This window comes from Lycium barbarum, chromosome 2, assembly GCF_019175385.1.
Source record: "Lycium barbarum isolate Lr01 chromosome 2, ASM1917538v2, whole genome shotgun sequence".
In the NCBI taxonomy this organism is placed as follows: Eukaryota; Viridiplantae; Streptophyta; class Magnoliopsida; order Solanales; family Solanaceae; genus Lycium; species Lycium barbarum.
In genome coordinates, this window is record NC_083338.1 from 92029473 (window position 1) to 92101561 (window position 72089).

Consider the following 72089-nt stretch of genomic DNA (forward strand, 5'->3'; position numbering starts at 1 on the left):
AGGCTAATGATTATTACACCGATCCGACATGGACAGGCAGCTTATATATTTTTGCATATATGATGTGATAATGATTATGACTAAGCCAGCATGCATCACTCCCTTCCTATTTCACATTCAGATACAGATGTCCCTTATTGATGCTTCTGTTATTTTCATTGATGTGATATTATTGTTTATGCCTCTCATACTCAGAACAATGTTCGTACTGACGTCCGTTTTCTTTGGACCCTGTGTTCATGCCCACAGGTAGACAGGGAGGTGATCTTGCTCTAGACTCATAGGAGCTGTTAGCTGTTGAGAGCACTCCATTGTTCCGGAGGTGCTTATGGTTACCCCTTTTGTGTACATGTATGTTTTGGGGACGACGGGGTCCTGTCCCGTCCATATGTCTAGTACTCTAGTAGAGGCTCGTAGATACGCGATGTGGGTAGTATGGTCACACGAGGTTGCAATCATGTATATGTATATATATATATATATATATATATATATATATATATATATATATATATATATATATGCATATATTATTTCAATTATCAAAAGGGTTGTGCATATAAAAGTATTTATGTTTTGAAATGAAAGATGAACTTCCTTATGCTTCGAGTATAATATTGATAAAAGAGCTTCAAATGAGTGTGATAAGCAGTAGAATAAGGGGTGCTCGGCGGTTAGCCCGGGTACCCATCGAGGCCCCTGGTCGGGTCGTGACACCAGGGGAGAGGATGTGGCCTAGTTGTGAGTTCGTGGTCCGAGGTTCGTTCCGAAAATGAGAGGTACATTGATATAGCCCGCGTCCGAGGTTCTTTCCGGAGCGGAGGTTTATGCTTTGGTCCGAAGAGTATTCTGAAACGAGTGGTACATGTACACTATGGGCCCCCCCTGCAGGTCATGACTACTGAGCAATGACATCACTTCGCAGGTGTGTACAGTTTGAGGGATTCGCCAGTGCATGGCATTGCATTGCATTGCACATCATCATATTTTTCATTGTGCATCATTACCTTTATTTCTGCATTATCATATGCTCAATAGGTTCTGATTTTGGTATGGATGTTGAATGCCTATTATGATATAAATATGACCATTGATCGAGTTAAATTATGGATTAGTGACTCTACCTAGGGACGAAACTTGGACTTATGAATATCAGGTGAGATTATTGAAACTTGACAGACTTGTGGTTTAGAGGCTTCATCTTAAGCTATGACTCTGTTATGAGAGGTTCTATGACTTGGATTTGAGTATTAAGTGTCTATCTGTTTATCCTGTTGATTTTATACTTATATGCGTGAACTAATCCTAGTCGGCCTATGATGCTTACCGGTACATAGTGTTTGTACTGATACTACCTTGCTACACCCTTTTTGAGTGCAGATTGTGTTCCACAGATTTCATCCAGATTACATCTCTAGCTTGAACCTAGTTTACTCGATCAGATCTAAGGGTTAGCTTCTATCCATGCTATGCCACCTAAAGATCTCTCTTTCCAGATGTCTATTTTTATTCTAGACATTCTTTGTTATTATATTTGAGATATACTTCATTCTTTAGACATTGTTAGTTAGAGTCCTTGTACGATGACTTTTAGATTCTAGGGATGTAATAGTTAGATTTCCGCAGTTGTATCATTTATTAATTATGACTTCGTAGACTATAAATTCATTCACATGTTCATTGATTGTTTTAGTATAAATGATTAAAGAGGTTAAAGTTGGCTAACGATTAATGGGTTAACAGGTAAGAGTTCGCCTACTAGTGATAATAAGGTAGGTGCCTGCACGACCGGTAATAAGGGTCGTGACAACCTACCGATAAGAATTAACATTGCATGGGTTTAAGGAATGATCCACATTTGGTGCCACGACCTGATTTTGTTAAAATTTTCCTTACACCAGAAAGTAGAGTATTTTAACTACTAAACATCAAATATAATACTATTGATGTTCAAAAAGTAGACCTACCGATAGTAATCAACTGCACCGAAACTTGAGGAAGGAGAATCATTTTGAATAGTTTGATAGGATAAGGATGTTCCATCCTGACTGACAGGACTGGTGGATATTATTCATATCAGGTGAATAACCAGTAAAAATTACAATCAAAATCACTATTATCATACAGCTAATAAACATATACTACTACACATAATAATTAAAAAAAATGAATATTTACCACTATCTATCAAATTGCTGGCTTAAACATGCTGGCTTAAACCCCTCTAAATGTCTCCATAAGAACTCATGTCAGGATAAGAATTAACATGAGTAGGACGGACATCTGTGACTTCAGGCTGATCTTCCCGGTGAATTCTAGATGGGGCTTCCCGATAAGTTCTATTTTGTTATGCCCCGTACTTTCACATATTCGGAGAAACTTAAAATAATTTTGATTTGCAAGGAATAAGGTTATATGTTGATTTGGATTAAGATATGTGTGCGTTGTACATGAAAAATATTGATGTGGAAACGCGGGTAAAGGCCAAGGGCGAAATTGGAACTTTGGAAATTTGTTCCGGGAATTACGAAATGTGATCCATAAGTCATTGGGCTCAAAATAAATGTTAAAAATTAGGGCCCAAAGGAGAAGGGTGGCCGGCCATGTAATGGCCAAGCCCATTTGACTTATTTAATTTCCATGTGCTAATTAATAAAGGGTCACTTATTCATTAAATTCCCTAGAACTTTCAAGAGAAAGAATAGAAGGAGAAACAAGAGAAAAACCAAGAACACAAGAGAAGGGCCATTCGGCCACCACTCCAAAAATTTGCCCCTCAAAATATTGATTCAAAAATTATTTTCTTGTTGAATTTCCATTAATTCAAGGCTCCTCTACAACTTGGTGTAGTTGGTTTGGAAGGAAGAGGACTTGTTTCTTCAAGTTGACAATTTATTCAAGTAAAGAATATTGGAGAAGAAGGTAAGAATCAATTCCTTTTTATTATGTTATGAAGGTTAGTTTGTGTTGTAGTATATGGAAATGAGTAGAAACTATGGAAATATGGGAGTTTACAAAGTGGATATATATATATATGTGTAGCCGTGTATGTATATATGTGTATATCTATAGTGTGTTGAATTTCATGTTGCATTCTAGTTGTGGTTATGATGGAAATTATATTGGAAATGGAAGTTGAAAGAAGTTGGTTGAAGTTGGAAGTATAGGGTATAGGCGTGTGGTACATTGAAGTTGGAATGGAAATGGATTAATGTTGTTTAATATGTTAGTTGTGTTGTTGTGACCCTTGCAATGTAAATGAAGGTAAAATGAGGTAAGTTTGCATTGAAATGGAATGTAGGAGCTTATGTCGTCTTAGTATGATTTTATGTCATTATGGAAATTAGGTTGCTAAGGTGCAAGTTAGTATGGTTGTTGAGGAAATTAGAAGATGGAAACATGTTATGAATATGTATGTTAAAGATTAGAAGTTTTGGATGCATTATGGCCTTGGTGGAAAGTTTGTATATTTTGTATATTTTGTGAATATTTTGTAGAAATGATATGAAATGTTTCCGAATTGTATTTGAAGGGTTTTGGATTAGTAAATAAATATGAGAACGTTGACATGAAGTTGGAAGTGTGAAGTTGGAATGGGAGTTATTGCATAATGTAGAAAAGAGGAACATTTATGTTAGAATGTATTTTTGTTGTGATTCTTGATGTTGTTGGTGTTGCTTTGGTATTGTGTTGATGAATTTGGCCGAGTTGAATTCTCGGGGATGTTGTATTTATAGGGGAGGTGCTGCCGAAATTTCGGTAGACAAATACTAAATTAAAAATTGGAACTCTAAGCCTTATGAATAGTAATTGGTAAATGTGACCATTTGTAGGTTTCTGACGAAACGGGATTCGAGCTTTGGCGATCGTAAAGGGCAAGAAAGGTATGTAAAGCTCCACCTTTTCTTCTCTTGGCATGTCCTAGACGTATTAGGTTTGAACTTGGACCTCGGGGATAACTCTACTCTTCGGAATCCACGATTAAATTTCTCCCTTTTTCATTCAGTGGAATTGAATCGATTATGTTGCTAATGATTAGAAAAGTTGTCTACACACCTAGAACTTGAGCAAATAGGACCCGATTAATCTAAAACTTTCATAAGGGATATTATAAAGTGTAAAATACGTAAAATTATGTACGCCACCTCATTTGACCCGAGGTGGGTCCACTATTCCCGAATCCCCTCTTATTGTTCTATTTGACTTACTTCTATACGATAATTAAAGGAAACTCTTGGTTACCGTTTCGACTACTAAATGGTGGTATTCTTACCGTTCCAAGTTTGTTATACGCCTTCTTTGACACAAGATCTCGGCTATGAATATTCCGGTATAAGCATTTTGATATAAGTTTTCCGACATAAGTAGTTTGGTGTAAATGTTCCGACATAAGCATTCGCACATAAGTACTCTGGTATGATTATTTAGATATGAATCTTCTGATACGAGTATTTGATACAAGTATTCCGGTATAAGTATTCTGGCACAAATATCTTATGTGAAAGGTCCGCTATGAACACTCTGATAATACGTTCGATCATTTCATTGAGTCTTGATTATGTGCATCAGTTTCTCACTACTCTGCTCGTGCATGTGCTATGATCTCTTTCACCGAGTCCCGGGCCGGGTATGTTATCGTGCACTTTCTACTGCACTATTCACCGAGCCCCTCACTAGAGGGCCGGGTACGGTATGTATATGTGTATCTGATAATGATGTGGTGATGTGCTGATGTAATGACGGGCTACGGTGGCCAGGAGGGCATCTGATGATTCCATTCACCGAGTCCCCCACTAGAGGGCCGGGTACGGTATTTATATATATATATATGTGCATGCATATGGTATGATTTTCTTACGTTACCGAGTCCCGTAGTGGGCCGGGTACGGTTTATGATATTGACATACAGTTATACATGCTCATGCATATGATTATGATGTACCTATACTACCGAGTCCCCTATTGGGCCGGGTACGTTCTATATCCATTATGTTCATATCCACATTTTCGGTTTCTGTGCTGACTTGCTTACTACACTCCCTGCTTTACATACTCAGTACATATTCCGTACTGACCCCCTGTTCTTCGGGGGCTGCGTTTTCATGCCGCGCAGGTACAAACGACAGATTTGCTAAACCGCCCGCTTAGGACTTTGTTCTGCTATTTTGGAGCGCTCTTTTATCTGGAGCCTATATCTTGGTAGAGTCTTCTGTTATTGTGTATATGTATGCTATTCAGGGGTACGACGGGGCCCTGTCCCGTCTTAGGATTCTGTTTTGTTCTGTAGAGGTCTGTAGACATACATGTGGGTTCTGTATATGCTTTTGGGTTGTTATGATATGTGATGGCCTTATCGGCTTCCACGTGTTATACTGGCGCCTATGCGATATTTAGTAACGCCAGTTGAATCTTATATTGATATATTATGCTAATATGCCAGTTGGGCCTATGGGGTACGTTTGGGTGTCCAGCACGGACACTAGTCATGGCTTACGGGGTTGGGTCGTGACAAAAGTGGTATCAGAGCGGTCCGTCCTCGGAGTGTCTACAGACCGTGTCTAGTAGAGTCTTGTTTATCGGTGTGTCATGCACCACATCTATAAACAGGAGGCTACAGGACATCTAGGATGTTACCCTTCTTTGGATCATAGATCGTGCGATAGAGCTGTATTGGTAGGATGATTCCTTTCTAACAACTTGTTATGTTTTCAGCGATGCCTCCGAAGAAGGCAATGGCTGCCCAGAAGGGAAAAGCGATGATGGAGGTGGGAGAGACCAGCCGGGCCCAGAGAGTTACCAGGGCCCGTACCCAGCCGGTACTGGAGGATATACCCCCATCGGCTGATTCTGTTACACCGCCCTTACCGGAGGATCTTGGGGCAGCCGCACCTGCTGATCAGGGGGCGACTCCACCGTTAGCTCCCGAGGTTCCAGTACCCGAGCCTCCAGCTCCACAGCCAGGGGCGGAGTAAAGGGATATGCGAGAAGTGGTCCAGTTGTTGACCAGACTAGTAGCAGGGCAGGTACAAGGGCACGGATTGGGAGGTGACCGTGCAGACAGGCGGGACAGCTCGAGAGCTCGTGAGTTCCTGACCTGTAATCCACCAGAGTTCTTCGGGACAAAGCCCGAGGAGGATCCAGAGGAGTTTATCAGAAAGATGCGGCGCACGTTACATTTGATTAAGGCTTGTGCGACAGAGTCAGTTGAGTTAGCTTCGTACCGGTTGTATCATGTAGCAGCAAATTGGTACGAGTCGTGGGAGTTATCTAAAGGCGACGGTGCCCCCCCAGCAGTTTGGGATGAGTTTGCTGAGGCTTTTCTTGGTCATTTTCTGCCTCCGGAGCTACGGCGGGCTAGGGCCGACAGATTTTTGCTATTGAGACAGAATGGTAGGAGTGTCCGGGAGTATAGCCTGGAGTTTGACTCATTGGCTAGGTATGCACTTGCCATGGTAGCTACTATGACTGATAGGATGCACCGGTATATAGTGGGGCTGGATGATTATTTGATCGATAGTTGTCTGGTGCTGGCCGCTCAGACCGGGATGGATATCGCCCGTATACAAGCGCACGCCCAGGGCATGGAGGACCGGCATAAGGGGCGACAGCCCGATAGGATTCAGGATGAGAGTCGGCCCAAGAGGGCCAGATCAGCTGGGTATTCTGAGGAGTTACGTAGCAGACCATCTCTGCAGTAGGGTAGCAGATATTCTTCCTAGCCAGCACGGAGCACACCCCCACAGCCCTCGGGCCGAAGACCAGATTATGCCGGGTATTGAGGAGCAGGCCAGAGCGCCAGGGTTTCAGACTCACGGACGAGCAGAGGCCCAGATCAGACGAGGCCATCCCTGCCCCGATGTTCTCGCTGTGGTAAGTCCCACTTCGGAGAATGTCGTTATACTACGGATGCCTGTTTTTCTTGTGGCCGTCGAGGCCATATTATGAGAGAGTGCCCGTTTAGGGGTGGTTCAGGTGGTTCAGCCCATCCCACCGGGTCAGTTGCTGGCACATCTTCCCCTTCCGTAGCCATGCGCCCTACGGAGCAGAGTGCGCCGATACCAGTAGGCCGCGGGAGAGGTCGCGGCGGGGGTTCCAGTTCTAGCGGTCCTTCGCACCGCATCTATGCCTTGCCCGGTCAACAGGACCCAGGAGCACCATCAGACGCGGACGCAGGTACATTATTGACCTTTTCTCAAAATATATATATATATATATGCATTGATAAGTCTAGGCGCTATCTTGGGATGTATTTTCCCCTTCTAGTTGCTAATAGAATCTGGATAAAACCTGAAATGGTAGGATCCTCAAGGTAACTATTCATACCAATAAAAGGTGAACGTTAAGAGTTTAAAAGACTAATTCGGTAATCCCTTAAGTTAGAGAAATAAAAGACCCTCTTCGAATCGGAGTGGGACCCACTAAGAAAATTTTCTAAAAATTTGTTAAGACCCCGACCTACCTAAAATTACGCGACAAAGCTCGTGCGGCATAGTGGGCGCGATTACGTCAGCACTAGCGTATCAAAATTCACTAAAGTTCTGAGGTTAAGCGTGCTAGGACCGGAGAAATTCTGGGATGGGTGACCCCCTGGGAAGAGAATCCAATTTTCATAGATGTCGATACAAATAGACAGATGGGAACTTTGGGATAACTTAAAGGAAATAAGAATGTCCAGAGTTGTTAGAAACCCTAAAGAGGTCGGGTAGCCTAAGACAAATAAGTCGGTGAAGGAGACGATAGTGCAACGCAATTTGGGAACGAGAGTGAGTGCGAATGAGCATCCGAGAAATGTTTTGTAAACAGAATAGTGGTAAATATATATGTGTGCATGTGACATCCCATTCATGAATGTACCGATCGGCAGGTGGGCCCCAGTGGCCAGTGTCGCGATATGTGAAAGACATTAATCAAATGAAATTTAAGAGACAGAGCAAAAGACCTGATGCAGATATTACAAAGTAGACTGACACTGATGTCACCACCAGCCAAGGCTGAGAAGTTCTAACACAACGATGTTTGGGAATAAAAGGGAAAGCGAGTACGTAGAAGGGCACAGTAATGGTAACGTTTGAGGAAAAATTTTGAAGGGAGGCAAAAGACCTCCCCGAAATATCATGATACCCCATAAGGTCAGTTGAACATTCGAGGACGAATGTTCTAAAAGGGGGGGAGGATGTTATGCCCCGTACTTTCGCATATTCGGAGAAACTTAAAATAATTTTGATTTTCAAGGAATAAGGTTATATGTTGATTTGGATTAAGATATGTGTGCGTTGTTCATGAAAAATATTGATGTTGAAACGCGGGTAAAGGCCAAGGGCGAAATTGGAACTTTGGAAATTTGTTTCGGGAATTACGAAATGTGATCCATAAGTCATTGGGCTCAAAATAAATGTTAAAAATTAGGGCCCAAAGGAGAAGGGTGGCCGGCCATGTAATGGCCAAGCCCATTTGACTTATTTAATTTCCATGTGCTAATTAATAAAGGGGCACTTATTCATTAAATTCCCTAGAACTTTCAAGAGAAAGAATAGAAGGAGAAACAAGAGAAAAACCAAGAACACAAGAGAAGGGCCATTCGGCCACCACTCCAAAAATTTGCCCCTCAAAATATTGATTCAAAAATTATTTTCTTGTTGAATTTCCATTAATTCAAGACTTCTCTACAACTTGGTGTAGTTGGTTTGGAAGGAAGAGGACTTGTTTCTTCAAGTTGACAATTTATTCAAGTAAAGAATATTGGAGAAGAAGGTAAGAATCAATTCCTTTTTATTATGTTATGAAGGTTAGTTTGTGTTGTAGTATATGGAAATGAGTAGAAACTATGGAAATATGAGAGTTTACAAAGTGGATATATATATATATATATATATATATATATATATATATATGTGTGTAGCCGTGTATGTATATATGTGTATATCTATAGTGTGTTGAATTTCATGTTGCATTCTAGTTGTGGTTATGATGGAAATTATATTGGAAATGGAAATTGAAAGAAGTTGGTTGAAGTTGGAAGTATAGGGTATAGCCGTGTGGTACATTGAAGTTGGAATGGAAATGGATTAATGTTGTTTAATATGTTAGTTGTGTTGTTGTGACCCTTGCAATGTAAATGAAGGTAAAATGAGGTAAGTTTGCATTGAAATGGAATGTAGGAGCTTATATCGTCTTAGTATGATTTTATGTCATTATGGAAATTAGGTTGCTAAGGTGCAAGTTAGGATGGTTGTTGAGGAAATTAGAAGATGGAAACATGTTATGAATGTGTATGTTAAAGATTAGAAGTTTTGGATGCATTATGGCCTTGGTGGAAAGTTTGTATATTTTGTATATTTTGTGAATATTTTGTAGAAATGATATGAAATGTTTCCGAATTGTATTTGAAGGGTTTTGGATTAGTAAATAAATATGAGAACGTTGACATGAAGTTGGAAGTGTGAAGTTGGAATGGGAGTTGTTGCATAATGTAGAAAAGAGGAACATTTATGTTAGAATGTATTTTTGTTGTGATTCTTGATGTTGTTGGTGTTGCTTTGGTATTGTGTTGATGAATTTGGCCGAGTTGAATTCTCGGGGATGTTGTATTTATAGGGGAGGTGCTGCCGAAATTTCGGTAGACAAATACTAAATTAAAAATTGGAACTCTAAGCCTTATGAATAGTAATTGGTAAATGTGACCATTTGTAGGTTTCTGACGAAACGGGATTCGAGCTTTGGCGATCGTAAAGGGCAAGAAAGGTATGTAAAGCTCCACCTTTTCTTCTCTTGGCATGTCCTAGACGTATTAGGTTTGAACTTGGACCTCGGGGATAACTCTACTCTTCGGAATCCACGATTAAATTTCTCCCTTTTTCATTCAGTGGAATTGAATCGATTATGTTGCTAATGATTAGAAAAGTTGTCTACACACCTAGAACTTGAGCAAATAGGACCCGATTAATCTAAAACTTTCATAAGGGATATTATAAAGTGTAAAATACGTAAAATTATGTACGCCACCTCATTTGACCCGAGGTGGGTCCACTATTCCCGAATCCCCTCTTATTGTTCTATTTGACTTACTTCTATACGATAATTAAAGGAAACTCTTGGTTACCGTTCCGACTACTAAATGGTGGTATTCTTACCGTTCCAAGTTTGTTATACGCCTTCTTTGACACAAGATCTCGGCTACGAATATTCCGGTATAAGCATTTTGATATAAGTTTTCCGACATAAGTAGTTTGGTGTAAATGTTCCGACATAAGCATTCGCACATAAGTACTCTGGTATGATTATTTAGATATGAATCTTCTGATACAAGTATTCCGGTATAAGTATTCTGGCACAAATATCTTATGTGAAAGGTCCGCTATGAACACTCTGATAATACGTTCGATCATTTCATTGAGTCTTGATTATGTGCATCAGTTTCTCACTACTCTGCTCGTGCATGTGCTATGATCTCTTTCACCGAGTCCCGGGTCGGGTATGTTATCGTGCACTTTCTACTGCACTATTCACCGAGCCCCTCACTAGAGGGCCGGGTACGGTATGTATATGTGTATCTGATAATGATGTGGTGATGTGCTGATGTAATGACGGGCTACGGTGGCCAGGAGGGCATCTGATGATTCCATTCACCGAGTCCCCCACTAGAGGGCCGGGTACGGTATTTATATATATATATATATATGCATGCATATGGTATGATTTTCTTTCGTTACCGAGTCCCGTAGTGGGCCGGGTACGGTTTATGATATTGACATACAGTTATACATGCTCATGCATATGATTATGATGTACCTATACTACCGAGTCCCCTATTGGGCCGGGTACGTTCTATATCCATTATGTTTATATCCACATTTTCGGTTTCTGTGCTGACTTGCTTACTACACTCCCTGCTTTACATACTCAGTACATATTCCGTACTGACCCCCTGTTCTTCGGGGGCTGCGTTTTCATGCCGCGCAGGTACAAATGACAGATTTGCTAAACCGCCCGCTTAGGACATTGTTCTGCTATTTTGGAGCGCTCTTTTATCCGGAGCCTATATCTTGGTACAGTCTTCTGTTATTGTGTATATGTATGCTATTCAGGGGTACGACGGGGCCCTGTCCCGTCTTAGGATTCTGTTTTGTTCTGTAGAGGTCTGTAGACATACATGTGGGTTCTGTATATGCTTTTGGGTTGTTATGATCTGTTATGGCCTTATCGGCTTCCACGTGTTATACTGGCGCCTATGCGATATTTAGTAACGCCAGTTGAATCTTATATTGATATATTATGCTAATATGCCAGTTGGGCCTATGGGGTACGTTTGGGTGTCCAGCACGGACACTAGTCATGGCCTACGGGGTTGAGTCGTGACATATTTGAGACATCCCAAGGAGATCTAGATGGGACTTCAAGACGATTTATGGGGTCCTTCTCGACATACATCTCAAGGACGTTCAAAGTGATACATTCCCTGTAATCATCTGGCGTCTCCAAATAATCAGTCAAAGAGACATCATCTACGATATTCCACACGTCATAACTAACTAATCCTTGCGGTGAAAAAGATATTATATATCTCCCTATTACAGTTAAATCAAATTCTTGCCTACTAACTCTAAGTCTATTATGCAAGGCTTTGAGTATTCTTGAATATTCTGGGTCTAGTGGATACCTAACATGGTATTTTGGGGGAATATCATAATGCAAACTATTAGACTCATAAATAATTTCTCGGTCCCAAAAAAAAAACCCTAACACTTGGAACATCCTCCATTGTTTACTAATTTACATATTGGATGAATTTTTGTGTTTTCCTTTCATCCAAAATACGCTTTATATAAGGTTTGAATGAGTTTAAAGGTACCATATAACGCAACAAATTATTGCGCCATGCAACTTTATGTCAAATCAAGTACGGATGGGCAGTAGAATCTACAGAAAATTCAGTGGAATTATTAACTTGTTTATCGCAGGAAATTCCTACGTTATACAAGGCCCTGTAACATAGTAATTTCCTGCGCTATAGGACTTAACTGAACCGTTACATTTAAGTCCTTCAATGCAAGAAATTCCTGCGTCAAGGGTACTTTGGTACAACTTTTTTTTCTTGGAGTATTTTGGTTCATTTCTTATCTTTTTTTTGGGTCATTTAGGTTCCGGACTCATCATATACCACATGCTTATCAATATGTACAAAGGTTTTTGATAGTAGCATTGAAGATACATTTTCGTCTATTTTCCTAAAAGTATAATATTTTTCTCCAGAAATAGCATTGTTTTCTGCAGAATGAACCTAAGTTAATACCGCACATTAAAAATGTCACGGCCCAATTCGTGAATCGCGATGGCACCTACACTGTCCCCCCCCCCCCCCCCCAGATAGGCGAACCATTCCCAAATCATTTTAATCATATATATGAATTATGCGGAAATAAACAATGATTTAACTAATAGAATCAAATTATATGAATGATAAGTGTGGAAGTAAGAATAAGCCCAAAATCCGTTTTGGAATGGTACAACAGCCACTATTACATAGATACAAGTCTGATAGGAAGTACGAATCTCAATTGTCAATACTGTCTCAAGAATACAAAGTAGACAGTCAAATACAAAAAGAGTCTTTGAATGCGGATCTAGCCCAAAAGCTCACCCAGGCAACTTTGTCGAGTAGACTCGGATCACCCTGGAGGACCGAAACTTGAACAAGTAACAAACTCTGCAAACAAAGAAGAGTACAACAAGAGTACCATCTGTACAAACGACAAGTATTGAGTAAGCATCATAGCCCGATTAAGCTTAGTTCACGCATAAAAGCATAAAATCAACATGATAAACAGATAGGCATATAATACCCAAACTAAGGTCACAGAATATCCCATAACCGAATCACAACCTTAGATGAAACTTCTAAACCACAAGTCTGTTGAGTCTCAATAATCTCAAATGATAATCACAAAACCAAGTTCTGAACCTAGCCAGAGTCACTACTCTGCAATCTGACCTAGTCCATAATCCAATCCATGCCGCCACAATGATATGAACAGACCATATCAAATCAAACGTGAAGAGCCATATGATGATGCAGAATAATGCGGGTATTTTATATTTCAGTTCAGGCACCCACCTCATAATGCGGGTATTTTATATTTCAGTTCAGGCACCCACCTCATAATGCGGGTATTTTATATTTCAGTTCAGGCACCCACCTCATAATGTGGGTATTTTATATTTTAGTTCAGGCACCCCCCTCATAATGCGGGTATTTTAAATTTCAGTTCAGGCACCCACCTCATAATGCGGGTATTTTATATTTCAGTTCAGGCACCCACCTCATAATGCGGGTATTTTAAATTTCAGTTCAGGCCCCCGCCTTATAATGCGGTGGAAGTGGATGTGGATTTACATTTTGTACCGTGGAAGTGGATGTGATTTATATTTTTGTACTGTGGAAGTGGACGTGGATTTATATTTTGTACCACGAAAGTGGACGTGGATTTATATTTTGCACCACGAAAGTGGATGTGGATTTACATTTTTTGTACAGTGGAAGTGGATGTGGATTTATATTAGAAGTGGATGTAGATTTATATTTTATGCCATGGAAATGGACATGGATTTATATTTTTTCGTGGAAGCGGATGTGGATTTACATTTTGTACAGCGGAAGCGGATGTGGATTTATATTTATATTTCCTTAAAATAAACGTGGTTGTGGACTTAGCTCTCGTTAAAGTGGATATCAATGTCAACTTAATTGGAAGCCATAAATCTAATTCATCTCCAAAATATATTGTGGATTCAACTTCCGAAATAGGGGTTACAAGTGTAAACTTCTCCAACCCTGTCTTATTTACACATATATTTCTTTATTGCTAACAATTGTTTTTAGCTTGTGGCTTTTGACAATATTAAAGTTAGCATCACACATCAATTCGTGGAACTATTTCTTCGGCAGCGAACTGGGGCAATTTGTCGGGAAGGATAGTCAGACATCCCGACACGGGTCAAGGATCTACCTCGAACACTCGTATCAAATCACAAGTATTCTACCTGCATTCCAGCAATTCAATTTTCAGAATTCTCAAGTTCTGTTATCATACCCAGTGTCATCATAATTCGACACTGGGACAATATTTTGCAAAGATTCGCGCCAATCGGAATTCGTAAGGTGTCATAGTTGTCCCAGAACTACAATCGACCTGATTCTCATGCAGCCCGAGATATGTAGGCAACTCAGAGACTAGAGTTCGGTCATAATCCTCTTAGGTTTCCTTTAGCCAGGACAAAATAGTCTACTGAGTCAACGTCTTTGCCCGACAACTCTTTTCATCATTACCGGGCAAAGAGGGACAAGTTGTTGACACCCAATTTTGTCCCGCCTCTCCTCCGAAATACCTATTTATGCTTCTAACTTTTTGGAAAATTAAAATATATATATATATATATATATATATATATATTATGTTTTACTATAATTATTAACCTTTTATCAATGCTGGCGTTTCACTATTCTATTACAATACTGATTATTATTATTATTATTATTATTATTATTATTATTATTATTATTATTATTATCATTACTATTATTATTATTAATAATATTATTATAACTCACATTTTATCATTTCAACACATTTTACCGGTTTACGCACTCACATCGCATTTATCTTTGCATAATTAAATAATAGTGTTTATTTACTGTTGATTTTTGAAATATTATTGCACGACTATTACAACACCATTTTTATCTGAGCACTAATAATTGCATATTTTATACTAAGTAATATTTTAACACAAGTTATTTAAATAGGTCTTTTATTTAAATGTAGTAGCTCAATCAACTCATACTATTTTCGGACCAATTCACAAAAACAGCCCATCATTTTAATTTATCAGCCCAATTTAATTCACCCCAGCCCAAATAATTAACCAACATTTTCGGACCAGCCCATTACCCATTAAACCCGGTCCAGCCCACACCACCAACCCGACCCGACGACCCAATTCGTTCAAAACAAAAAGGAAACCCTTAGGGTTTCCTTCCATTTTTCCAGCCGCCGCTCTTGTCTCTCTCTCTCTCCTCCTTTTCCCCCATTTCTCTCCTTCTTCACCCGATCCCTTCTCTCTCTATCTCCCTCACCCACGCCTCCACCACGCCTTGTCCCCCCACGTTTCTGCCACCCCCACACCTTCCTGTTCCCTATTTCGACCGTGTCCCCATTCCTCTCTCTCCTCCTTTCGAACGAAAACCCTAGCTCAAACCCAAGATCGACGCTATAAATAATGGTTTCCAAGTCAGTTTAGGGGTTTTTTTTTTCGATTCATGAAATTCCCCCTAGAACCTGGGGATTTTTTTGGTTCAAGAAACCTCCCTCTAAGAATCAAAGTCGTTTAGCCGCCGGAAATTCCCTGAGAAATTAAAGATCTTGAAGCCCCCAAAATTCTCCAAATACAGATATATATCAAGTTTCAGTAGTGATAAGAAATTCTAAACGTCGAATCAAGAACATTAAATCATTTTTTTTTACTTGTCTCAGTGTCGCTTTTAATCTGAGCGTCACAAACTCGGTTTTGGTAGTTTTCGAGGTAGACCGAAAGATCCCCGTACCCCTTTCGCTGCGCCCGAAGAAGGTAATTTCCTTCCTTCAATTATTTTTGGTATTGTTTTTTGAGCGTTGAAACTGTGTATGTGATTCGTTTGGCTTAGTTGTATTCCAGTTCTGTCTGTAGTTATCCTTGGCGTATTAAGCGTGCTTAATTCTATTTAGTTCGGTTTTGCGACTATTTCAGATTTATGTGCAAGTTTAAATTAACCTGGTGCTTTAGTTTCATTTTGTTTGCCTGTATGTCCTAGGATTAATCATGTGCTAGCATTGATTTAGGTAATCTGTCAGTCGTGTTTTGTGTGCATTAGTTTTCTTTTGGAATTAGTTAGTCAGAACAACTTCTCTAGGATATGTTCTGATTCAGTAGTGTGTAGTTTGGGTCTACAGTTAATTTGTTATGCTATAAAAGGCTAATTTTATCTAGTTGTATGCTAGGTTAGCCCACAGCCTGTTTAATCAGACTGTCATATGCTTAGTCTCTCTGCCAAATGACTTCAACCCATTATTATTCTATATGCTTGGTTCTGAATCCTGTCATTGAATTTATAGTCTCATGTATTCAAGTATTAGGGCCTGGACTCGGATTAGGTGTTTTAATTGCTAAAGTCTGTGTTAGATTAGTGTAATCCTCGGAGATTCATTGATACTTGTTTATGCTCAGTATTAGTTGGTTTTAGTCACCTATGATTTGTTAAAATATGAAATCAGTATGATTAAACATGCTATTAGTATAGTCCGTAGATCTTGTTTGATGTGGAAGTAGCCTGGGATGCTGTGTTGGTTCTGTTAACTGAATCAGGATTCTATATTGAGTTGTTGACTCATAATTTATGAAAAACATGGTTAGTTTAAACTTTAATAATGTAGGGGACTTTGCCTAGTCCAGTCCAGTTTGCACATGTCATTCTAAATTGGTCCTTGTGTCAAAATTCATATGCGGAATCACTAGCAATCTAGTGGTATATCTGATTAAGACCTCCTGCTTAATATTTGAGACTCTGTTTGTTTTTATTCTCATCACATATACCTTCCCTTTCTTCTCTATTATTGTCCTCTGTGTCTAAATAGCTAATTCATGCCCCTGTTAAATGTGAGTCCAGTGTGCAAATTTGTTTGTTTGTTGTTGTGTGTTGTCTCTTTCAAGTGTTTGTTGTAGTGTTTAAAGATCTCGGTATAGGTTCCTCTAAAATGGGTAAAAGCATTTGAACACAGTTCTGCCTCTATGTGTGTTCAATTTGTAACACTGGTTGGAACCTGTTGGGATTATGTAGGCTGCTGTTTTGATATTTGAAAAATGTAAAAAGCCCATCTTGCACTCTAATGTGTCACCTGTTTTGACCAGTATTCTCTTGGGATGTATGTTTCTTGAACATACTTTCTTCTTCTTTTGTTCCCTAATGACCAGTTAGACTTCCTTTCCCTCTTTACAGTTCTGTCCATGAAATATGGTAATGAAGTCAGTTTAAGCTCATAAACATAGGCTAGCTTATCGACTTAACATATGCATTAATTACTTGGTTTAACGAGTTTATATCAAAGGTATATGTTAAAGTTATCTAATATGACCCATCTGAGCACTCAGCTATGATCAATTAATATTGACATTGAGAATTCTGTGTATATACTCATGCCTAAACCTTTAAGTGCTCAAGTCTGCAGTGCTCCTTTATGAGCTTTGGTTATCGTCACATGCATACTGATGACAATCGATTTGAAACACCAGTTGAAAATCGACCTGAAATTTGATATATATTCCTGATAAGTTGTTATTCATTTAATTATCAGTCTCCAATCCTTGACGCGTGTTGGTTAATTTGCATATGCTCTGAATATACTCAAATATACATAGTCCACTGGACTGTTTTAAATCTACATTGTACATGTTCAGCCGTAGTCATTTGATTTAGTACTAATCCTTTTCCTTTCATTTTGTGCATGACCACCGCATACGAGTCCGAGGGACTCGCTCTTCTTCCGCGTTCGGAGTTGGGCTAAAACCCCAACATAACCTCATTCACGTCCAGTCAGTCTGCAGCAAAATAAAAGAAACGAAATTCTGGGCTAAGGCCCAACAGCAACAAACATATTGCAGCAGCTCTTTTAAAATGGGCTGAGCCCATTTAAATTAGCTACTTCTTTATTTTGTGCATTTAATTTGTATTATGCAATTAACTCTTTGTTTGTTTTTGTTTTCTTGGTTTAGATAAATCCTAATGAATTAGTAGGCTTAGTTTTAGTCATGGGTAGTTAATTTAAGGGAAACTAACAATTAATTCCATAAATTTTATTTTCTTCTTTTTATATTAAAGTTATTTATAGTATCCATAATATTTACTTCTAGAATAGTTGGTAGTATGGAATTCATATTTTTCGAATTAAAGGAATCATATTTTCTATTATCTTAATTTCAAAACATCATTAATATACAAACATAAATTCAAACAGATTATAAATAACTCTTCAAGTTTGAATCAATCACGCCTATTTTTAGCCGAGTATAATTAAATAAATCAGTAAAAGAGAAAGAAATTCATCATCTTTGCATTCTATTTTTAAAACAAGTCTAGATTTCTTACACTATTATACTGATATAATGTCATATTGGCTAGGTTTTCTCTTAAAAGCTTCTATTTCTATACAAATCATTATATTTTGCCAGTCTCACTTTTATAATAAAAATTATTATTTTAAGCTTAACAAACATTTATAAGTTTTATTTTTAAGTGGACTACTATGCATTTCTTCGAGTCAGTTTAAATAGCATGATTATGTTTTCCTTTAAAACCTCAATAATATTTATAACCTATTTTTCTTAAGAATTAAGCATTATATTTAATCTTAATTAATTAACCTAAGTTGGCCGGATAACCGTAAATTAACGGATTCTAAAGGATGCCTAACCCCTTCCCTTTAGGATAATATAGAGCCCTTACCTAGAATCATACTGGTTAAGCAGACTATTAATTGAGGTTTAGTTTTAACTTTGCCTTAGTTAACCTCTAGGTGTCCTAATTCACCGTTAAATTAATTAGGTGGCGACTCCTTAAGACAAAACAAATAGGAATCACCAATATGTTGTACTCCTAATTTAATCCCAGTTAAAATGGGGTATGACAGCTTGGCGACTCCATTCCCAAACTTGGATGAACTTAACCAAGCAAACTATTTTACCACTTCTTAACCAGTTCGTTCTGAACCCCTCGCCCATCTAGTTACTCAAAATGCTCCTCTTTTGTTCACAGCCGTCTCTTCAAAAGCTCAGTTCATACCGTCGACGCATGATGTTACCAACGCGCATCAGGTTCCGCCGGTATATACTTATACCACAGCTCCACCCATGACACAAACCCAAGGACAATGTCGCACAGATGTTGATCATTATGTCGAAGTCGTAAATGAGGCAAGGACAATTAATGATGAAATGATAAATAGAAAGCTCAAAAGTTTGGAGGATGCTATGAGAAGTTTGCGTGGACTCGGTAGTAACCAAAGCGTGAGATATGAACAGTTATGTGCATTTCCTGAGGTAGAATTGCCACCGGGTTACAAAATTCCAAAATTTGAGAAGTTTGATGGGTCGGGAAACCCTTTCTTCCATTTGAAGGTCTATTGTGAAAAGTTGATTGGTGTGGGGAAGAATGAAGGGATAAGAGTCAAACTATTCAATCAAAGTTTGAGTGGAAAAGCCTTGGAGTGGTATTCTAAGCAAGATACAACCAAATGGCGTACTCGGGATGACTTGGCAAATGCTTTTGTGGATCATTATAAGTTTCATGTTGAGATCGCTCCTGACAGAATCTCGATTACAAAATTAAAGAAGAAGTCAATCGAATCATTCCGAGAATATGCTATACGGTGGAGGGAAGAAGCATCTAGAGTACACCCACCCATGGAGGAAACAGAAATGATTACTTTCTTCATTCAGGCACTAGAACCAGAGTACTATGAGCGTTTGGTGACAATGGGCGGAAAAACTTTTGCAGAAGTAATCAAAGCTGGGGACATGATCGAAGATAGCATTAAGACAGGGAGAATAACAAGTCTAGCAGCATTGCAGTCTACTAGTAAGGCCATACAAACTGGTGCTTTTGAAAATGGAAAGAGAAAATAAAAGGACGCGGCAGCAGTAATGGCTCTGGGAAGCACCTCATACCACCATCAACAACCTCCGCGATACAATTCTAACGCTCTCCACTCACCATATTTCCAATATTCGTCACATCCATACAACCAAACTTTGTCATCTTACCAGCCTCAATCACCACAAATTTCCTACCCCGTCTACAACACCCATCCTACATACCGAGCTCCACGACCACCAACATACCCAGCTCCACCATCACAATCTCATCATCCAAACAATGCATCCGCATCTCGCCCAAATAAACCGTTTCGCAATTTTACACCATTGGGAGAGCCATTGAGCGTTGTTTTTGAAAGACTGCAAGCTTCAAACTTATTATATCTTGTGGAAGGTAGAATTCCAGATCCACTACCTAGAAGTTTTGATTCTACTAAAACATGTGCATGTCATTCGGGGGTAAAAGGCCATTCCACTGATCGTTGTTACGCATTGAAACATAAGGTTGAAGATCTTATTGAAGCAAAACAGATCATGATCAAACAACCGGCACCAAATGTGGTTAACAATCCACTCCCGACCCATGATGGGGCCACGATAAATATGATTGGAATAGATGGAAATGATGATGATCCAGCCGAATTCATAGTGCCTGTGGATAGCGTGGAAGATCATTGTCACGACCCGACTAGGGGCCGTGACGAGTACCCGATACTTGTACCGAGCACCCCTTAGCTATCCTGTATAAACAGTGCCATTTTTTTTTTCTAAACATTAACATTTGCAGTAAACTTTCTAATATCGCGTTACACCAGAACGCGAACCATTCGGAATAAAATACATTAAACTGTACATAGCTGACTGTGTATATCTGTCTACGAGCCTCTAGACATAGTACATTTATACAGAGAAAGGGCCGAGTACTGTCGCGCCCGAAAATACATACACAAAATAGTACCGATGATATAAGGCTCCGGAACAACTGGAGCGCTGTCGAATGCTGCTGATAGGGCGCTAGGAATCTGGTCCGTATACCTGTTGACCTGCGCGGCATGAAACGCAGCGTCCACAAGAAGGGACGTCAGTACGAATAATGTACCGAGTATGTAAGGCATGGAAAACAATGCAAGCAGTAACATAAAGTACGATCAATATTAATATCACGGATCCATAGGGCGTATAACGAGGCAAGAACGTAACCTGTACATAGGAAGGCCCCTCTTTAGGCCGGTTGTCATGTAGGCTTGTCTTTTCATCTTTGAAACGTTTCTTTTCATAGGCATAGGAATCAACATTTTTATATTACTTATTCTCGTGTACAGAAAACAGTACATTTCAGTAACGGTATCTTTTGCTCACATTTACAGACGCCGAATACAATCGGCTCTCCCAACCCCCTCGGTGTCCCTTATTGATGTATACAGAAAACAGTACAATTCAGTAGACAGTATCTTTCATTTACATTTACAAGCGCCGAATACAATCGGCTCTCCCAACCCCCTCCCCAACGATGACCCAACATATTACATCACATATGTATCACACATTACATATATATATATATATATATATATATATATATATATATATATATATATATATATATATATACAGACGCCGCGTACGGCTCATCCCATATCCCGCGTCCGGGCATCCCGCGTCCAGGATGGAATCCAGCTGAATCAGGTGGTGATATAACAGTGGCCCTTCCCTTTTTCCCCACATACACATACATATACATTTACTCATCTTTTATGCATATACATGTCTTATATACATTTACTTTACCATATATATATACATACCCATACACGTATACCCGTTTTATGTACCTATATCATATGAGCACACAAGAGAGCCAAGGAAAATCATGTATCCATCGGAGTGACATAAGATCGGTGACCTCCGATTACATTACGGAATGCTAGTGATAGCTTTGTCTCACCTTGAAGGAACAAGTATTTTAAGGCGAAACTATCAACGGAAAGTAGTGTTACAGTAACCGAAAATGAAATCTTAGGTATTTTAGAAAATAAAGTTATAACTAGAAAATATAAATATGATTCAACAATTAGTTTATCGCTTTCATGTTTATATGAAGTACTTGGCTTAGTCGTAGAGTCGTTCCGGTCGTACTTATCATAGCTACATTCTCTTGTCCGACATTGTCATTATCATTATCATCATAGAAACACTCCCGCTGGAGTACTCATAGTACTTATCACTTGGTGACGAAATCGGGATCAAAGGCCCCCTTTGGATGCACTTCAAGTACGTTAACCAAGATTATAGGAAGATCCGAGAGTAACGGGCCCACCTCGGGCCGGATGAGGTAGCGTATACAATTTACCCATATTACGTGTCATAGCGTTACTTGTATGAGTCTTAGGGTAATCGGGTCCCATTTAGGCAAGTTATAGGGGTCTAGAAGGTCTTTTCATCATTTTGCACACTTTTTACTTCAATTCAATTGAACGAAAAGTTGAAAACTTTAGGTGCGGATTTTGGGGATTAGGGTTGTCCCCGAGACTCGTACCCGACTTCGTTTAGTTAAGACATGCCATAGAAAGAAGGGTGAAGCCTTACATACCTCTTTCCGCTCCTTTAGCTACTCCAAATTCGAGTCACAATCTCGTCAAAATCTGCGATTTGGTCATTTTTACCAAAACTCTCATTAGCATACTTAGAGTTAACACCTTAAGGAAACAATTGGCTACTGAAATTTCGGCAGCATTTCCTCTGTAAATACACCATCCTCGACATTCAATATAACCAAATTCTTGACAAACACAATCCGGGAATTCAAACCCGGCCAAACTATTAACATAATCAACAATCATCCTAGCAATTCACATTTTCGACTCACGATACATTATATCAATTTACTACTTTCTTCAACACTTTCCAACTCCCATAAAGTCAATAACAACCTTATATATATAGTCCAACAACATCATTCTAACATCATGACGTTTCATACATGCAAGAACATAACATTCAATTCACCTCACCTTCCGAAACAAACTTCCAATTACTAATATTTTACTAAGTTCATTATGCTTCTACTTGTAATATAAGCTCCACAACACGACGATCGGCATACTAATTAAGACTTGCTCACTATCCATTCATCAAACACACACACACGGCCATTTGCAACTACACACTACACGGCCATACCATGCACACACACAACTTCAATTTTTCCATTTTCCACATCTCATCCACAACAATAGCAACCAAACACTTGACAACAATTGAAATGCAATTCCTACACCTATATGTACATACACGGCCATATACTATATTCCTCTACTTCAAGAATTTCATCCATTTTTGCCTACTACAACACATATAATCTATGCATAACACATAAAATAAGGTTAGAATTTACCTTTCTTCTTCAACTTCTCACTTGCCTAACTCTTGGCAACTTGGATGATTTTGAACCTTTCTTGCTCCAACAACAACTCTACCTTGTTAAGCACCCTTTGCTTGGTAGGAAATGATTTTTGAAAGAATTTTTATCAATTTCTCTTGGAAATTCTCCCTTGGCCGAAAGCCTCAAGGGTTTTTCTCCTTCTTTCTTTGTTCTTCTTTTCTTGAAATTTCTAGAAATTGTTTTGATAAAGATGACTTGGTCATCCTATTTAATTACATACTTTGACCCACTTTGGGCCTAGCCCATGGGTATGGCCGGTTGGGCCTATGATTTTGTCTTAAAAAATTAATTCAAGCCCACTTGAATTTTTAGCTAGTTTATGTAATTCATGAAGCATTTTTCCAATTTCCAAATTTGCCCTTCGCCTTTCTCCATATTTCCACTTCAAAATTTTTATAAACAACTTGTACACCAAACAAGATCAAACTTATAATCTTGCTCTTAATCTCCCGCAATTACCTTAAATTATCCGAATGCGAAAAATGCGGGATATAACAATCATGGTCTTGTAGCCGTAGGGCTATAGTGATAAGAGGTTTTGTGCCTGTTGAGATATTAGGAGCTTCATCAACGCCTGTGGAGGTAGTCCGAGCGCCAAATCAGTTACCAGTACTAGATACCAAAGTCGTACCGTGGAATTATCAACAAGCTGTGATAGAGTGTCGAGGAAAGGAAACAATTACTGACAAGACTAAGACGTCAGGAATGACAAGGTCCGGAAGGTGTTATACCCCTGAAGAGTTAGCTAGATTGAGGCAAACTAAAGAAAACAATGTGCCTCCCAAAAGGGTCGTGACAGAAGCCGAGGCAGAAGAATTTTTGAGGAAGATTAAGGCCAGTGAGTACTCAGTTGTGGATCAGTTGAAAAAGACCAATGCCCAGAGTCCTATTCTCTCTTTGCTTTTGAGTTCGGATGTACACAGAAATGCACTCTTGAAAAATTTGAGTGAAACATATGTTCCGAGCGAAACAACTAGTGAGATGTTAGCTGGATTAGTTGGGCGCGTGCTAGACAGCCATCGAATCAGCTTCGATAATGAAGAACTGCCACCGGAGGGATGTAGTCACAAAAAAGCACTTCATATAACTGTCAAGTGTCGTAATATGTTTGTGTCTAAAGTGTTGATTGATGGAGGCTCTGGACTTAACATTTGTCCACTAACAAGTCTGAAGAAGATCGGATATAATATTAGCGAGCTTAAGACCAGTGATATGAATATTCGAGCATTTGACGGGGCTCAAAGACGTCCTATTGGAGAAATAGAGTTGAATGTGCTGATTGGACCTGTTGAGTTCATTATGAACTTTCAAGTACTTGATATCTCCACGACATACAACATGCTGTTAGGAAGACCGTGGATCCATATGGCTGGAGCTGTGCCATCTACTTTGCACCAGACTATCAAATTTGAGTGGGATCAACAACAAATATGCATACATGGAGAAGGTGACACATCTATCTATCGAGAGCAATCCATTCCATTCATCGAGGAAACAGGAGGGTTCGATGGAACAACTTACCATGCTTGGGAGGTTGTGAATGTTACTAAAGTAGGTGAAGTGTGTCAAACTCAAGAATCAAAAAGGTCATGCGCCGCAATTATGGTTGTAAAGGAAATGTTGACAAATGGGTATCAACCTGGATTTGGGTTAGGGAAGATGTTAAATGGGCGGGTTGAGCCTGTAGTTCTCCCTGCGCAACAGTTTACATTTGGTTTGGGATATGAACCAACAGAGGGGGAAGTGAAGAAAGCACGAAAGAATAAAGGGAAGGAGATTTTCTTGCCGAAATCCATTCCCACCATTGATCAAACTTTCTCAAAACCCGCCATCTCCAAAACTTCAGATCTGACTATTGAAGTTGCCTATGATGATATTGTGGAAGGCATAAAGAACTTGTTCGTGGAAGATGAAGATGATCATGCTGTGGTGATCAAAGACTTTGCTGAAATATTGACCTTATAAGCTGCCGAGCCAAGACCTGAGTTGCAGAATTGGACTTTTATCTCAGCCCCGGTTCGCCGGGAGTTTCAGTAATTTAAGTTTAAATTTCCTTTTGTAATAGGCCGGAGGCATCAGCTAGAACATTTAGTTTCTTTTTGTCATGTTTCCTCTATGTTCTGTTACGGCCTTTCTAAATTAGGACTTTGTCATTTGTTTTGTAATGAACTACGTCTTGCCTGACTTCCTTTTGGATACGTAGGCAGCCCATATCGGGTTCGGCCACTTTTTTTTCAAAATCTTTCAGTGTCTTTGTTTTGTGGGTGGAACTACGTGTGGCCTGATTTCCTTTTGGATACGTAGGCAACCCACATCGGGTTCGGCCCTCCCTTTTATTAAAACAAAAACTCAAAAGTTCTTATTTTGCCCACGAACTACGTCTGGCCTGATTCCTTTGGGATACGTAGGCAACCCGAGGCGGGTTCGGCCCTTCTATTTTTAATTTTTCAATATCTTCGGTTTGTCCAAACCATTTTGGTTCCTATAAGATATATAAGGATTTTTATATAATATTTTGCTCTTCCCATTTTTTAAATTCATATGTCCTAGTATTTTGAAACTGGGACAAATTTTTGAAGTCGGTCAAATCGCTTCCATAAACTTTCATTATAAGTTCTCACTTTCCAATTGTTTAGAACCAAGCGCCTCCAGGACTGGAAACTGGGACAATTTTTAGAAGTATCACAAAAGTAGTCTTAAATGTTCAACAATTTTAAATAAAGTCCGTTCATATCTTTCTAGAAATGTTGATAAATTCGAATTCAAGTCTTCACAATCATTTTATCTATTAAATACATTAAGTATCTCCCTTCGAAGTTATCCAAATCTCGTTGCTCTTGTTTTTCAAAACACACTTTTTATAACTGAAACTCCCCGGCAAGGCGAAATATGTGGTGAAGCATCGAAGAACGTGGACGCGACCGAAGCAAGAATCAATTCAAGGGCCAAGTTTCCCGACATGGACAAGTCAATCAATTTTCTTTTAAACTCACAATTTTTCTTTGATGAGACAGGTTCAATTAACATGAATATGGTGCCTATTTGACTCTTCTTAAAATTTTAATTATGGACATATTCAGAAAGTTAGCATTCTTCAAAATGCAAATATTCTTCAATGTGGATTGAAAGGTAGCTTGCGCTAAACGGTGGACGTCAATGCAATGCACTAGCCAAATACCTCAAACATGTACACACATGCTAAAGGCATTGTTCGCTCAATAGTCATGAATCATGGGGGACCCGCGAAATCCATGTACCCCTCGCTCTGAAATATTCATCGGATCACGAGTCCACCCGCTCTGGAACAAACCTCGGATCACAAGTTCACAATTAGGCCACATCCTCAACCCCTGTCAAATGTGCCTTATATATATATATCAAAAGATAGGCTTCATCCTCACTCCCTGTCAGATGTGCCTTATACACATTTATTGTATGCAAGACGAGTATTGAAATATAGTTCAAGTCTAGAACCCCAACATGAAACTCAAACTCAAAAGTAAGTATGATAAAACAATGAAATCAAATGCCAATGAAAGTATGAGTCGCAATGCCATAAGCCATATAAGGACTTAGATAAATCTGCTCAACTATGGAATGAATCATAAAAACCATCTCAATCAACATAAAGAGTCTATGACATCGTTTACTTCCAAATCTAGCAAGTACTCCTCACAACTAAGTCTTGTGTCACCGAAGTGCTCCATTTACTCATGTCTCATCATTTGTACCAACTCATAATTTGATATCAATATACATGTGAAATGAGAATTTATGCCATGCATGATATCTTCATAATTATACAACATTATTCAGGCTTAATCTTGTTATCCTTCCATTCTCAGATGATAAATGACACAACAGGAGAGAAATGAGTGAAGCACGTATCACAACACAGCAATTAAGGTAACAAGCCTAATCATAATAATAGCGTAACGAGCCACAATCAACCAACCTGATAGAATACCATCCCAAATCACCACAGTACGAATACAAATATACCATTATAATGTGTAAATAATGGCGACAAGCTCACATAGTCAGATGTCATACCAACCTAGGTAATATCCAACCAGACATCATGTTTGAAGACCAAATCATGCTTTCTCCCATCAATTCTACATAATACATATGTTTCGTTAATCAAATTCTAACTAAAGTTAGCCGTAACCAACCTCGAATGCAGAACAGGAGCCACGAACTACTCCATACGAGCCTTTTATTTCCAAAGAACCTCAGAACGATGGTAGTCTAGTAAATAACATTGCAAGCAAGCAAATGACAATGATAACAAACTAATCAAACGACAATTCGGGAAAGGTTACTCAAAATACCCAAAATATCCCTAACAAGTCATGAGGGAAAAACGAGAAATTAAAGGTGAAATTACCTTACCTATAGTCCCAACAATCATAATCCCTAATTTCATGGGTTTCTAATCACATTAGACCCTTCAATTTCATCAATTAGTCAAAACCCCTCAATTTGGGTGAAACCCTAAGTCTCATAATTATATTCTTGGACTATCAAGCATTCAACCCTAGAAAGTGTTATTCTACATAGATGATATGAACAGTGAATTAAACAATAATAACCAATTCAAGCTAAGGTTTCATGATTTAGAATTCTAGGTCTTCATCCCACCATTTTTTGAACTTGAACTATCAAGGAAACTTAAAGGGAAAATGAAGATGAATAAGATAATGATTTAGAACATACCTTCAAGGATGATTCCCCCAAGTTCTTCAATAATCGCCTCTCTAAGCTCTTAGGATAGGTTTTAGGAGTATTTTTACTAATGAAATCTAACTTAGGAGAATAAATGGGATTCTGGTCCAGTCATTCTGCCACGGCGGTCGCAAGGATCGCTATGGCAGTCCCGCCTTGGCGACCAGACTATTTGCCATGGCGGATAATCATTAAACGCTAGATTCTCACCATGGCTGTCAAGACCCGCCATGGTGGCCCCGCTATGGCGGCACAAAGCCCGCCATGACGGTCACACCTGAACTAGCAAAAATCTGGTTTTCAGAAGTCTCTACCGAAATCCCGACATCAATCTGAGGCCCCACATACACAACCCAGATATGCACACACATATAAAAACCCACTAAGAATTCACCTGAGGCCTAAGAATTTACAACGGACGCCTAATTTATCAAGTCAACCCCAAAACCAAATAAAACAAGTTGGAAAAGTACCCAAAATGCAACCAAAGGCCTCGGGAACCGAACCATCCACCCCACCAAGTCATAATCGACCTTTCAGACCTCACAAAACTGACAAAATTCCAAAAAAGGTCTGTTTACCCAAACGCTTTCACTTAAGGATTCTAAATCCTTCAGTTTTCACTAGACTCGCTTAAAGTCTCGGGAATGGATCAACAGGGGTAAAATGGTCAAAACGCACATAACGACCTAACACATCAGATACCAATTAAACAATCGTTCATCCTTGAACGAAGAAAGAGAGTACGAAAGCCGACGGTAACTAAGGAACCTGTATTATAATCCTCCGGAAGCCTTTACGGCGAGAAGTACGCCAAAACACTGCCCGTTCACCTTATCAATCACACTTTCTTAATTAGCTCTTGATCTAATTTCCCATATTTCCCATACTAGAATTTCCTTCACAATTGATCCCCGAATGTTAGAACTGTTTCTGCTGGAATTCTCTGATTCGATAAATCCGTACCTCTGAACGCAACCAATAGGTCCCACAACATTTCTCACAATAACACGAACGTTTAGATATAAACACACTCATAGACCACTCTAAACCGGTAAAATACTCTGATTCCACTAACCTTTCTTTCACCCTTCTAAAGCCGTTCTTTGTACCACGATTTCTTGGAAGCACACGAACACAATCCCGAAACCATGACTTACTCTAGCTTGAAAGAATACTTGCTTTATCGAAGCAACTTTAAGCAATTTCGTCAAACTGATCTTACTCATAGTCGACTTTGCCAGTTCCAAGTCATCTTAAACCTTCAAGTCACCATACTGGAACCCACTTAATACCTCACTGAGCCATGTCCATAGGAAAACTATCTGATCACTCTAAAGACCTCTCGCAACCATAGTACCTCTTCGAATTATGACTAAGCCCGACGTAAACCATTAGAACTATCCGAATGACTGACCCTTGTAATATATCTTCAAGTCTGCTCGCAAACCACGATAAAGCTTGATAAACCTACCATACCTCAAATCTGAACTGTGACCCATCAAATTTGTGATGGTAATTTGCTGGGAAACCCATAAGTCCTTCTGGAATAAATATACATAGTCTATCAAGCTTAATTTGAACAATTCTGACCGTGATCGAATGCACAACCCCTGAATACAACCAATAATCACTCAAAACAACTCCAAACCTTCCGAAAACCAATCACAGTCCTATCACCCATCAGGGGCATCAAATTCTAGTCCTTTAATAGTCTAAAACTTTTCACTCAAGCTATCTGATTAATAATACCCACCACATAACACATGTCACGACCCAATTTCACTAAGTCATGCGGACACCTACCTTTCCCACCTTGGTAGGCGAACACTTATCCCAATAATCATAAACATAAGTAAAGCGAAAGAAAATAGAAATGATCTAAGCCTCACAATAATAATATAAAGTGCAGAAAGTAGTGAAATACAACCCCAATATCGTGGTCTGGTCATACATAAGCTCTACTAAACTATAAGTCTAGATAATCCATAAAAGTCTCAATTCATGTCCCGAAATAGGAAGTAAGACAAAGCAACAAAGAGGAGTCTTCAGGCAGCGAACGTCATCATGCTCACCCTGAATGGACTGAACAACAAACTCGAAAATCAACCAAGAGAAGATGAAGCGAAACATGGAAAGTACTCTGCATCCATAAAAGAATGCAACAAGTGTAGGTCAGTACAAACAACAAGTACTAGTAGGTAGCATAGGCTAACTAAGACTAGCAAACGTATATGAAGACAATAAAGTAAGAATAACACGTAAACACTAGAATACAGGCCACCAATGTCCAAGTATCAATAAAGCAAGTCCAGCCTAGGTTATATCATCTAAACCCAATTGTGCCAAGTTTCAAGAGTACAATCCGAGAACATCTCATAGCCATAGCATAAAGTCCCAATTCAGCCAACACAAGTATCCAATCACAATCCACGAAACTAATAACCAAGCGATACAATCCTATGCAATAATATATGAATTATGAATGAAATGCATATGCTCGTACACATGTACTCTGATGATGGAACATCACATCATTGGCAGCACAACCCATGCGGGACCCGCGAAGTCCGTGCACAAGTCATTTCGCACACAGCCTAGAGATAACTCAATATCCAATATGTCTTAGAAGATAAGTGTTCCATATCAGTCACTCTGCACACATCTAAGAGATTACTCAATATCCAATATGTCTTAGAGGAATACCGATCACTCCGCACACAACCGAGAGATGACTCGTATCAATATGTCTCAAGTATCTGTATTTCCTTCTCATTTCATATCATCAGAACCATATCAAGGCAATAGCTATATGTCATGGAAATGAGTATGAATACAATGCAAATGTACTATAAATAAACCAAGTCAATCCCAAACAGTACCACACGTGGGCATACAAGTAATATCATCAATAAGGCTACACAGTAAGCCACAACCGATTCACTATCCTTATCTCAATAACAACAAAGTAAGGTACCATAATATTATAATCATGATATATAACTAATCAACAATATCAAATATCTCAACGTGGCGACGAGCTAAAAAATAAATAGAAAAAATAGGACAACAAAGCAACGGGGTGGCTAGCCCCCAGATCATAAAACAGGGCCCAACCTAAGGCAATATCCATCCCAACTTCATACCCGAAGGCTTACAAGAATTCTCCAGTAATATCATCTAAACATATGCTTTGCTAATCGAAGTCTCACCATAAGGTAAATAGTTACCTACCTGGAAAGCCGCATAGCAAACTCGAACGATCAAAACTTAGTCTGGCACTTAGTTTTTTCCTCGTGATAGCGAAAGTCTAATCATATCCGAATAGGTAATTAGAATCAAGAAGAATCAACATTCACAACCTTATTTCTATTCAAGTCCCAAATCCTAACTCATGGAATTGGAAAACGAGCCTTTCAATGGTAAAATAGGAAATTTGAAGGATAAATATGAAATTCATACTCTAGGTGATCAATTCTCATCAAACTTTAGCTAGATCAACTCATAGATTATGGAAATTCGGATTCTAGATTAAACCCTCAAATTTGGTATAAACCCTGACTTAAAATCCCACAAATTGGTCACTTGTAATGAATGAATCATGCTTATGTAGTTACTAATCAACAATTTCATAATTAATCAAGCCGAATCCACCAACAATTCAAGGTTTTATAATCAAAAACTCATTAGAGGAAGAAACCCAAAAACCCTCTTTCATCTTCAAGTTAATCACCAATAAAGGAATGTATAAGCTTATCAACAATGAATTCATCAATTTCCTATGGTAAAAATAACCAATTTCACAGTCAATTTCCCATTTGGAAGGCTAACTTCTTTTAAGGAAGAAACCATAAAAACTCCATTTTATTCATCATGTTCTATGAATTTACTACCATTGATTCAAACTTAGGGAAGGTAAATTAAAGGAATAGAGATTAGGGAACTTACCCTCAAGAGAAATCTGACCCAACTCTCCTCAAATCTCCTCCAAGATGCTAAGGAATTGTTATATTAAGAATGGGAGGAATAAGGGTTTCAAAAGGACATTTAAATAAGAAACTGGCCCGTCAGCCCCTTTTGTGGTCAACAGGCCGCTCTTGCGGCACCGCTGGCCGCCCTTGCGGCACTGCTATTGCAGTTCCACCACCGCTTTTGCGACTACCTGGGACCAGAAATTTCTGGTGTCTTCTAAACATGGAAACGACACCCGGAAGCCTCGTTGAACAAGTCAACCCCTAAAAGCTTAAAAGCAACTTTCCAACCTAAGTCCCAAAACGTAATCGAGTGCATTGGGAACCTAATCAGACCCACCAATCAGTCACAAATGATCATCCGGACCTCTCGGAATAGACAGATTTCAGAAAAAGATCCATTTATCCAAAAGTCAACTATGAGTCAAAAGGTTTTCACTTCAAAACCAACTTTTCCAAAAGTAAAATCACAACTCACTCCCATGCCTAAGGAACCATGCCACCTCTCCCCGTGGGTCAAAATTTTACTAATAATGCTCGGGGATGGGTCAACAGGGGCAAAATGGTCCAATGGCAATAACGACTGAATGAGTCGTTACATCAGATGCCAATTAAATAATCGCTCGTCCTGGAGAGACGAAAGTGAGTATCAAGGCTGACGGTAACCAAGGAATCATTATCATACCTACACGGAAACCTTCATGACATGAAGTATGCCAAAATCACAGCCTGCTCACCTTGTTAGTCAAAATTTCATCTATCTTAGCTGAAGGACCCAATTTCCATATTACTATACTCGAATGCTCTCACAATTGCTTCCTAAAAACATAGTTTTTTTTACTGGAACACTCTGATTCAACACAACCATGCCTCTGGAGCGATCAATAGGTGTCACGGCCCGTTTAGAGGGGCCGCGACGAGCGCCCGGTTCTAGCCCACCCGAGCACACCCTTGGCTTACTCTTGTGCTTACATCCAGGTAAGCCACATGATTAAACACATAATTCTATTCATTCATCATGCTAGTCCCATTGGACAACAATGTATTTATATCACCATTGGCGTCTATGCCACATCAATGTATATAAGCCGACAAGGCTATCAAAATGACATACAAAATATAGGCCGACAAGGCCAGACATACCTAACCATATACACTTGACTATGAGCCTCTAGGGAGAGTATAACATATCACATGAGCGGGACAGGACCCCGCTATGCCCATAATTATGTACGCAAAAGAATAAGTACCCAAAAGCTATGGCTCCGAATGAAATGGAGCTTTGCTATGTAGTCTCTGAGAATGTAGCTATGAATCAAGCCTGTCTCCCGGTACACCTGCGGGCATGACGCAGTGTCCACAAACAAAAGAACGTCAGTATGAATAATGTACTGAGTATGTAAAGCATGATCAATACCAATATGGAAGCATAATGTGCAAAATAAGAAAATAGCATAAGACAGGAGATAGAAATGTCATCATCATGGGCACTTACTTGCCCTATATACGATCTTTCCACTTCGCTTGCGTGATTGGGTACATACATCCGTATTCGAATCCATATTCATATCCATATCGTATACATATTCTATTTCGTAATCACATCATATTCGTATTCATACTCATATCTATATCATATATCTACCATAGCATATACATGTTCATATCATACATTTCTCATTTACATAGCATACCCGACCACAAAGGTTCGGTGTTTTACGTACCCGACCATAGCTAGGCTCGGTGATCATACATACCTGGCCAACCAAGGCGCAGTGTTACACATACCTTGCCCTACCAAGGCTCAGTGTTGTCCGTACCCAACTGCAGTGGTGCGCGCGCATCGTAATATACGTATATATATATATATATATATATATGTTCATTTGTATATTCTACCCGGCCATATAAGCTCGGGGTTTCATAATAGCCATACATAGGCACACATACATATTTTCTCATAAGCATATTTACTATTATCATCATTATCATTATCGCTATTAGCGTCATTCATCACATCTATCTTTATTGGCATACTCGTCATACGACGACTTTAGTACAATCATAGCGTATCAAGAATCGTGAGGCTACTTGCTCGGAAGATCAAATATTTTGAAGGATATCATAGTCTCATAAAAGATTTAGATGTTGGCCAAAGAAACATTCCTTATGAAAGAAGGGTTAGCCTTACAAACCTTTTCCGTTCAACTATCCTACACTTGCGTTTTCTCCTCCAATGTTAGCGTTTCTACCTTCATTAAAGTCATACTATCATTAGAATCGATAGCTAGCATAAATGACTAAAACTAGAGAAAATCGGACAGCATCTCCTTTGATTATACGACATTCCTCCATAACGTATATCAACTCCCAAACGTCAATAATACATTCACAATACCATAACATCAGTCATTATTCATCCGCATTATCCACATTTTTTAGTTTACCTTCAATCATTCATATCCATGGCTATAACACACGACTATGTCCATTCACGTACATTGCTCATCTCATGTTCTCAACATCATTTATAACACATTTACATCACAATACATCAAGACTCATAACTCAATTCATGCTAATTCTCAAAATGGCTCTATTCCACATTCATAACCCATTTTTCTATACCCTTCTACAATCCAAGTATTTCAACTCTTAAATACCTCAAACAACATATAAATACCATAAATCTTACTTTAGATGTTGTAGGAACAAGCCTATGTTGATAATACTCCTCTTGAGCAAAAACCCTAGTTTATCTCCATTGGGATTTCTTGACTTGAATGAGCTTTGATAGGTTTTCTTACTCTTGATTCACTCAGTTTATGTTGTTGATCATTAATAATCCTTGAATTCTTGTGGAATAAATGTAGAGAGATGTTTTAGAGAGAAGGGGTGAAGTGTGGAAATGAAATAATAACCTTGGTCCCCTTTTTAATAACCCAACATCTGATTTGAAATGAAAGTCGTCGAAAGTGTACAGTGGTCGTCAACCCAGTTTACGGTCCATATTCCAGTTTATAGGTCGTATTTCGTGGTCGTATTTAAGCATATAAAAACCAGAAAGGTATGCTGGAGGTCATGGTGATTTACGATCGCAGTTTACGGACCGTATTTCAATTTACGGTCCGTATTCCAAGTCGTATTTAACCATTTGATCATTTGGCAGAAAGTTGAACTTTTGTAATTTGAAATACGACATGGCAGTTTACGGGCCGCATACCACTTTACGGTCCGTATTTCATTTTACGACCAACTGGCCAAGGTGCAAGTCTGCAACTTTCCACTGGTTTCAACATTTATGCTTAAAGTCAATGTAATTGAAATTAAGGGCAATTATGACATTTACCTATTAGCTATCTACGTGTATTAGTCTTCGAAACAATTTTGCAGATCATTTTTTCTTAGTTATTTGGACCTTATGAATATCTCTTAAAAAAATTCCAATATTTCCTATTAAATTACAGATCATGCCCTACATTGAAATGTCATTGAATATGCATGGGCTCATATAACTTTCAAATTGACACGTACGAACGAACGTAAGACCTGTGAAAATGTCATATTTAATAATCTAGTCATGGTTAGTTAGTCCCAAATCTCCACTAATATTTCCACACTAATTGAAATTTACAAGCAAATCGTGCACTTATTAAAATCGGGATTAAAAATTCCTTGTCTCATATCTCAAAAATAACCTTGTCCTTCAATTCATGTCGATTAGCTTACGAATAATCCAACGTACAAAAATACGGGGTATATAATCCTTCCCCCCTTTGGAACATTCGTCCTCGAATGTTAAACTAATCCTGCACTCCCAATACTTCCTTAAACGTTCTTTTACTGAATTATGCCCTTCACATGCCTCTTTCATTGGTCGATCCCTTCACTTTATTATAGCGCATTCCAGCTCTCTCAGTAACCATTTCCATAATATTTGTTATTGCTCTTTCCTCTCGAGGTTGTAATTCCATGTCGTTGTCTTTACTCTCCTTTTCATTTCGCAGTTGGTTGACAGTTGTATTGCGAGCTCTTCCACTGAGATCTTACTCCCTCCCTGGTGCACTTAGTCTTAACTCGACTCTTTCTTCTTCTATAGTTACTCCTTTAAGACGTATCGTTCACTTCATCTTATCTCTCGCGCGTAGACGTCCCTCGTCGATTTATTAGACTTTACAATCCCTGGAGCAATTCATGCCTCTGGTAACCTGTAGACCATTCGCAGACTCTATGAATAAGATGAAATTTCCTAGGGTGTAACATTATTTTACTTCCATAACCTTACATTTCTCTACTATACAGTCCATATTCTGGAATTTTCGGCCTCATGTATTATTCCTCGACTTCTTTAAAAGACTTTAACTGTCACTCTACTTTTTAGCTCTTAATCTCAATCCTTAGAGTTGGCTATCAAGTAGCGCGGGAGTTTCCTCATATAATAACTTTACACAGCTGCTCTGTGATCTGACTATCGTTAACCGGTATAATTCTGAAAGAAGTTTTGATTTGACATATAAATTCACTGTCATCCCGAAACCTGCTTGTTCTGATCGTCGCGCTTAAACCATTTCCCTTAATCCAACTTATAACACTTTAGGCGTATTATCTCGTGTCGTTACTTTATTTTTAATTCTAACTCTTCTATTGCCTCTTTACCCAGATTTTTGCTCTTAATTTTCCTATCACGCATCAGAATATGCGTAAGTGCTCAAATTAGTCCAAGAAATATCTTAGCGTCGTCTAAGTAGTCTTCATGTTTTACCTTGCCTTCTCCTTTCTTATCTTATAATCGATATCGGGATAATTCTTCAGCTCAGTCATGGCCATGTCCTATTTGCCCTTAATATTAATTCTTTCTTAGTAATTTGGCTTAAACCATCTTTACATCTCTCCTTAATGAGCCCGAAATATTGTAACCACATTGTTATCACTGAATCCTCACTCTTCTTATCAAATACTCACTTGGTTTCTTTCTTAACATACCAATATTCTTGTACAACTTGTATAAAATATATCCAATCTTAGTCGTAGCCTTTCCTTCTCTTAGTTCATTCTGCTTTACATATCTCATCCGTACTAAAACTCGCTCGTAGCCTATCTTTTCATACTCCTTTCCCTTGATTCATCCTTTGATTTTTCTCATATCATATTATAGGAGATTTCCGTCCCTTCTTTTTGCTACTTATAAGTCGCAACATCATTAGGGCACAACTCTATTGCCAAATCTTAGCCTCTAATCTAGTATAGCCTTGCTATCCTTTATAATATTTCTTAAGTTACTCGTTACCATTCCCTTATCATACTCTTTCTTTTCATAAGTACCTACCTTTTTAACGTCATATCATTCAGGATATTTACAAATAATCCTCAACACTGTCGCAACTACCGTCCTGGCTTCCACCCGTTTATTGCTGGCTTTCAGATCTTACTAACTTGTTTCACCAAGGGTTCTCACTTGAAGTTTAAGCATCCATAGAAAATATATTGCGGTGTCAATTATTTCCGTCTTACACTTGCATTTCTCTCACTCGCTTCCCCCCTTAAGGGTGTACTTATACCATCATCTGTTTATATTTTGCTCTGTCCCTATTTCCAATCTCAATTTCACCCGATCCTTTTTCCAATTCACTTGGTATACTGTACCATACTCATGTTTTTCTTTATAATTTATAACTTTAATTATCCATGTACGAAACCTTAATCAAAATCAGGAAGTGACGAGAACCTTTCGATATATAGAACCCGTAGTCATTCCAAATTCTCAATTAGGTAGCACTTATATTCTGATGATAAATGTCCAAAGCTCTCTTATAACGGTATCTTTATCCTAGCGGATATAATCTGTTTCCTCTAATAAATTTACAATACCTCAGTTGTTTCTTAAATCCACAATCCTTGTCCTTTAATGATTTCACTATTTCCGAGGTGAAGTCATATATACACAGTACTCTTTTATGCCTTATGCTCTTTCACCCTTGTTGTGTACCCAACTCTTACTTCTAACTTACTCAAAATCATATCAAATTCGTTTTAATAATGGTATTATCTTATCACCTTGTCTTCGTATTACACCTTTAAGTTCGTAGCTATGTATTTCCCTTTTATTTTGCACTCGTACTCAATTAATTATGTCTATCTTGGGTGCTTTCTTTAGTATTCCTTCCCATTTCTCCATTCTATGTCCATCTTTTATTCTGTGCACGAGGAATCACTTGCTACTCCTGTATCCTTCGGAAAACACTACTCCTACATAATCCCTTTCTCTTTTTCAAAGTGTATTATGTTCATCCCTATTTGTTCTTATCATCCCAGTCATTTTCTGGCACTCATTCTGCTTCGTTGCTCATCTTTTTTTTAGTTTGGTCTTTCATAGTTCCGTCACTTATATTACTCGTGTCCTCAGCTATACATGTCATAACCTATTACTGCACTGTTATCTCGCTCGCTTCCTTCTTATTTCCTTCTTTTAATTACCTCCTTCTTTTCTTGTGCTCGCTTTCATTTCCGTTATCGCATAATCTTTATTCTGAACTTTCCCTATAGAACTTTATAAGCCTTTCTCATTCGTTCTATACCCTGCCTTTCCATTTCACATTTGCCTTTATACTTTAGTCACATAGATCACGTCATATCTTTTAGTCACTTCCTCACTGGGCTTTACTCATTCTCATAACAATCCTCATTATATTCACATTATATCCTGTTCGTAATCAATCCTATAATGTAACACTCTCTCCTTTTTTTTTTTTAACCCTATTCATGATTTTGACTATGGTTTAATCACACTCTGTGGAGTAGGCGTACATAACCTTTTACCCTTTCTGGTTAATCTTAACCTCAATACCTCACAAGCCATCTTACCAATACATTCATATTTGTCGCAATTCTTCGTCTTCTGTACTCTTGTCTCAATCATACTGTTATTTCCTCTAACTATAAACTCGCTGTAATTTATCCCTGCTTTTCAATTCAGTGATGCCTCAACGTATTACCCTATTAAGATTTGCCAGCCTTTTCTAAATCATCTCTTAGTATCTCAAGCCCTTCCAAATTTTCCAAACATTTCATCAACAACACATGAAACGCATGATCTAAGACAGCCCACAAGTTTGAGTTTTCCTTCTACAAATCCCATCTCCAATTAGTTGATTAAGAACTAATAAACTCAAGGACATAAAGATATGATGAAATGTTACCCCAAGAACACATGAACGCTCCAACTCCAAGATTACGTCACCATGAAGCATTCTCCAAAACTGCCACAAGAAGAAGAACTAGAGTCCTACAAGCACCACGGGACTTCTAATGCTTGATTCACATAGTTTACTTCCAGATTTATTCTTTGGTCATGAACGAACTATTTAGTTCATAAACTACTTACTGTATGCTTTGTACTCTTCAAATAAAAGTGAAACTTAATTGTTGGACGTTTTTGCTCTTCAACATGAGCTTTTTCTAAGGTAAAATGTGACTGGAAAGTATTCTGGTCCGTTCAAATGAATTCCAAACTTTGCTGCTAATATTTGCTTCTTCGAAATCAAATTTCCCAGATAATAATGATGCCTCTTACGGATGACATGGAGGGTATCTCTTAAAGCTTTAATCCAACATGATAAATTTACCATGTCAGTGTCGACCTCATAATTACTATTATTATCAATTCAACCGTTAACTTTATTTCTCGAAGTCAGACGTACTTGCAACTTAGTCAAATCTTATCATTACTGTTGACATGACCTTTAAAGACTTTTTACGAACTTATATCTCATTCTCGTTTTATTTCTAGGAAAATTTTGGCAGAGTTTCCTCTGTATTTCTTACTATCTCAAAACCTTCACGCAGGAAATACCAACAATGCCTCACAGGGCCAACATATATATGCATATATTATATCGTATCATAGACGCACAGGGCTCCCCATATCAATAACAGTATGAAAATGATGAACTTACCTCGTATGTCCAACTCGAACTGTACCTGTTACACTTTCTTGTTTACTTTCCCTTTCAATCTTTAACTGCATTTCAATCATACCTGTAACATTCACACTATATCTGACATGTACCCTGCTCACCTATCTTTTTACTGATTCGTTCATCTTCTTCTGTTCACACCTTATAACTGAACTTATCAACAATATATATACATTCAATCCATTTTCTTACTATACTTCAATAACTTACCTTGATGATGGCCAGTTTGCCGTTCTATATATACAATTTCTGATAACGTAACCTTGATGTAATATCTTACATCTGTAACTCCCAGTAGCATTATTTACCTTCTAAGGTCGACACCATTCTCCTGCTGAAATCAAAGGTCAGTATATAAGGGATATCATTTCCTATCTCTTGGCTCTATCGCATGATCTAGAGTAAGAAGGAAAGGTAACATCCTAAATGTCCTGTAGCCTCCTGTTTATAGATGTGGTGCACAACACACCGATAAACAAGACTCTACAAGACACGGTCAGCAGACACTTCGAGGATGAACTGCTCTGATACCACTTTTGTCACGACCCAGCCTCGTGGGCCATGACTAGTGCCCGAGCTGGACACTCGTATACGTACCAATTAGATATAGTCAAACTGGACCTGAGAACAATATGGAAACATGCAAAAGAACTCCAAAGGTTCATAACGTCATCATATATATATATATATATATATATATATATATATATATATATATATATATATATATATATATATATATATATATATCCCGACAACCTGTCTCCCGAGAAGTCACAACTAATCAAAACATAATATGATACGCAAGCCGACAAGGCTGCCACTACAGACGAACATATCCATAGCACATCGTATAGGCACAGCCGAACAAAACTTATACACAACCCACACATATGTCTACAGACCTCTAAGAGTATCGATAGTGAAATATGACGGGACAGGGCCCCGCCGTACCCCTAGATAAACATATATACATCAAAAGATCTATACCAAAAGTCTAGGCTCCGGAACAATGGAGCTCTCCTAGACAGCTGAGTGGAAATCCTAAGCTGGAGGATCACCAAATCGAGTATCTGTACCTACGGGCATGAAACGCAGCCCCCCGAAGAAAGGGGGTCAATACGAGATATGTACTGAGTATATAAAGCATGAAATACAATAAAGAGGATCATGACTGAAATAGAGATTATAGGAGACAAGTATGACATTCGAAATACCAATACACTTGCCTTATGAAATGCAAATCATGCATATCAATATCATATATCATACCCAGCCCATTATGGGACTCGGTGAACAAAGTCATCATATACCATCCTTTGCGCCATAATCACATCATCATATCATCACATCATCATATCATCACATCATCTTATCATCATATCGTCATATATATATATATATATATATATACCGTACCTGGCCCTCTAGTGAGGGACTCGGTGAACGATATATTGAGGCATGCACGAGCAGAGTAGTGAGCAACCATATGCCAACTAGGTCATATTTGAGACTCGATAGAATAATCAAAATGAACTATCATTTGAAAATCAAAACAATAATCATATCAAGTACCCTTCGAATGTCACTATGGAACATATCAAATAGGACTTCAGAAATCATAGATATGTATCAAGACATAATAAAGTAAGTTCTGGGCATCAAGGACATTAGCCATCCTAGTGTCTCTAAGAATAGGAGCCTTTTTTGAAGTCATATATACGTCGTCTATTTGTGTCATAAAGATCATGCCACAAAGAAGGAAGGGTTAGCTTTACATACCTTTAATGCTTATCCGTGATACAATACATATACGCTTCCCGAAGTGTCTCAACCTATATTAAGACGTTAAGAACTATGGGTAAGCTACAGAAAGGTTCAAAAGGTATTCCAACGTTAGTAGCTTATTTCTAGAAAATTGGGCGGCATTTTCCCTATATTGTTCATTTCCCTCGTTTTCAAGCCAACTATAAAACGACCAAGTCATCGTCAACAACCACACGTTCAAATAATATATCAAGAATAACTAAGACATGATTCATGAATACTCCGAACAGCCCACATAGCATTCCAATCAGCCCACAGATTACAACATTCAATAATCGTTAGCATAACGGCTACGACATATTCAAGTTATTCTTAATAATCTATACCCATAGCACTTTATCGTAACGACCGTATAACAGCACAACAATTACAACAACACAATGCATAATCTTAACTACACATAATCCTCCAATTCAACAAGAACAACAACATGCCCAAAATAACCTCTAATTACAACAAGTTCTTAAAACATCCCACTAAATAAATATAATTTCAACTTTAACCATCAAATTCCTTTACTTTCATCATTTAATCCATGACAACAACAACCACAATACCAATTAAAATTAACTCATCATTATTAGATTAGAACAGCCCCTATATAGCTTAAACGAAATCTCATCATCAACATACACAATTCTTGCATCCAATTCCACATCCACCAATTCATACAAAGACCAAATCATTTCTAGAACATGTAGGAGAGTATTAAACCTTACCTCAAATTTAATTAGGACACCTTAGAAGCTTAACTTTTCTTGCAACGCTGGAGGTTGATCAAGGGCTGCCATGGCCGTGAGCTTGGCAGCCATGGCTGTTCATACTTCCTTCTTCAATTCAAGATAAGATTTGGCAATTTAATGGTGTAAAAAGGGTTGGACATGAGCTTATAAGGGGCCATGGCCATGAGCTTTAGGAGCTTCCATGGTCGTGGAGCTTTTCTCTCTTCTTCAACAAGTTTTGTGAAGATTAAAAATGAAAATGCTTGGTCATCAAGTAACATATATATGCTTCCCATTATGTTGACATGTGGCAGCTCATTGACATGTGTCTCATTAACATGTCCTCACCCATGCCCAATCACAATTGTCCACATTTTCGTGAGGCCCACCTAATACACTAATTAGGCAAATTAATCATTAATCCCCACTTAATAATCTAGTAATGGTTAGTTAGTCCCTAATCTCCACTAATATTTCCACACTAATTGAAATTTACAATCAAATCGTACACTTATTAAAATCGGGATTAAAAAGTCCTTGTCTCATATCTAAAAAATAACCTTGTCCTTGAATTCATATCGATTAGCTTACGAATAATCCAACGTACAAAAATATGGGGTATAACAGGACGTCAGTACGAACATTGTACTGAGTATGTAAGACATGAATGAAATAAGCGTAGTAGAAGAATCATAAACCATAGGAGAAGGATATAACCTGCATGAGTTCTATAGATGAGTACATTTCATACATATATAGCATATTTATATAATCATGGAACATGTATCATCATAGAACATATATCATCACATCATCACATCATCATCATCATCGTTAACCCGCGTCTAGGTAACCATCATATGCCGCCCACTAGTGGTGATCATGTTCGGCCTTCTAGGCGCGGTGGAACCATAGCAGCCCGCCTTAGCGGTGACATGCCCGGCCATCTACACATGGTGGAATAGTATGCAGTCCGCGTTTAGCGGTGACATGCCCGGCCATCTAGGCGCGGTGGAATCATATCGTCATATGATCAACCATAACTTAACATTTTCATACATTGCATAATTATAACATACACTTACATTATTGATCATCTCATAGACATATCATGACTCAGCATCATTATACATTTATCATTAAGAACATATGCTGGAATTTGAAGGCAACTATGGCTATGTTAGGGTGACATAAGGTCGTGAACCCCTGATTATATTATGGATTAATCATCAACATCATATCTCACCTTGAAGGAACTAACGATTTAAGGTGAGTGTACGCAAAGAGAAGCATCGATAAAAACATACTTAGAATTATTAGCTTCATGGACACATGATAATTGTTACACCTCAGAAAAAATTTTCGTTGGTAGGCAAGTGAATGAACTAGTGAGGAGTACGAGTATATGATATTTCCATGAGTATGAAATGACATTGATGACCCTAAGTAAGATTTAAAAGGCGATTGTAATAAGAGATAGGTTATGCTCCATGATGACTAACTATAGATTCTGAAAATGTGGAAAGTTACAGATTTGCACTTTGGCCAGTTGAACGTAAAATGAAATACGGACCGTAAAGTGGTATACGGCCCGTAAACTGCCATGTCGTATTTTGACTTCCAAAACTTCAACTTTCTGCCAAATGATCAAATGGTTAAATACGACTTGGAATACGGACCGTAAATCGAAATACGGCTCGTAAACCGTGATAGTAAATCACCATGACTCTAGCATACCTTTCTGGTTCTGTTATGCTTAATTACGACCACGAAATATGGCCCGTAAACTAGAATACAGACCGTAAACTGGGTTTATGACCACTGTGCACTTTCGACGACTGTTCACATCAAATCAGATTTTGGGTTATTAAAAAGGGGACCAAGTTTATTATTTCATTTCATTTCACTTCTACATGACACCCCTTCTCTCTAAAACACCTCTATACATAAATTCCATAAGAGTTCAAGGATTATTAGAGATCAACAACATAAACTAAGTGAATCAAGTATAAGAAAACCCATTAAAGGTCATTCAAGTCAAGAAATCCCAATGGAGATAATCTAGGATTTTTGCTCAAGTGGGGTATTATCAACCAAGGCTTGTTCCTACGACATCTAAGGTAAGATTTATGATATTTCTATGTTTTTTAAGGTATTCAAGAGTTGAAATACTTGGATTGTAAAAAGGTATGGCAAAATGGGTCATGAGTGTGGAATAGTGCCATTTTGAGAAATAGTTTTAATTGAGTTATGAGTCTTGACGTATTGTGATGTAAATGTGTTATAAATGATGTCGAGAACATGAGATGAGAAATGTACGTGAATGGACATAGTCGTGTGTTATAGCCATGGATATGGGTGATTGAAGGTAAACTAAGAAATATGGATAATGCGGATGAATAATGACTATTGCTATGGTATTGTGAATGTATTATTGACGTTTGGGAGTTGATATACGTTATGGAGGAATGTCGTATAAATAAAGGAGATGCTGTCCCATTTTCTCTAGTTTTAGTCGTATATGCTAGCTATCGATTCTAATGATAATATTACTTCTATGAAGGTAGAAACGCTAGCGTTGGAGGAGAAAGCGCAAGTGTAGAATAGTTGAACGGAAAAGGTATGTAAGGCTAACCCTTCTTTCATAAGGCATAGTTCTTTGGCCAAACATCTAAAATCTTCCATAAGTCCATGATGTCTTCAAATGATTTGATCTTCCGAGCTAGTAAGCTCACGATTCTTAATACGCTACGATTGTACTAAATTCCTCGTATGACGAGTAAGCCTATAAAGATAGATGTGATGAATGACGATAATAGTGATAATGATATCGATGATGATAATGATGTTAGTAGTAGAGATGCCTATGGGATATTATGTAAATGTATCTATGTATGGCTATTATGAACCCCGAGCTTATGAGGTCGGGTAGGATATGTAAATAAGTATGTATATGATTATGTAACGCGCACACACCTCTGCAGATGGTACGGATAACCCTGATGCCTTGGTAGGGCTAGGTAGATGTAATCCTGAAGCCTTAGTAGGGCCAGGTATGAGTAACCTTGAGCCTTGGTTGGCCAAGTATGTATGAAACACCGATCCTGCATGGTCAGGTATGCTATGTATATGATATCGATACGAGTATGAGTACGAATATGATACGATATGAATGTGAAGGAGGGTATGTATGCGAATACGAGTACAAATATGGAACGGATATGATATGGTTGTAAGTACCCAAGTATGCATTAGAAATGGAAAGTTTCTATGAAAGCCGAGTAAGTGTCTATGACGATGATATTACCATCTCCCATCTTGTACTATTTCTCATATTGTTCATTATACTTCTATATTGATGTTGATCATGCTTTACATACTCAGTACATTCTTCGTACTGACGTCCTTTTGTTTGTGGACGCTGCGTCATGCCCGCAGGTGCACAGGGAGACAGGCTCGATCCATAGCTATATTCTCAGAGACTACATAGCAGAGCTCCACTTCATTCGGAGCTATAGCTTTTGGGTACTTATTCTTTTGTGTATATAATTATGGGCATAGCGGGGTCCTGTCCCGCTTATGTGATATGTTATACCCTCCTTAGAGTCTCGTAGACCTGTGTATATGATTAGACATGTCTGGCCCAGTCGGCCTATATTTTGTATATCATTTTTGATAGCCTTGTTGGCTCATGTACATTGATGTGGCACAAAATGCCAATGATGATATAAAAGCATTATCATCCAATGGGAGTAGCATGAATGATGAATAGAAATGTATGTTTAATGGTGTGGCTCACCTAGAGGTAAGTGTAAGTGCAAGCCAAGGGTGCCCGGGTGGGCTTGCACCGGGCGCTCGTCGCGGCCCCTAGGCGGGTCGTGACAATAATACACTAGGATTCCTCATACTTATATTCATCATCATCATTATCATGCTCGTATCGTATTTCCTTTCTTAATCCTATGCGTATGTAGCTTGTATATTAATGGACTCATAGTCTCCATCGTATAAGAAGATCATCAAAAATTTGAAAGATTCATGCCTTAGTAGGAAAGGGTTAGCGTTATATACCTTTTTGTCTAGCTACACTATCGCTTGAACTCTCCTCTTCAATATTCACGTTTCTACCTTCAAGAGAATTCGCATTAACATTAGCTAATCGATTACTTAAACGTGCTTACTAAAGCTAAAGAAAGTTGGGCAGCACTCCCTTTGTTTATACTACTTTCCCCATATTCTATATCAACTCCCAAACGTTCATTACAACATTCACAATATAATAGACAACAATCATCATACATCTACATTATCCGCAATTCACAATCTCACTCCAATTTCTCCACAATCATGGTCATAATCCATTTTTGCATTTTCTCACATATAATACTTACTCCATGTTCTAAATGTCATTCATAACATATATACAATCACATCATACCAATATTAATAATTCACTCCAACTACTATTTCACAATGACACTATTCACTCATTTATAACCCATTTTTCTATATCTTTCTACAATTCAAGTGTCTTAGCCTTCCAATACCTTAAACAACATGGAATGGGCATAAACCTCACCTTAAATGATGGATGAACAACCCTGAGTGGAACTTCCCTTCTTGCAAAAAAACCCTAGCTCACTTCCTTTGAGATTCCTTGGCTTAGATAGACCCCAGTGAGCTTTATGCACTTGATTCACTTGAATTCTCGATATTGATCTTTGTTTTGATTTATATTCTTGTAGATGAAGTTTGTGGAACCTTCTAGAGGTCTTGAGAGATGAAGAAGTGTGTGTGAAATGAAATAAATGAACTGGGATCACATATATATAATTGAAATAACTCAGCCCGTCGGGACTTCCACGGACACTTGTACGGTCCGTGGCATATTGTACGGCTCGTACAACTAGTCGTGGATCACCACCAGGAAACCATCATCTCTTTTAGGTATTCTACGGACCAGTATACGGTCCGTGGAAAGTTTCACGGTCCGTGCAACATAGTCGTGGAACTCACAACTTTTTCCGAAGTTGTCCGCGTCGTTTCGTTTGATCTCCAATCCTTATACAACCTTCTTAACACTTGTTTAATACTTCATTAATGATCTAAAAATCCCTATAAATCGTCCTCAAGGCCTTTCCAAACAATTCTTAACGCAATAATTTATGAAACCCTTCCTAAACCTCACTTATACTCCACTTATTCTTATCAATCCTTATCCCATCAATTCATATAGCTCCAAGATCTTAACGTACGCATTCTAAGACCACTAATTATCCGTCTTATAATCTTAAGAACTTCCTGTTATCCTTAAGCTCGCAGTAGTCCACTCACTACGCGACGACATGAAATTTCCAAGGTCTAACATTCTTCCCCCCTTTTGGAACATTCATCCTCGAATGTTAAACACTCGGGAATTCTACAAAAAATTTGCCAGAGTTTCCCCTGTAATATGTCACTACCGTCCTGTCACAACAACCCATAATAATATTGCCTCATTGGGCCACAACACAATAACAATATATTTATGGCCACACACGACCAGAAGCATGAAAAGTAAGCATACATACCTCATAATGTTGGTGTTTCATCTTGAATCTCTCCTGGGGGTTGGAATAAGCGCAAGTACTTGGATTTCATACTCTCCTCTGCTTCCCACGTCATTTCTTCTCGGTTGTTGTTTCGCCAGAACACTTTGACTGAAGCTACTTCCTTATTTCGAAGTCTTCGTACTTGCCTATCTAAGATGGCAATGGGCACTTCTTCATATGCTAGCTTTTCTGTCACTTGCACATCATCTATTGGAAGAATTTTCGTAGGATCTCCAACACACTTGCAGAGCATTGAGACATGGAAGACTGGATGGACCGATTCAAGCTCTGAAGGTAAGTCCAATTCGTATGCTACATGACCCACCTTGCGGATAATTTTATAAGGTCCAATGTATCGTGGACTTAACTTCCCTTTCTTTCCAAATCTCATCACCCCTTTCATTGGCGACACTTTCAAAAATACCCAATCATTAACATGAAAATCCAAGTCCCGCCGGCGGTTGTCCGCATAATATTTTTGGCTACTTTGGGCTGTCAGCAATCGATCTCGGATCACCTTGACTTTTTCGACCGCTTGCTGAATAAATTCAGGGCCTATTAGCTGTACTTCTCCTGTTTTAAACCATCCATTTGGAGATCTGCACTTTCTTCCATATAAAGTTTCATACGGAGCCATTTGGATACTGGAATGTTAACTATTGTTGTGTCACGACCCAACCCCGTGGGCCATGACTAGTGCCCGAGCTGGACACTCGTATACGTACCTGTTAGATCTAGTCAGACTGAAATTAAGAATTGTATGGAACTTATGAAAGCAACTAAAGATTCATAACGCCACATATCATAAACCTGTCTCCTGAGGAGTCACTGCTAACCAATACATAATATGATACGCAAGCCGACAAGGCTGCCACAACATATCAATACCATACGCAAGCCGACAAGGCTGCCACAACATGTCAATACCATACGTAAGACGACAAGGCTGTCACAACATGTCAATACCATACGTAAGCCGACAAGGTTGTCACAACATGTCAATACCATACGTAAGCTGACAAGGTTGTTATTACATATCAATACCATACGCAAGCCATAGAGACACAGCTGAACAAAACTTATACACAACCCACACATATGTCTACAGACCTCTAAGAGTATCGATAGTGAAATATGACGGGATAGGGCCTCGCCGTACCCCTGGGTAAACATATATATATACATCAAAAGATCTGTACCAAAAGTCTAGGCTCTAGAACAATGGAGCTCTCCAAGACAGCTGAGTGGAAATCCTAAGCTGGAGGATCACCAAATCGAGTATCTGTACTTGCGGGCATGAAACGCAGCCCCCTGAAGAAAGGGGGTCAGTACGAGATATGTACTGATTATATAAAGCATGAAATACAATAAAGAGGATCATGACTGAAATAGAGACTACAGGAGACAAATGTGACTTTCAAAATACCAATACACTTGCCTTATGAGATGTAAAACATGCATATCAATATCATATATCATACCCGGCCCATTATGGGACGCCGTGAACAAAGTCATCACATACAATCCTTAGCGCCATAATCACATCATCATATCATCACATCATCATATCATATATATATATATATATATATATATATACACCGTACCCGGCCCTCTAATGAGGGACTCGGTGAACAATGTAGTGAAATTGTGCACGAAATCATACCCGGCCCGGGATTCGGTGAAAGATATAATAACAGCATGCACGAGCAGAGTAGTGAGTAACCATATGAAAATCAAAATCTTAGACTCGATAGAATAGATAAAATGAACTAACACTTGAATGTCAACGGAGACAGTCATGTCAATTATCTCTCGAACATCATTATGAATTTTGTCAAATGGAACTTCAGCAGTGATAGACGCGTACCGAGACAATATGAAATAACTTATGGAGATCAAAAATATTAATCACCCTAGTGTCTCTAAGAATAGGAACTTATACATTCGTCGTTTGTTCATTTCATGTAAATTATGCCAAAAAGAAAGAAGGGTTAGCTTTACATACCTTGTCGCTTGTCAATTTAACCATAACTTAGGTCTTGAGCTTCACCAGTCTACAAACACTACCAAACATGCCAATAATCAGATTAAGATACTCTTTCAAATCAATTCTTAGTTACTTAGGAATCTAATGATATTCGGGTAGCATCTTCCCTAAAACTTAATAATCCTCGAGATTCCAACTTAGCCAAAATATCGATCACAATACCAACAATAATAATATCAACAAATATATATCCAAATGAAATCGAATCCGTCCTTATATCACTTTTAAAATAGCCCGTCATAATAACATCAACTCAATGAACATATCGAGACTATAACGTCATTTTCTTCATTCTGAAATTTCTCAACAATATTAACAACAACAACAACACCTCGAGGTTATTCAATTAATTTCCATTCATATAATTTCATAAGAACGATATCTCAAAAAAGTCCACCGAACTACAACACGAGTTTATCCGATTTTCGATATAATTTTCGTATTTCTTTCATCTGGCAATGTAGATACATCTTGGATAAATCAAATACATCTAGGAGAGATTATTTCTTACCTCATATGCCAACAAATACTCCGCTTCCACCTTACTTCATTTTTGAAGAAAGCCCGAATTAACAATGTGATAAAACGGAATAACAAGATCGAAGCGGTGAAGGAACTCGTATGATGTTCTCCACGATTGCTTGCCACCTTTATTTGTATAGAAGATTTCCTCTAAATTAAGGTGAGGAGAATGATATGCCTTTTCCGTAACTATACGTGAATGCTGCCTAAAATTGAAAGTCACGTTAATTATTTCCAAGAATGGAAATACGTGATTTGCATTCTATAAATTTTTTTGTTGCTTCCCCCATGCTCATCTTACAAGATAAATTAACTTTGATTTGATATGGAAATCATCTTCTCTTAGTGGAGTGTGGGTCCCACCACATGGGATGACTTTGCAAAATAATCCTCCTAATAACATGCCACCTAACCACCATGTAAATAAATAGTCATTTGTTCTCTGCTTCCCTTGGTTGCACGTGGATTTACCCAAATTGACATCTGTCCATTTAATGATAATTAATAGCATAGTTAATCCCGTACTCTTCCACTTTATCCCAATATTTAACCAATTATTCATATAATTAATTTCTTGATCTCAATTTACTTAAATATTGATCACCTTTAACACACTCCATATACCCATTACCATGACCATGTTATATAACACTATGCCATAGCCTTATTTTCCACACATAAAATATTATTCTCAATCATCGTCGTCACACTTTCGAGTCTTAAATAATTTTGGAACTTCATTCCTTGTATCCATGCCTCTTTCGTTGGTTGATTCCCTTCAATTTATTACGCATTCCAGATCTCTAAGTAACCATTCCCGTAATATTTCCTCTTTTTGTTGCTTCTCGAGGTAATAATTCCACGTCGTTGTCTTTACTCTCCTCTTTATTTTGCAGTTGGTTGACAGTTGTATTGCGAGCTTTTCTGCTGAAATCTTACTCTCTGTCTGGTGCGCTTAGTCATAACTCGACTCTTTCTTCTTCTATAGTTACTCCTTTAAGATGTATCGTTCATTTCCTCTTACTTCTTAATCTTTGAATAAGATTTTATAAAGCGCAGACGTCCCTCGTCGATTTATTAGACTTTACAATCCTTGGAGTATTTCATGCCTCTGGTAACCTATAGACCCTTTGCAGACTCTACGAATAAAATGAAATTTTCCAAGGTGTAACATTATTTAATTTAATAACCTTACATTGCTATGCTGTTCCAATCCCTATTCTGGAATCTTCGGCCTCATGTATCACTCCTCGACTTCTTTAAAAGACTTTAACTGTCACTCTACTTTTTAGCTCTTAATCTCAATCTTTACAGTTGGTTATCAAGTAGCGCTGGAGATTACTCATATAAGAACTTTACACATCATTAACTGGTATAATTCTGAAAGATTTTTTTGATTTGACATGTAAATTCACTGTCATCCAGTAACCCGCTTGTTCTGATCATCTCGCTTAAACCATTTCACAATTTCCCTTAATCCAATTTGTAACACTTTAGGCATATTGTCTCATATCATTTCTTTATCTTTAATTCAAACTCTTCTATTGCCTCTTTACCCAGATTTTGCTCTTAGTTTTCCTATCACACATCAGAATATGCGTAAGTGCTCAAATGAGCTCAAGAGATATCTTAGCGTCGTCTTAGTAGTCTTCATGCCTTACTTTTCCTTCTCCTCTCTTATCTTACAATCGGTATCGGGATAAATCTTCGGCTCAGCCATAGCCATGTCCTATTTACCCTTAGTATTAATTCTATCTTGGTAATTTGGCTTAAACCATTTACATTTTTCCTTAATGTATCCAAAACATCATAACCTCATTGTTATTATTGAATCCTTACTCTTCTTATAAATTACTCACTTGGTCTCATTCTTAGCATACAAATATTCGTAGGTTGCATAACTATTCTTATACAACTTGTATAAAGTATATTCGATCTTAGTCATAGTCTTTCCTTCTCCTGGTTCATTCTGCTTTACATATCTCATCCGTACTAAAACTCGCTCGTAGCCTATCTTGTCACACTCCTATCCCTTTCCTTTATTCACCCTTTTATTCTCTCATATCCTACTATAGGAGATCTTCTATCCCTTCTCCTTTGCTACTTGTAAGTCACTATATCATTAGCAACAACTCTATTGCCAACATCTTAGCCTATCCAGTATAGCATTGCTATCCTTACTAATATCTCTCAAGTTATTCGTTACCATTCTCTTGTCGTATTCTTTCTTTTTATAAGCACCCACTTTCTAATGTCATATCAATCAAAATCTTTACAAATAATTCTCAGCACTATCTCGAATACCATCCTGACTTCTATCCGTTTATTGCTGGCTTTCAGATCTTACTAACTTGTTCAGCAAGGGATCTCACTTGAAGTTTAAGTATCCATATCAATATATTACAGTGTCAATTGTTTCCATCTTACACCTGCATTTTTTTTCACCCGCTTACCCCCTTTAGGGTGTACTTATATCATTATCTATTTGTATTCTGCTCTATGTCCCCATTTTCATTGCCAAATTCATCTGACCCTTTTTCCAACTCACTTGGTATACTGTACCATATCCATGTCTTTCCTTATAATTTGTAACTTTGATTATCCACGTACAAAACCTTAACAAAATCTCGAAGCAACGAGAACCTTTCTATGTATAGTACAAAATCTCATCTGATAATTCGTAATCGAGTAATCCAACCAATGTAGCATCTCATCCAAGGCCACATTCCACTCACTCCAATCGATAATTATTTAGTACTTATAGTCGTTCCAAATTCTCAATTAGGTAACACTTATATTCCAATGATAGTCGTTTCAAACTCTCATAATATTATCTTTACCCCAACCTATACATAATCAGAAAGCACACTATACAGGTAGCTTTTCAATGCCCCTCGATACATTTCCTTCCACTCCATACTATCCCATGATTTTATGCTCCTCCTGAATAGTTATTGTGCCCCAAGTTGTTAGATGGTAGTGGTCTCTTTTCTCTTCTTGTAAAACTTAGAACCCTTTACTAGCAATAGCCACCTTCTTTAATTGCTTAATTCATATACCCCTCTTAACTATCCAGTCATGAAGCTAGTTATGAAGATGTACAGGGTACATGAACTCCTGGACAACACTCTTGGACTTCAATCTTTGTGTTACAATGCCCGTATATCATAGTCCATCGCAAGTTATTCTTCTCTTTCCCGTAATCAACTTATAGTGACCGTAAATGCAGTTTTCCTTAAACCTGCCATCTTTGTTTTCAAGGATCTAAGTCTCATGCGCAACTAAGACCCCTTATGCCTCATACTCTTTTAATCTTGTGTTACACTCAACGTTGATTTCAAAACCAATCATAATCTTGTCGTATTTGTCATTGATGAGAGCCTTGCTTTATTGCTTTATCGTCGTACGGTAAACTCATGGCCACATTTTTCTTTCCAACTTATTCCTTTATATGCTTTACTCATTCTGTCTTGGTAGAGGATATTCGTAGGAGATGCATCTTCCCTTTCTCATAATACGACTACTTCTTAAGCGCGCATACTTCGCATATTTCCTTTTCTTTCTATACCTATACTTATTCTTTTACATTCTTTCCTCCTTAATTATCTTATTACCCCCATTTTATAATCAATCCTTTATTCCTCGCACAAGGAATCCTATTCTTAACTTAGTACCGCTTATCCTTTAGAATATATTACTCCTATACAAGCCTTTTTTTTTTTTTGCTTTCAAAACTTATTCTGTTCATTCAGATCATCCCCTCTCATCCTTATTATACTGATCCTTCCAATCAATACTTTTGTATCACACTCTATTGAAGTGTCACCCCTTTCTCAGCTATGTCATGTTTTAGTACTACCGGTTTCCCTAATTTACTGTAGTATTTCTCTTTACCATATCAATGTCGATCTTATATTTACCATTACTATCAATTCAACAACATTTAACTCGTCTCTTGTAGTTGTCGACGATACTCCTAACTTCATCCTGTCCTGCCATTACTTTTTACACAACATCTTTTCCCGTTAGGACATATTACAAGCTAAATCTTATCTCCTTTGAATTCTAGGAAAATTTCGGCAGAGTTGCCTCTATATCTCTTACTATCCAAAACCTGCACGCAATAAATACCAACAATGCCTCACAGGGCTAACGTATATATATACTTATATATCATATCATATCATAGCCGCACAAGGTTACCCATATTAACAACAGTATGAAAATGATGTACTTACCTCGTATGTCCAACTCAAACTGTAACCGTTATTCTTTCCTATTTATTTTCCCTTTCAATCTTTAACTGCATGTTTCAATCATACCTGCAACATTCGCACTATATCTGACATATATTCTGTTTACCGTCACTGATTCCTTAAGCTTCTTCTGTGCGCACCTTATAACTGAACTTATCAACAATATATATACATTCAATCCATTTTCTTACTATATTTACAATTACTAACCTTGCTGATGACCAGTCGCCATTCTGTATATACAATTTCTGATAACCTCAATGAAATACTAGCCTCTGCAACTCCCAGTAGCATTATTTACCTTCTCTTATCGACACATTCTCCTGCTGAAATCAAAGATCAATATATAAGGGATATCATTCCCTATCTCTTGGCTCTATCTTACGATCTAGAGTAAGAAGGAAAGGTAACATCCTAAATGTCCTGTAGCTTCCTGTTTATAGATGTGGTGCACAACACATCGATAAACAAGACTCTCCTAGATACGGTCTGTAGACATTCCGAGGATGACCTGCTCTGATACCACTTCTGTCACGACCCAACCCCGTGGGCCATGACTAGTGCCCGAGCTGGACACCCGTATACGTACCTGTTAGATCTCGTCAGACTGAAATTAAGAACTGTATGGAACTTATGAAAGCAACTAAAGATTCATAATGCCGCATATCATAAACCTGTCTCCTGAGGAGTCACAGCTAACCAATACATAATATGATACGCAAGCCGACACGGCTGCCACAACATATCAATACCATACGCAAGCCGACAAGGCCGCCACAACATGTCAATACCATACGTAAGCCGACAAGGCTGTCACAACATGTCAATACCATACGTAAGCCGACAAAGCTGTCATTACATATCAATACCATACGCAAGCCATATAGACACAACTGAACAAAATTTATACATAACCCACACATATGTCTACAGACCTCTAAGAGTATCGATTGTGAAATATGACGGGATAGGGCCCCGCCGTACCCCTGGGTAAACATATATATACATCAAAAGATCTGTACCAAAAGTCTAGGCTCCGTAACAATGGAGCTCTCCAAGACAGCTGAGTGGAAATCCTAAGCTGGAGGATCACCAAATCGAGTATCTGTACCTGCGGGCATGAAACGCAGCCCCCCGAAGAAAGGGGGTCAGTACGAGATATGTACTGAGTATATAAAGCATGAAATACATTAAAGAGGATCATGACTGAAATGGAGATTACCGGAGACAAATGTGACTTTCAAAATACCAATACACTTGCCTTATGAAATGTAAAACATGCATATCAATATCATATATCATACCCGACCCATTATGGGACTCGGTGAAAAAAGTCATTACATACCATCCTTGGCGCCATAATCACATCATCATATCATCACATCATCATATCATCATATAATCATATATATATATATATATATATATATATATATATATATATATATATATACCGTACCCGGCCCTCTAGTGACGGAATCGGTGAACAATGCAGTGAAACTGTTCACGAAAACATACCCGGCCCGGGACTCGGTGAAAGATATAATAACAGCATGCACGAGCAGAGTAGTGAGTAACCATATGCAAATTAAATCATCATCTGAGACTCAATAGAATAGATAAAATGAACTAACACTTGAATAACAACGGAGACAGTCATGTCAAGTATCTCTCGAACATCATTACGAATTTTTTCAAATGGAACTTCAGGAGTCATAGACGCGTACCAAGACAATATGAAATAAATTACGGAGATAAAGAATATTAACCACCCTAGTGTCTCTAAGAATAGGAACTTTTACATTCGTCGTTTGTTTATTTCATGTAAATCATGCCAAAAGAAAGAAGGGTTAGCTTTACATACCTTGTCGCTTGTCAATTTAAACATAACTTAGCTCTTGAGCTTCACCAATCTACAAACAATACCAAACATGCCAATAATCAGATTAAGATACTCTTTCAAATCAATTCTTAGTTACTTAGGAATCTAATGATATTCGGGCAGCATCTTCCCTAAAACTTAATAATCCTCGAGATTCCAACTTAGCCAAAATATCGATCACAATACCAACAATAATAATATCAACAAAATATATATCCAAATGAAATCGAATCCGTCCTTATATCACTTTTAAAATAGCCCGTCATCATAACAGCAACTCAATGAACATATCGAGACTATAACGTCACATTCTTCATTCCGAAATTTCTCAACAATATTAACAACAACAACAACAACACCTCTAGGTTATTCAATTAATTTCCATTCATATAATTTCATAAGAACGATATCTCAAAACAGTCCACCGAACTACAACACGAGTTTATCCGATTTCCGATATAATTTTCGTATTTCTTTCATCTGGCAATGTAGATACATCTTGGATAAATCAAATACATCTAGGAGAGATTATTTCTTACCTCATATGCCAACAACTACTCGTCTTCCACCTTACTTCATTTTGAAGAAATCCCGAATTAACAATGCGATAAAACGGAATAACAAGATCGCAGCGGTGAAGGAACTCGTACGATGTTCTCCACGATTGCTTGCCACCTTTATTTGTACAGAAGATTTCCTCTAAATTAAGGTCAGGAGAATGATATGACTTTTCCATAACTATACGTGAATGCTGCCTCAAATTGAAAGTCACGTTAATTATTTCCAAGAATGGAAATACGTGATTTGCATTCTAGAATTTTTTTTGTTGCTGCCCCCATGCTCATCTTACAAGATAAATTCACTTTGATTAGATATGGAAATCATCTTCTCTTAGTGGAGTGTGGGTCCCACCACATGGGATGACTTTGCAAAATAATCCTCCTAATAACATGCCACCTAACCACCATGTAAATAAATAGTCATTTGTTCTCTGCTTCCCTTGGTTGCACGTGGATTTACCCAAATTAACATCTGTCTATTTAATGATAATTAATAGCATAGTTAATCCCGTACTCTTCCACTTTATCCCAATATTTAATCAATTATTCATATAATTAATTTCTTGATCTCAATTTCCTTAAATATTGATCACCTTTAACACACTCCATATACCCATTACCATGACCATGTGATATAACACTAGGCCATAGCCTCATTTTCCACACATAAAATATTATTCTCAATCATCGTCGTCACACTTTCGAGTCTTAAATAATTTCGTAACTTCATTCCTTGTATCCAATTCCACTTAATAAGAGTTAATCTCTCAATTACAACATTATCTACTCCAATTACACCATAAGAAGAGAAAATCTTACCTTAATTTAATTAGGAAAGATCCTACAATCACTTGCACCAATTGCACCACTTCTTTTCTTCCTCAATTTAAATCCTAATGTTGCTGCCTCCCTTGAATGTTTAGAACACTTTTTATGGAATTATAATTTTGTTGCTATGTACCTAATCCTCTAATGCTCCGTGGAAAAATGTCTTATTGTCCATTTAAATTTCTAACATAAGCGAAAATTCCATAAGACCTCTCTACCAATTTCGTGGGGTCTACTTATATAGATAATAATTGCTATAAGTACTTTCAACAAAAAGGTGCCAGCATATGTAATAGAATGCATAGTCATAATATGCTATCTCCATTTTGGACACGTGGAAAGTCCCTTTGTACCACTTATTTATTACTCCATTTCATGATTATCGTGCATGTTGTCCCAACCACGTGCCCAACCAGATTTCCACATACAATTACTCACATGTACTTCATTTTGTAAGCTCACACATGGAAATAATACATTCCACACTTGTCCACTTTATTTCCTTATTGCATCAATTTGTTCCCACAAAAATTCGTAATTTATTCTTTGTTCCCCATTCATTTAAATAACAATCTTTTTAAATACACTTCATATACTCGTTGTCATGATTATGTGACATACCACTAATCCGTAGCCCTTTTTGGCACAAATAAAAATATTATTTCCACTCACCGTAACCATAATATTAAATCATAAATTTAAGATATAACAATAAGTATGTCTAATATCGTACAACCACGAAGATAATGTCGATTAGCTTACGAATAATCCAATGTACAAAAATACGGGATATAACATGTTGTATGCAAATTCGATCAGAGGTAAGTGATCATCCCAACTACCACCGAAGTCTAGTACACAAGCTCGTAGCATATCTTCCAAAGTCTGAATAGTACGTTCGGCTTGTCCATCGGTCTGCGGATGGAATGCCGTGCTAAGCTTTACTTGGGTACCTAGACCTTCTTGGAAGGATTTTCAGAACTTGGCTGTAAATTGTGCTCCTCTATCTGTAATAATAGATATCGAGATACTATGGAGTCGCACAATTTCTTTAAGATACAACCTCGCATAATCTTCTGCTGAGTATGTGGTTCTGACTGGAAGAAAGTGAGTTGCTTTTGTTAGTCTGTCCACAATCACCCATATAGAATCATGTTTGCCTCGGGAACGAGGTAACCCCACAATAAAATCCATGTTGATCACTTCCCATTTCCAAGTAGGGATTTCCATTGCTTGCAATAACCCTTCTGGCTTTTGATGCTCGATCTTTATGTCACACCCCGACATTTCGAGGGTGTGATGGGCACCCGACCCTTACTTAGGGCCGAGCGAACCCTCAGACTCCTGCTACACAGAAAATCACATCGAACTTTCTAAATCGGATAAGGTAAAATGCATAGTAAAATTTTTTCCAGAAATATTCTTTCAAATCGAACAAATGCATATAATCATACAGAATCCAGTACATAACTCAGACCTACATATCGGCTGATGGAGCCGCTTACATACAAACAACCAATACTCACGATACTGTCTGCAAAGTCTCTAACATAATCCAGAACCATAACATACGGACTCTAACTCGGCAGCACTCCAGAAGCAAATGGAGTTTGCTGACCCCGCTGGATCGTCTTCCGTAATAACTTTAGGTCACCTGGGAGTACCTGCGCGGCATGAAACGCAGCCCCCGAAGAACAGGGGGTCAGTACGAAAGTGTACCGAGTATGTAAAGCAAAAATATCACAAATATAATAATAGCCCGGACTAGAAGCACAGAAATATATACAAAAATATAACAGGCATAATCGAATCCAAATCCAAGACAGACATACCGAGTTTAACTGACAGAATCATCGCACAGAGCTGGGGCACAGATGTAACTGATAGCATCGTAATTAGAGACAGAGGTACAAAACGGAACAAACTGAGTCGTGGTCCGGATCAGACTACCAGAAGTATAACATACAGAAACGTAATTTAGCCGGACAGACAGAAGGGTAGCGGACAGAACCATAATCTTATCAGACAGACCGAAATGTACGAATAGAATCATAATCGTATCGGACAGATCGAGGCGTAACGGACAGAATCGAAATCCAGACGGACAGACAAAATCACACTCCAGGCGGGCAAACAAAATCATATTTCAGACGAACAGACAGAATCAGATTCCACACGGATAGACAGAATCATAATCCAGAGTTATATAGAGTCATATGCCATATCAGAACGCCGTAGCGTATCGGATCAGATGTTGCCACCGGTGAATCATATGATGTTTACAAAGAGTGTGCTACCTCGAGCTCAGCCCAGTACAGTGGTCACACCATACACAAATATATCGTATCAGATCATAGCACATCATATCATATCAAAGTACGCGTCTACAAGGGGTATGCCACCTCGAGCTCGGCCCAGTACAGTGGTCATCCCATGCGGAAACTGTCCGTTTTTCCCGCTCGAGCTCTGCCCAGTACACGGGTCACGGACCAGTCTCGGGAGCTCGAGCTCTGCCCAATACACTCCCAACGTGTCTGCCTGGTATCAAATCACACAGCGCAGATACTATCCGCTTTGGGGATCGAGCTCAGCCCAGACCACCCCTCACGGTTTTATTTCAGCACACCATAGGCAACATAGGGAAATAGCGCACGACAGCATATCTTGGTCCGGCTCAGTGAATAGACATGGTAGGGCTTGCACGAACGGAGTAGTGAGAGACCAGATACACATATTTTCAGACTCGATAGATACAAACACTTATTGACATTTGAGGATTATAGACGTAATTCGGAACGATCAGAATTGATACGTGATATTTACGGACACGTTTACCATAAAATCGTTACGAACGTTTCAAAACGAATTTCGATCGACGAAGCAGTTCAAGGAGTCGGACAGTAGTCATAAGGCACGTACATAACTTTTTGGAAGGCACGATGGAATGTATCAACACAGAACGTCTGGGGTCATTTCACGTGTCCAAGCATTTTATAAGACTTGTGCAAGTGATTGAACATACTATCGGAATATTCGTAACGGATTACTCGAACAGATTACTCATATCCGAATACTTATCTCAAAATAATTATAGCAGAGTACTTGTAGCGGAGCACCTATGCCCGGATACTCGTGTCAACGGAAGGGCATGCAGTCGAATTGTAATAGTGCGCACGGTCAATAACCCGGCCCGGAGGACCGGTGAACAATATCATAATAATGGGCACGAGCGGAGTAATGAACGACTGATACAATTTACGAATCGGAAGAGCTATAGGGCCCCATATCGTCATATGTCGGCCCGTTAATCCAACTAGTCTGAACAAGTGGTCATCACGGGGTTTATTTTGCAAAAGTTCTTCAAAAATTATGTTTATAGTTCAAAATGTAAGTTAGAATGTCGAAATACTTTTGTAAGCTTGATAAAATCATAGGTTGACCCAATAGTCAAAATAATTCGGGTAATTAATCAACGGGGTTCATTTCACAAAAATATTTCCAAAATGGTTGTTGTGGTTCAAAATATAGTTTAAGATATCGTGGCGACCAAAAAATTATTTTATGATAGTCAAAATTCATAAACGAAAGCCCATTACCGGCGTTATGCCAAGGTGAACCTTATAGGGCAAACAAAAGGGTTTCGGACTTAGCGGGCCCACCTCGGGTGAAGTCGAGGTGGCGGACATGATTTACGGACATTTGAGGTCTATGGAATCAAACATAAAGGTTTCGAAGTGATCCGACTATGTTTGCACAAGTTTCGGACGTTTGGTTACTTTCTAGCCAAAATAGGGTCCTTAAGCTTCAATGGAATTGAATGAATAGTAGTCATTTTCTAATTCGGATTTCAAGGAGCAGAATTGCTCCCGGGATTCCGATATCAACCTGACATACTAAGACATGCCAAAAGAAGAAGTGGGGAGCCTTACATACCTTTCTTACTTCGTACGCTCGATCAAACTCGATTCCCATTTCGTCCAAAATCTGCAATTGGTCATTGTTACCAATTAGAATTTTCAAGACTTAAGAATGCACTTATCTTCATTTTGTCTACCGAAATTTCGGCAGCACCTCCCCTATAAATATAACACCCCTGAGAAACATCTCGGCTCAAATAATAGCGACAACAACCCAACAGCATCAACAAAGTCAACAACCATTACAATATAGCACAATATAAGGCAACTAGTTCTACTTTCCGACATAATGCAATAACGTTCATTTCGACTTCACACTTCCAAACTAAGCTCAATATTTTCATGTTCATCATTAATCAAGATCGTCACCATATAGTTTAGAAGCATTTCATATCGTTTCCACCAAATATTCACACAATATACAAAATATACAATTTTCCACCAAGATCATATTTCATCCAAAACTTCTACGAATTCAACAAAACTTCCCGAATCACATTGTCTTCCTTCCAAATTCCTCACAACAACATTAGTTCCCATTCTAGCATCTTACTTTCACACTTACACAAAAATCATATGAAATCCACCTAATTCCTCATAATCACATACAAGTAATTTCAATGCCAATTCAATTCATTAAACCTTCATTTGCATTGCAAGGATTACAACAACACAACTAACATACTAAACAAACTTAATTCATTTCTATAACACCCCACTCCATACCACACGGCCAACCACCTATATTTCAACTTCAACCAAATTTATTCAACTTCCATCTCCAATGTGAATTCCACCATAACCACAACTAAAATACAACATAAAATTTAACACACTATAGGTGTACACAAACATATATACACGGCCACATGCATATATATATATACCCATTTGGTAAACTTCCATATTCCCATAGTTTCTACTCAATGCTACATACTACAACATAAACAAAGGCTTTACAACATATAAAAGGGAATCAAATCTTACCTTTTCTCTTCAACTTCTTCAAACTTCCACTTGCCAATCACAAGTACTTTCTTGCCTTAAAAATTATGCCATCTTGAAGAGCACCCTTGAGTTAATAATATTGCTAGAAAATTATGATTTTTGGATCACAACTAAGGGACTTGGAAATTTTTGTTTTCTTTCTTGGAGGGGCCGAAACTCTTGCTTTATTTTTTTTCTTGAATATTCTTGAATACCAATAAGTGCTTATCCCTTCTTATAATAATTTGTCACATGTTTAGTCACATGACAAATTATTTGGACTTGGGCCAAGACCAATACCATGGCCGGCCATCCCCTCTCATTTTGGGCCAAGGTTTTATTTCTTATTTTGTGAGCCCAATTGGCTATTATTTTCGTTTTGTAATTCCCGAAACTAGTTTCCGAAATTCTAATTTTTTTTCCTTGGCCTCCCTCCGTGTTTCCACACCAATATTTTTCATGAACAACACACAATATGTGAATTCAAATCAACATATGGCCTTATTCCTTGCAAATCAAAATCATTCGAATTTTCCCGAACATGCGAATGTACGGGATATAACACTTTACTTGTTGGCAATTCGGACATTGGGCTACAAATTTTGTTGTCTCTCTTCATGCCATCCCACCAATATATCAATTTGAGATCGTGATACATCTTTGTTGCACCTAGGTGAATAGAATACCGGGAATAATGGGCTTCTTCTAGAATTCGTCGGCGCAATTCTTCAACATTCGGAACACATAGTCTGCGTTGGTATCTAAGAATTCCATCCATGGAAACATCAAATGGGGACTTCTCATTTTCATGAGATACATCTCTATAATGGCTCAACTGAGGATCTTCATATTGCCGCTCTTTTACTTCTATATTCAGGGATGAAACTATGGGATCATTAACACCAATCCCTGCACTACCCGAATCAATTACACGCACTCCAAGATTAGCTAATTGGTGGAGCTCATGAACTATCTCTCTCTTTTCCAGAGGAACTTCACATAAGCTGCCCATTGATCGGTGGATAAGCGCATCAGCCACTACATTTGCTTTTCCAGGGTGGTATAAAATATTCACATCATAATCTTTCAATAACTCTAACCATCGCCTCTACCGCAGATTTACCTCCTTCTGTTTGAAAATGTACTGAAGACTCTTGTGATCTGTATAAATATCGACATGCGCCCTATAAAGTAATGTCTCCATATCTTTAATGCATGAATAACTGCAGCTAATTTGAGGTCATGAGTTGGATAGTTCTTTTCATGTTTCCGCAGCTGTCTCGAAGCATAAGCAATGACTCTACCATGCTGCATTAACACACACCCTAACCCAACACCGGAAGCATCACAGTACACCACGTAACCAGCTAACCCTTCTGGAAGTGTTAAGACTGGAGCTGAGGTTAATCTGTCCTTCAACTCTAGGAAGCTGCGTTCACAAGCATCATTCCATTGAAATTTAACTGAGTTCTGGGTTAGCTTCGTCAATGGGGCCGAAATAGACGAAAACCCTTCTACGAACCTTCTATAGTACCCTGCCAATCCCAGAAAACTACAAACTTCTGTAGGCGTCGTAGGCCTTGTCCAAGTCTTCACAACTTCAATTTTTTGAGTATCAACTCGAATACCATCATCTGAAATAACATGGCCCAGAAATGTTACAGAATTTAGCCAAAACTCACACTTTGAAAATTTTGCATATAATTCTCGGGCTCTAAGAATCCCAAGAACGATACGTAAATGATCTGCAAGCTCTGATTCTGTACGAGAGTATACCAGAATATCATCAATGAATACTATCACGAATAAATCCAAGAGTGTCCTGAATACATTATTCATCAAATTCATGAACACTGCCGGAGCGTTAGTCAACCCAAACGACATCACCCGGAATTCATAGTGGCCATATCTCATTCTGAAAAATGTTTTGGGAATATCTTCTTCTCTAACTCTCACTTGATGATAACCCAACCTCAAGTCTATTTTAGAAAACCACTTGGCACCCTGTAGTTGATCAAACAAATCATTAATCCTCGGGAGAGGATATCTGTTCTTTATTGTGACCTTATTCAACTGCCTATAATCGATGCACATTCGTAGGGAACCATCTTTTTTCTCACGAATAAGACTGGTGCTCCTCACGGCGATGAATTGGGTCTAATAAACCCTTTTTCAAGCAAATCTTTCAACTGTGCCTTCATCTCTTTCAATTCTGCCGGAGCCATTCGATACGGAGGAATAGAAATAGGCTTGGTGTCCGGCAACACATCAATGGTGAAGTCAATCTCTCTTTCTGGAGGAAGACCAGGAAGTTCATCTGGAAATACGTCCGGAAATTCATTCACTACCGGAACGGATTGGAAAGTAAATGACTTTGCTTCGGTGTCATGAACTCAGACTAGATGATAAATATAGGCTTTAGCTATCATCTTTCTTGCCTTAAGGTAGGAAATAAACCTACCGTTTGGAGAGGATGTATTACCCTTCCATTCAAGCACGGGATATCTCGGAAATTGAAATCGAACTATTTTCAGTCGACAATCAACACTGGCATAACATGAAGCCAACCAATCCATACCCATAATCACATCGAAGTCTAGCATTTCTAGCTCAATTAAATCATCTTTGGTCTGGCGATTGCATATCACAAGTACACAATTTTTATACACTTGTCTAGCTATCACGGGATCACTAACCGGAGTAGATACCTCAAAAGGCTTAATTGGCTCGGGTTTCACACAATTACTACCAGCAACATATGGAGTAATATAAGAGAAGGTGGAACTCGAATCTATCAATGCATACACATCATGGAAAATATGCATAATGTACCTGTAACCACATCTGGGGAGGACACCAGATCCTGTCGTCCGGCTAAAGCATACACACGGGGCTGAGTGGCACTTGAAGTAGATGCTCCCCCTCTGCCTCTACCTCGACCTGCTGACATCTGAGGAGTCTGCCCTACCGGGCGCACTGAAGATGAACCGCTGCTGATCCTGTAGGCTGAACCCACCTCTACCATACCTCGAGGGTACAATCTCGCATAAAATGCCCAGTCTGTCCGCAAATATAGCAAGCATATGTGCCCTGGCGACATGGCCCCAAGTGTAATTTTTTGCACTGGCTACATCGTGTTACTGGTGGTCTCCTTTGACTATAATCACCCCCAAACTGAGAACCCGAAGCTCTCGAACTCTGACCCTGTCCTGAAGGGAAGGAGCGATCAAATCTCATATCTGCAAATCGTGGAGGCGCACTAGTCACCGACTGTCCTGAATGTCGGGAATAAGTCTGCCTCGATCCCCCTCTATAATCGCTACCTCCCCCCATAGATCTAGCCCTCTTGCTTTGCTTTCTATCAATGTCGCGATCACCCCTTTGCGAGTGTCGTTGTCCTTCTAAATTCTGGGCATGAGCTTGTATTCGGGAAATATCCATCCCTTCTTGTAACGAAGCCGTCAAGCAATCCTTAAATAAATGTGGCCCTAAGCCACTCATAAAGCGATGCACTCTATCTCCCATAGCGGCCACCATAGTTGGAGCATACCTAGCCAATCAATTAAATTGAAGGCTATATTCCCCGGCTCTCATGTTTCCTTGTTTCAAGTTTAAAAATTTATCCGCTCTAGCTCGGCGGACCTTGGGTGGCAAATAGTGGCGGATGAAAGCATCTACAAATTCTTGCCACACGGAAGGAGGTGCATTTTCCTTTGATGCTAGCCAATTATTGTACCACAATACCGCCACATCTCGGATCTATAAGATGCCAACTCCACAGATTCGGTCTCAGAGGAATGAATAATCCTCAATGTTCTCAACATCTCGTCAATAAAGCCTTGCGGGTCTTCATCCGGCTTTGACCCGAAAAACTCCAGAGGATTCAAACTCATAAAATCATGGGCGTACTAGCTGCCCAATCACTTGAACCCACATTCTGCTGCTGCTCCTGGGCGGCAACCAACTGTGTCAATAAATGAATGGCCTCTGTCACTTGTTGACCCAAAGCAACCGGTGGAGGAACTGGAGCTGAAGCTCCTCCTTGTTCTTCTACATTGGGCAGGGTGGAGGACGTGCCAGATGGAGCCTCATTTTGTGACTCGCCCTCTTCTACATTCATTGGCGGCTCTCTTTCCACCTGCCTTTTTGTCGAAGTCTTTCCCTTCTGGGCAGCGGTAGCTTTTCCCTTTGGCGGCATTTCTGAAATCATAGCACACTGTTAAGAGGGGAAAATCTTATAACACAGCTCTATCGCACGATCTCTTAAGATGAAAGATGGTCATTTTTCCTAAATGTCCTATAGCCTCTTGTTTATTAGTGTGGCGCGCAACACACCATAAACAAGACTCTACTAGACACGGCTCGTAGACACTTCCTAGGACTGAACTGCTCTGACACCACTTTTGTCACAACCCGGCTAGGGGTCGTGACGGGTACCTGGGGTTAACCACCGAGCACCACTCGTTCTACTACTCATCATACTCATGAAACGTTATTTTATCAAATTCATACGAAAATCATACGAAAATCATTTGTCATTTGAGAACATAAATACTTCTATATACATAAGCCTTTCGGCTAACAAAATAATATATATATATATATAATCGTAGCATCGTGAGACCATACTACCCACACATGCGTATCTATGAGCCTCTACTAGAGTACTAGACATATGGACGGGACAAGACCCCATCGTGCCCATAATACATACATATATATATATATATATATATATATATATATATATACACAAAAGAATGAACCAAGTAGCACCTCTGGAACAATGGAGTGCTCTCGAATCAGCTAACAGCTCCTACGAGTTTGGATCAAGCTCACCTCCCCGTCTACCTGTGGGCATGAACACAGCGTCTAAAGAAAACGAACGTCAGTACGAACATTGTACTCAGTATGTAAGACATGAATGAAATAAGCATAGTAGAAGAATCATAAACCATAGGAGAAGGATATAACCTACATGAGTTCTATAGATGAGTACATTTCATACATATATCGTATATTTATATAATCATGGAACATGTATCATCATAGCACATATATCATCACATCATCATCATCATCGTTAACCCTCGTCCGGGTAACCATCATATGTCGCCCACTAGTGGTGATCATGTCCGGCCTTCTAGGCGCGGTGGAATCATAGCAGCCCGCCTTAGCGGTGACATGCCCGGCCATCTAGGCACGGTGGAATAGTATGCAGCCCGCGTTAGCGGTGACGTGCCCGGCCATCTAGGCACGGTGGAATCGTATCGTCTTATGATCAACCATAACTTAACATTTTCATACATTGCATAATTATAGCATACACTTACATTATTGATCATCTCATAGACATATCATGACTCAGCATCATTATACATTTATCATTAAGAACATATACTAGAATTTGAAGGCAACTATGGCTATGTCGGGGTGACATAAGGTCGTGAACCCCCGATTATATTATGGATTAATCATTAACATCATATCTCGCCTAAGGAACTAACGATTTAAGGTGAGTGTACGCAAAGAGAAGCATCGATGAAAATATACTTAGAATTATTAGCTTCATGGACATCTTATAATACACTAGGATTCCTCATACTTATATTCATCATCATCATTATCATGCTCGTATCGTATTTCCTTTCTTAATCCTATGTGTATGTATCTTGTATATTCATGGACTCATAGTCTCCATTGTATAAAAAGATCATGGAAAATTTGAAAGGTTCATGCCTTAGAAGGAAAGGGTTAGCCTTACATACCTTTTTGTCTAGCTACTCTATCGCTTGAACGCTCCTCTTCAATATTCACGTTTCTACCTTCAAGAGAATTCACATTAACATTAGCTAATCGATTACTTAAACGTGCTTACTAAAGCTAAAGAAAGTTGGGCAGCATTCCCTTTATTTATACTACTTTTCCCATATTCTATATCAACTCCCAAATGTTCATAACAACATTCACAATATAATAGACAACAATCATCATACATCTACATTATCCACAATTCACAATCTCACTCCAATTTCTCCACAATCATGGTCATAATCCATTTTTGCATTTTCTCACGTATAATACTTATTCCATGTTCTAAATGTCATTCATAACATATTTACAATCACATCATACCAATATTCATAATTCACTCCAACTACTATTTCGCAATGACACTATTCACTCATTTATAACCCATTTTTCTATATCTTTCTACAATTCAAGTGTCTTAGCCTTCCAATACCTCAAACAACATGGAATGGTCATAAAACTCACCTTAAATGATGGATGAACAACCCTTGAGTTGAACTTCTCTTCCTTCACAAAAACCCTAGCTCACTTCCTTTGAGATTTCTTGGCTTAGATAGACCCTAGTGAGCTTTATGCACTTGATTCACTTGAATTCTTGATATTGATCTTTGTTTTCCTTTGTATTCTTATAGATGAAGTTTGTGGAACCTTTTAGAGGTCTTGAGAGATGAAGAAGTGTGTGTGAAATGAAATAAATTAAGTGGGATCACATATATATAATTGAAATAACTCAGCCCGTCTGGACTTCCACGGACACTTGTACGGTCTGTGGACTATTGTACGGCTCGTACAACTAGTCGTGGATCACCACCAGGAAACCATCATCTCTGTTGGGTATTATACGGACCAGTATACGGTCCGTGGAAAGTTTCACGGTCCGTGCAACATGGTCGTGGAACTCACAGCTTTTTCCAAAGTTGTCCACGTCATTTTGTTTGATGTCCAATACTTATACGACCTTCTTAACACTTGTTTAATACTTCATTAATGATCTAAATATCCCTATAACTCGTCCTCAAGGCCTTTCCAAACAATTCTTAACGCAGTAATTTATGAAACCCTTCCTAAACCTCACTTATACTCCACTTATTCTTATCAATCCTTATCCCATCATTTCATATAGCTCCAAGATCTGAACGTACGCATTCTAAGACCACTAATTATCCGTCTTATAATCTTAAGAACTTCCTGTTATCCTTAAGCTCGCAGTAGTCCACTCACTACGCGACGACATGAAATTTCCAAGGTGTAACATAAACACAAGCCAGAAATCAAGTAAACGTTATCACATGGGTTATAGCATCTAAACCCAATTGTGTCAAGTCTCTAATACTCAGTCCAAATGTTTATATCACAAGTACATCACAAGAATATCACAACAGAATCCATGTGCAATGCAATAGTGTATGAAATGTATATGCAATGCAATGTTATGTACACATGTACTCCTGACAGAAATATCGACCTCTCGGTAGCACGACCCATGGGTACCCGCGAAGTCCATTTACTATGTCGCTCCGTAACACACAGCCTAGAGACAACCTTTCCACCCTTCATGCCTGCCGACCATCCCGTATCACACAGCATAGAATGGTCGAGCAATTAGTATAAAATCTCTCAAGTATTTCAAAAACAACATAGGCCACATAGTCACCCCCTGTCACATACATACACACACACATATACATATATGCATGCAAGATGAGTGTTCAATGTATGATTCAAGTTTGCAGATGACAACAACAAGATCTCTTATCAACACTCATTCCGCTCCGATACATGACCTCGGATCACAGACTTTCATCTCTTTTTGACGCTCTCCGGCAAAGACCTCAGAGGCTACACTCTCTCATTTATCATCATCAGTACCATAACCACGCAATATCAATGCATCATGGAAATGAGCATGAATACGATACAATGCAACATCAACAATATCACAACCCGTCTAGGGGCCGTGAAGAGTACCCGATACTTGTACCGAGCACCCCTTGTCTATCGTTTTACCTTTACCTCTAAGCAAGCCATGTAAACAGAGCCATTTTTTTTTAACATTAACATTAGCGGCGTCATTCTGAATATAGACTAATAAACTTCATTATCACTTATACATCAACATTAGCATGCCAAAACACCATATACCTAACTGTACTTAACTGACTGTACATATCTGTCTACGAGCCTCTAGACATAATACACTTATACATAGAAAGGGTCGAGTACTGTCGTGCCCGAAAATACATACACAAAATAGTACCACGAAAGTGGGGCTCCGGAACAACTGGAGCGCTGTCAACACTGCTGGTAAGGCTTCTAAGGATCAAGTCCGCCTGTCTGCTGACCTGCGCGGCATAAAACGCAGCGTCCACAAGAAGGGACGTCAGTACGAATAGTGTACCGAGTATGTAAGGCATGAATAGTAGCATACGAAAAGTATAAAACGGAAATAACGACATAAGAGAATAATAGCACATGTCCTGAGGTAGAAACATAACCTGTATATATATATACCCTTGGCAGGTGCTATGCGTACTTAGCTTTCCTTTAAGAACCTTTCCTTGTTCATATACATATACATATAAAATAGGACATCTCATATTACCGAGGCGTCGGCAGCCGATCCATTTAACCATAAATATACACATATCTTACATACATTTACATGTCTTATATGCATTTATGTATCCTATATACATATGTCTCATAGGCACGCAGGAAAGCCCAAAGAAGAATCATGTAGTCATCGGAGTGACGTAATGGTCGGTGACCTCCGATTATATTATAGAATACTCGTGATCGCTTTGTCTTACCTTGAAGGAACGAGTATTTTAAGGTGAGACTACCAACGGGGAATAATATTAAAGTAAACGTAGAATGAAATCGGGGCATCATAGATGACAGTTCATAGACTTTGAAATCTTTTAGAAAATAAAGTCATAGCTAGGAAATATAAATAAGATTCAAAAATTAGTTTATCATTTTCATGTTTACATAAGATACTTAGCTTAGTCATCTTAGTCATAGAGTCGTTCCGGTAGTACGTATCATAGGCATATCCTCTTATCTAGCATCATTGTTATCATTATCGTCATGGAAGTGCCCTCGTTAGAGGAGTCACAGTACTTATCATTTGGTAACGAAATCGGGATAAAAAGTTCCCTTTTGGATTCACTTTAAGTAAGTCAAGCAAGACTGTAAGGAAAAATCCGAGAGTAGCGGGCCCACCTCGGGCCGGATGGGGTGACGTATATGATTTATATATATTACGTGTCATGTCATTACTTGTGAGGGTCCTAGGGTAATCGGGTCCCACTTATGCAAGTTCTAGGGGTTTAAGAGGTCTTT

The 72089-nt window shown here is 38.5% G+C and overlaps 2 long non-coding RNA genes across 2 annotated transcripts; both read right to left on the minus strand.

Moving 5' to 3' along the window:
- Window positions 1-32866: 32866 nt before the first annotated feature.
- LOC132620898 (uncharacterized) lies at window positions 32867-50748 on the minus strand. Its single transcript, XR_009575329.1, has 3 exons — window positions 50493-50748; window positions 49940-49997; window positions 32867-33155 (listed from the first exon to the last, which is right to left on the minus strand). It is a non-coding gene; the product is annotated as an uncharacterized LOC132620898 (long non-coding RNA).
- A 4875-nt stretch (window positions 50749-55623) lies between these two features.
- LOC132620909 (uncharacterized) lies at window positions 55624-57542 on the minus strand. Its single transcript, XR_009575340.1, has 3 exons — window positions 57181-57542; window positions 56624-56672; window positions 55624-55870 (listed from the first exon to the last, which is right to left on the minus strand). It is a non-coding gene; the product is annotated as an uncharacterized LOC132620909 (long non-coding RNA).
- Between the last annotated feature and the right edge of the window lie 14547 nt (window positions 57543-72089).